The sequence below is a fragment of the Hibiscus syriacus genome, unplaced genomic scaffold, assembly GCF_006381635.1.
Source record: "Hibiscus syriacus cultivar Baekdansim isolate YM2019G1 unplaced genomic scaffold, ASM638163v2 tig00110962_pilon, whole genome shotgun sequence".
Lineage (NCBI taxonomy): Eukaryota > Viridiplantae > Streptophyta > Magnoliopsida > Malvales > Malvaceae > Hibiscus > Hibiscus syriacus.
The window spans coordinates 630,398-702,486 of NW_024062935.1; the positions used below are offsets into that span (position 1 = coordinate 630,398).

Below are 72,089 nucleotides of genomic sequence, written 5' to 3' on the forward strand. Positions count from 1 at the left end.
AACCGTGAACCAGTTGCCTGTCCGGTCCGGTTAACTTCCAAAATCAGTTTTGCAATTAACCGGTTGAAAACCGGTAGAACTGGCTAAGAACCGGTAGAACCGGCTAAGAATCAGTAAAATCGGCAAAAGAACCGGTAAAACCGGTGTGAACGGTGTGAACCGCTGGTTTTGTTTTTTTTTTTTTAAAAAAAAATTAAACCAAACGATGTCATTTGTTAAACGAGCCGAGTCAAACTCGAGTATTTCTGAGCTCGACTCAAACTCAAAAACTTTAAAAGTACCCAAAAACTTGCGAGCTAAAAATTATCAAGCTCATCTCGAACTCGAAATATAATATTGAAACTCGAACTCAAAAAGACTCGAACTCAAAAAAAATTAGAAGCTCAATTGAAGCCTGAAACTCGAGCTCGATTGAAGCGAAAGAATAGTTCGCTATGTGCTCACCAAAAGGTTCCATGATTTTGAATGACAAATTACCTCTATTATTTATAAAAGTTAGTTGAGATGTTCTTCTATGTTTCTTAGTCATGTGAGATTGTTTTGTTCTCTTATTTTTACTCTTTAGACTTTTGAGATGATCTTCTATGTTTCTTAGCTATGTGGGATTGTTTTGTTCTTCTATTTTTGCTCTTCTATGCTCTTTAGACGTTTTTCTGTAGTGTTGTATATATTAATATTGCTTTGAATATTATGTAAAATTTTAAAAAAATATTATTTTATATAAATCGGTTCAAACCGGTTGAACCACAGTTGAACCAGTGAACCAGTACCTTCACCGGTTTAAGGTCCGGTCCGATTTTAAAAACACTACCTCATACAACTCTTAAACCACACAAAAACACTCCTTCTTACTTTTATCATTCCTTCTAACAAGCTTCAAGTGGGTTCTATTATTGTTTTTAGAAGGTAAAATTATTTTTATTATATTATAATCATTAAATAGTTTATTATTTTATTATATTTTATTGTGTTAATTTTTTTATGTTTTGCAGTTATAAAATGGAATGTGAGTTGCTATGTTTAGATATGAATCATATCTCGAGTCATTTTTTCGATACGGTAATAATTTTAAATTGTTTTATGTTAATTATTGTGAATGTTTTATTTATTAATTTTTTAAGTATTAGTTTATATTTTAATTTGTATACTATTTATTTAATTAGGGGAATGATTGTATATTATATTCATTTATTCGTAACGCTAAGTTAGAGATGAAGACCAGAGACACACATATTTTTTTCAGTTACATAGCTAGATATGAAGGGATTGTAACCTTGAATCCAACATTATTTCTACACTGGTTGAGAGATGGAGACCAGAGACACACATATTCTATCTACTATGTGGGGAGTGCATTATTACGCTAAAGGATGTTTCCTTACATTTGGGGCTTCCAGTAGATTGGGATGTCATTTCTGGTGTGACGGATAGTGATTGGCATTCCTTGTGCGATGAGTATCTTGGAGGTATCCTGCCTAATTTCAATGGTGGTCGAATACGGTTAACATGGAATTTTTGACAGTTGAGCGACGACTGTTACGAGGAACAGGCTAAAATATTTGCTCGTTCTTGTAAATTATGACTCATATAAAGGATTTTGATTCCCGATAAATCTCGCAACCAAGTTCATTGTATGTGGTTCTGTAGATCAGTGGCCACGTGGAGAACACATACCCAGAAAAGTTTCTATTGCCCCCTTGACTTCCTTTCACCCCCTAAAGCTACCCTCTTTGCTAACCTAAACTCTAGAGAAACCCAACTAGTTTCGAGCCCTAACAAGCCCTAGAAAATAGAAGGTATTTACCTTCGGTGAGAGATGTGTTTAGCTCTGATGAAGTATCTACAATCGGATCTACAAGTTAACTTTCTCTCTTCCTTTCTCTTCTCTCTTTTTCTTTGATTAGTTCTTTGTTTTTTTTTTGTTATACTCTTTGGTTTTTTCTTTTGGTTTTTTCTTTTGTTTTTCTTCTCTCTTCCCTCTCACCGATTGGCTCCCCCTTTTTATTTGCATGCCTCTGTTTTTATCTTGCATCTGATGGATTGGTGATGGATTACTGTTGCCCGAGAAAATAGGGCTTGAGTGCTCTACATTAGCTTGTGCCAGGGTCCTGATTTCCTCAGGATTTTGCTTTGGGACCTTTTATTTATTTATCTTTTTTTTTCTCTGATTTGGATTGACAGATGATACTGCTGGAACGACGACGTCGAGTGTTGGGGAAGTTTCGATGGCGGGTGACAGCAGCTCTCAAGGGTGAGAAGACCCTAAGCCCTGGAGCGATCTGGACTTTTGGATGGGTCCATATCCAAGAGCTAGAGTGAGGAAGTTGGATTAGGGTTCAAAAACCCTAAGTTTGTTGTCAAGCAGACCGGTTCGAGTCGCCTTTGGGTCTTGGGTTTGTAATTTGATGGGCCTGGTGTTTGGGTCTTCAGGTCTGCTGCGTGGGTTAATTGTTGTAACTGGGTTTGGTTTTGTAATTGGGCTCTGGTGATTTGTAGTTGTGCTCCATTTTAGTCTACAAAATGTAATTAAGATAGTTAATAATACTAATAATACTAATAATTATAATTATAATATTTTTTAGACCCGGATAAAAATAGGTGTCTACACGAACATTTCATCGATCGTTCTATTCACTTACACCCTTATTACTAATCTATAGGGGTTACAAGTAATGATATATGTTTTAAAAATTCTCAATCATTTGATATTTGATAACGAATGTTCAAATATCTTACAGTCTATGGTGTTCGAATTCAATACCTCAAAGAAAAACAATTATTCCTTAAATTATCTTTAATCATTAAAATCACTTAATTCGTATTTAAATAGAATGCACTATTTGCATTTAGCTAACTTTTTGTCCATTAATTTTAATCTCACCATTGCTTGTACTGCGTATTCTAAAATGAGCTTTAAAATATACCCTCCAATTTAAGGGGAAAAAGGAAAGATAAATTAAGTTATTCAAGATTTTCTGTTATTAATCCATATCGTTCTATATGTTGTAACATCACGATGCTATTTAAATTAAAAATTAACTAATAATAACTATTTTTAATATAATATTTAAATTCATGTCTATTCATAAATTGAAAGATTATAAGTATTTAAATGTGTTTGAACTAATATCTTAATGTATGTTAAGTTAAAATTCAATTGTAGAAATAAATTAAATTTGAGATAATCAACTATATGTTAGTCTAACGGAATAATACATTATATACATTGAATAAGATCAAAAATTCAAACATTGACGTTATAAAATAATAAAATTAGATTAAGACGATGGTTCTCTTAATAAGTTTCTATATTACTTGATATGAATTAATTGACAAATATATCATATATCAATAACTACACCAAGGGGAGAGGCTCTTTGTTTTTTCGAGAAGTTTAGATGATGTCCGGCATTGCAAACGAAACTTTGGGCCATTCACGATACTTTAACACACACTTGGAGGCTTGGTTATTATCATGTTGAAATTGAGACAGAATATCTTAAGGCTTTGCGATCTATGGAAGGATCATCGAATATTTTGCCCGAACGACACTTATTGAGGTGATTAGAAGTTTAGAACGATGTTGGAACAAGACTGAAAAATTAGACTTAACTTATCTGAAGAAAAGTAAACTCAGTAGCGAACCACCTTGCTCCATTGTATTGCGGCCTGCCCATGGGAGAGAGAGAGTTCAAAGATCTCCCAACAGAGTTGATTAACCTTGTTCTGTAGGAGGCGACCTACACCAATTATAGCTGCTGCTTCATTTCAGTATCAACAAAAAAATTTAATTTATTAAGATTAGATTTAAAATTTATTAAAAGAAAATATTTAATATAAAAACACATTAATTAATAAGTTTTGAGATTTTAACTATTTGATTAAAATATTATAAAAAAATAATTTTATTTTTTATTGAAAGTCCTGGTAATTTAACATTCAATCCTGTTTTTTCAAACATCGATGATAACAAAGTTATTGGTATGATATTTTTAATTGAGGGGAAGATGCAGTTTTTGAGTCATAAATTTTCAAGGCAGGGGTTAAAAAGGAGAGCCTCAAAGTTTGCAATAATGGCGAGTGAGACATCAAATAGGTGGTGACGGCACCTCCTCCTTGTCTTTCATTTCACCTGTTTCTCAAACTATAAAGGTTTCCATTGACTGCAACACCTACTTTCTCCATTCCAATTATGCCATTGAATACTATCTACTGATCATAAAGTAGATATTTTTAGATAATAAAGTTATTATTCGAATATATACATCGTTCTATTTGGATGGTCAATAAGAAAAATTAACTAACATTATCGATTTCCAATTCTAAAACTATTAGGTGAAAATGACCACATTCTGACATACTTAAGTTCAATGGCAGACTGGCGTTGTTTCCTCAATGATTTTGGTGGCAGAGCAATGTCTCCAAATATTAAGGGAAATACTCTCACTTCTGCTGACTAACCACCAAATCATCCGTCTTTTTGAACATATAATAGCCGAAATGAAAACTGCGTTACATTAATGACCTTGAACCAACTGTTCCACTATTCAGTTCGTGTAGAGATGTAGAAATCCATGATAATTTTACGTGAAGAGAATAAGAAAAGCTCTATGATGGGATGGCAATGTTTTACTTTTTGTAGACCACTCTAAATTATCATTCTTTGTCTCGTCAGTTGAAAAAGCTTAAATGTTACTTAGCAATGGAGGTTTTTAACGAGAACATTAATTTATGCAACATAGTTTTGCTTAAGTTAGGTATGTTGTCTTTCCAACTAAGCCCTTTAATTGTTTTTTTTTCTACCTTATCCAACAATGTTTATTTACTATGATTAATGCATGCTCCAACACTCGCACAAAAGGGCAGTAAAGCATATCAGATCACTGTTTGTTGATCTTTTTTTCACTTTTGGGAAGCCTTTAGATCGCACAAAAGGGCAGTAAAGCACAATGTAGTTTCATCTCTTGACATTTGATCATGAGATTGTTGTTGTCCGTCTGGAAAGTTTGGTTTATTTTTATAATTTCACTGCTAATGCTATGGTATCATTCATCATTTTCTTCAATGCTCCCTTTCGCCTTGATTTGGTCGGTCTCTGTTAGACGTATCCCTCCTTAATTGAATTAAGGAAACTTAGAAAGTTTGGTGGATATATTAATCTATATTTATGTATGACATTGATTAAAGTTCTAATTCTTAAATATATATATATATATATATATGATGGATTTGTTATTCTATTATAAATAAATGATTCTGAAAAGACATACGAGTGATAAAAGTATAAAAGAGAGTTGAACAAAAGTTCATCTATACGACAGATTAAAAAGAAGATAGTTATGACATCTATTATAACAGTTTGTTGAGAGAATTTATAAATCATCCATATTAAATAAGTTATCTTTACGATTTTATTTGATGGTAGAAGATAAATTTACATTGCAATTCTATCATCTTGAGGAATTATATAATTATTAAGACCGTATCTATACATTATTGTATGGTATATAGTTTCTTTCCTTATTAACTTAAACAATTTGATAAAATGAGTTTTCAAAATTCATTTAAGATGAATTTATTTGAAAGACTTTAATAGAAAGGAGTGTTAATTCCTTTAATTTATAAAATTTATTAATAATTGTGTTTATAAAATTTATTTAAATTATTAATAATTAAAAAATTCTAAACAAATATAATCGTCATAAATTATTGAAAAATTCATTTAAGATGTCCCGGTGTGTAATTATTATTTACCAAACTCTTGGTAAACATATATCTCATATCTGTATAGTAATTAATGGATGGTTGGCTTCTGTTCTGGGACAATGTATATAAACTATACTAGGAAACATGACACCATTGGCTGCAGCTGCAAACTGGAGCCTTTAGATTATTAATTTAAGGATGGACGTATTTATGATCCATCTGTCAATATTGGCAAAGCCCAAGAGGACCGCATTATATGATTTGCCAGCGGAAGGCACCCACTGCATGAGTTGTCTGCCATCTCTTAAAGTCCTTTTCGAAGCTGAATATATAGTTTTGGAAAAACATTCACTATGTAATTTAAAAAATATAAGACTAGAGTACATTTCACGGCCAATGGTTTATTTAAAAATATATTTTTAATAAGATGAAATAATTACTACTATCCATACAAATATCTGAACGAAAGAGAAGAAAAAAATTAAAATGAAAATCCAAGAAGAAAGGCACGCGATGTGGTGGAGCGTGCAAGTAAGTGCAGGTGAAAATTGACGGGGCGGCTAGCCGGCTAGGTGATTGAAGAGAGAGAGAGTGCGAAAGAGACGGAGTCTGCGGCAGTATTTCTTAGAGAATAGTTTATTGCAATAACAATTTATTAAACACATCAACGCAACACGAAAAAAAAAATTAGAAAACCAACATAAATTCGAAAGATATAATATTTGTCTCACGTAACACCGTAGTGAGGTGAATGATGAGGGTGGTTGCGGAGATTGAAGAGAGGTCATTATGGTGAGCCACCGAGCTGAAAAGACAAACTTTTTAAAATGAGAAGATATGTATTAATGAATATTATCCAAACACAAGTCTTGTTTCCTTGAAAAGGGCTCAAAAAAGATTGGGGCTTTATATGTCGATGATATATACATGCACAAATCCAAGCTTTAGGAGTAAGAAGAACAAACCCCACCTGTTGTTATTTCTCTCCTTTTCACTTCATCAAATCCCGAAGGTGTATTTCTTTATTTCTCTTGGCTTTCGTTTTACTGGGGTTTTTTTTGTCTCTTTTGTTCCATCTAATATGTGTATCTTTCAGTACAGATGATGGACTATATTTCCTCCCTTTCTTTTTGGCTGTTTAGTATGGGTTTTGTTGGTTTTAGTCTATTAATAAAAGGTTTTGTTGTTTCTATAAGGTTCTAGGCTTTGAATATGCATCGGTTTAGAGACTGTGAGGGTGGGTTTCTGGGATGGAATTTCCATGCTTAGATGATTAATGTGTTTTGTTTTTTGTTTTTGGTTCAACATTCAGCTATTCCGCTGTATTTTTTGTTTTGTTTCGGGTTTTGCATGCATTGAAAAACTCTTGAATTCGAGCTTAAACAGAATTTATTTGAGCAAGAACCCATTCAAGTGTTCTTCCCCCACCCCCCATTATGTCATCTTTTATATATGTCTTTGTTGGGTATAAATGGTTGATATATCTTATATTTTTGTATCGAACAATTTGATGTTTATAATGTTAGGCACCAACTGCTGCTTTTTCACTTAGTTACTAGCTTTCAATAGTCACCTCATCCTTCTCCCACCAACTTTCTAGCATAACAGAGTAGAAATGTTCATTATTTGAAGTTGCTGTATTTTGATAAGTGTAAATGGAATGGTTTCTTTAATCAGTTTCATTATGATTCTCATATATAGTTTCTGTTCTGAGCGACGCATTATCATCTCCAATTGGAATTCATCAAAAACTTGTAGCCTAATTAATATATCAAATTACCAAATCGATGGTATGAGTTAATGCAAAGTGTTTGGAGTTAAAAACAATTTTGCTATTTATTTATATGGTAATTCAATTCTTGGAAGTAAGTCTCTCTTTTTCTTTTCTTTCTTTTTGGTGGCTTACTGAACCTGCAGGAAGAAACTCTTACTGAGCCTTCTTTTTTCACCACTTTATATTTGTAATCAAAGTTAGCTGTGAACCATCAAGTTGTTTTTATATCCGTTCCTTATTATAGGTAGAATTCTAATTAAGTCAGTTGAACAAATTTTCAAATATCTGATCGAAGAAGCCTTGTAGTTATTTACTTTTGTTGCTTCTGATTTACTTGTCGAACACTGACAGTGTGCGGTTTGTTGATAGGCCACTGGTTTGAGCAAGCTAAAAATCTTCAGAAAAGACTTCCTTTTAAAATTTTAAGATCCTTTTGAACCTCTGAAATTTCAAACAGTAGTTTAGGGAAATGCAAAACATGGATCGAAAGGATTCTGGTGTAAATGCACAATCAATGTGCACATATGTTGTCAGCAGCTCGTCTTTGGGCAACTCGACTGAATCTCAGGTCCTGCAATCTTCAATGTCTGAAAGTTTAAGCCTGAAGATGGGAGTTCTGCCTCAACACTTTCATAACACCAAACAGATGAGTTTTCAATTCCAGGACCAGGACTCATCATCAACTCAATCAACTGGTCAATCTTGCCCTGAAGCAGCTGGTGCTGGAGACAGCAATATTTATGGGCAAAGTTTAATTTTACCATCATCAGGTCTTTATATTTTCCCAGTATTTACACATTTTGATGATATCTAAGTTTGATGTGGTATAAAGTTGAAGTTTTTTCAATTTTTCATCCATGTGATTTTTTCTTCTCTCATTACCTGGCGAAGGGTATATCTAATTAGCTGTTCTCGCATGGGAAGTTTGTCGGAAGCCATGCTAATTTAGCCTCTTTAACAGGACCACAAAACTATGTCGTCCCTCCTGCACAAGTTGATTATAGCAAATCAATTGTACGTTACTACTTTTGTAGCTTGGCTGGTATGTAGATGTGTCAATGTCTGGTATATCTCATTCATTTATGTCAGGTTTCTTACTGCAGTCTCATATTCCTCTCCATTCTGCCAAACCATATTTTGTCAGTGTAGCAACGACTGCTTATGGATCGCAAGCTTTGGTAAGAGTTTTGTCTTGTTCAACACTTCAGTCTGGCATTTTATCAGTTCATAGAATAGGCAATGGTTGCTTTTAAAAGTTCTAGACCCCGTTTAACAACGATTTTGTTATGATCACTGTAACTGTAGTCTCCTCTTTGAGGAATCTAGGAAAGAAAAGTTGAAGGAACCTAGACTTTTGAAACCATATTAAAAGATCTAGATCCCTACTTATAAACGTAATCTTGATGCTGTAGAAGATTGGAAAGCACAAGTCAGGGTACAAGTAGTTTCTTTTGATAAAATGTAGATGCTATAGACCATTATTTTAATCCATTAGCTGATTTGCACCTTCCTGTGTTCATTCATTCTTTGTTTCACATAAAGAATCTGTTAGCCGGCCTGGTACAGGTCTAATTCTTTAATGTTCATTAAGCACATTCTCGGACTATTCCGTTGCACATTAATTTCTGTCGTTCTATTTCACACTTTGCATCTTCCTTTACTCTTATTCTTCTTTCCTTTTCTAATCAAATTGATTCTTTATCAGAAAAGCTTTTCTTCAATGATCTTATTTTATGAAGTGCTTTTACTATATGAAGCATGAAAGTTGCAATAGTAGGTGCATTAAGTGACATTTGTTATTGTCAACTGTCTTAAGTGGCAAAAAAATAATTAGTCATGAGGTTACTAGATCTTCTTTTATTTATTCTCTGTTTTCTGACATATTGATTCTGCATTAGATTTGGTATAGATTCCGATTTTTGTGTTGCTAAAACAAATGCCTTGAATATCTATTTAGGGCACACCCTTTGTTATTCATGATCAGACGAAAAATGTTTCTTATTTGTTATCCGTTTGTGCGATATTTGTCATTGCAGTCCCAGCAGATTCATGCTCATGCGATGGCAATGCTTCCTACTCGTGCTCCGCTGCCACTGGATCTTAAAGAAGATGAACCGATTTATGTTAATGCAAAGCAGTATCATGCTATTCTCAGGCGAAGACAATATCGTGCAAAGCTCGAGGCTCAGAACAAACTCACAAAAGTTCGAAAGGTAAGTATGTCTCTTTGAGGTTTTCCTTGTAGCTGGTTGATGCACAAGAACTGTATAAGAAGCTATTTTATAAATGTTTCGCAGCCGTACCTGCATGAGTCTCGTCATCTTCATGCGTTAAAACGAGCTAGAGGGAGCGGTGGGCAATTTCTCAAAACAAAGAAATTCCAACAATCCAAGAGCATTCCGACAAGCCACAGACCGGACATGTCCAGGTCACCTCAACTACATTTGTCTGCAAAACTCTCCAAAACAGAAGTTTATGAGCGGGCAAATTTCAAAGATGCTGCTTCGGCTACCTCGTGCTCTGATGTCACAAGTGGCTCCAACAGTGATGAAATGTTTCAGCAGCCAGATTTAAGGTTTTCTAGCTATCGTCCTGATCATATAGGTCATGCCGGCAATATCCACGGTGATGGGAACATCCATCATCTTTCTGGTCTCGGCTGATAGCCAAGATAGATTCTATTTTGAGCAGTCCGGCGCCGATGAAAAATACGGCTGCTTTGTTCCCATGGGAAGTCATCCTTGGCTCAGTTTAGTTTTACTTGTCCTGTCAGCACAGATTGTTAATAAACCGTGAACATTGTGGTCACGTTATTTTAACATAAATGCATGCCTTGCCATACATTTGAGCTTCAATTGCAAGTACTGTCAGTAACATTAACATTTCCAGTTTGATATGAAAATACGAATTAGAGAAGCTTCTCTGCCTGATTTCGAAGCAATGATTGTTTAGATTAATGCTGTAACTGGGCATCTTCAACTTCAACTCCAACTCTTATGGGTCCGAAGAACAAAGTGGAATCCACAAACTGATCGGTTATAGATAATCGAATTCGGTTCCCTTCTCACAAATATACTTGACCCGATTACGGAACCCAGTTCTACATCCGCTTTCTAACTCAGCCGAATCTACCCTTTAAGTCCGCCATCGAATTTGAAAATCCCCGCTCTCTCTGCTCTTCGGCCGCCAACAGCGAAAGAAAACACCTTCGCCATGAAAAAATCCTAGGGAATCTTCCTGGGAGCTTCTTCTTCAAGAATTGGGAAAATGAATAATTTAGAGGAAATCTTTTCGAACATTCCTTCGAGCATTAAAAACATTGATAAAATATTTTTTTTTTGTAAAATGTATTAGAAATTACTAATTCATAAAAACGATAATTATCTGAGATAAACCATTATACATCCTAAAATCTCAAAAATAATAATAATTTATTTACTATTTATGTTGTTTGATTGATATTTAAATTTCTAAAGTTTGATTTTTCTTTTATCATTATAAATTTTAGAAATAAAAGTTTATTTTTATTAAAAAGTTTTAGATATGTTAGAATTTTTAATAGTACTCTCTGATTTATGATTAACGACAGTTAAGATTGATCAATACCAATTAATATTCCTAATTAATGCTAAAATATTTTACCATACAAAAATATTCCATAAATCCAAAACTTTTAAATATGTAAACATTAAAATATTTAATGTTTTGTTTTTCTATTAATTTATGTTCATTATAAATGATAGTATTTATTTTAAAGATTCGTAATCATTTTACAATGAATGCTTAAATATTTTACGATAGTTGATGTTTTAACTTGAGACCTCTAATAATAATAATAATTTCTTTAATCATTGAAATCACTTAGTTTGTGTTATTTAATATTTTGTTAAAATATATAATTTCTATAATAATTTAAACATTTTACTAAAATTTATAACAATTGTAAACGGATCAAAGTTTATAATAACATTTCTTTAGAAATTATTATACATTCTTTAAAATGTTGATAAGATTGAGACCATATTTTTTAAAGAATACACAGTAGAATTTCACCTAAACCATTAATAAAGGGCAAACGCATCTATTAGCCCGCGGGGCAGTAATAGTCTGGTACAAAATGGATCAAATTAGTATTTTTCCCCATTAAATATATATTAAATTTCCTACTTAATTTTTTTTCCAATTTACTTTTAAATTAATATAGTCACTCGATTTATTCAAAATGAAAATACCAGTAAAAGCACAACACAATATATATTGACAAAATTAGATTAAAAATGATATTTTTAAAAATAAATTTAAAAGAATGTTGATTTAAACGGTAAAAGATAAATTAGAAAAATAATAGTTAATCCAACAACCAATTAATTTGATGGAGTGAGACATTAAATTTTTTAAATAAGATCAAAAGTTTTTTAGTGTTAAGAGAGAAAAAAAACATAATTAATCCCCATCTCTTACATGCCAGGAGAGCGCTGTCTCTGCTTCTTCGTGCACCAAATCAGCAATGGCCACCGGTGGATCCTGGTAGCTAATAAACATAGAATCGCTAGTCCAAGCCAGTCGTGCTATGCCATCAGCAACTCGATTCTTTTCTCTAGGAACATAAGCGAACCCCAGCTGCCAATTCTTCTTTGTGAAACTTCGAATGTGGAGGACCAGTGCGAAAGTAGGCTGGCACCTCGAAGTATCCTTGATCGCATCTATAGCATTTTTGCAGTCCGATTCAACACACACTGAATTCGAACCCATCCTCCAAGCAAACAATAACCCCTCATAGATTCCCCATAATTCGGCTTCGAACGACGAACATTTTCCTATCAATTTAGAGAAACCCCCCAACCAGCAGCCTTCATGATCTCGGATGATTCCCGCGCAAGAAGCGAATCCGTCCTCAAGTCTGCATGTTCCATCCGTGTTAAGTTTCACCACACCCGTCGGTGGACAGCTCCAGGGATTGGTCAGATCATTGATTATGTTACTTTGTCTTCGCTTTTCATTCAAGCTCGCCAAGGCGTTAATCCTTCCATCCTTCCATCTAGCACTTCTCTGCCACACTTTCCTCACCCACATAATCAGGATCAAACAACAACCGGTTCCAAATTAGAGCACCGAACATTAAATCCCACTCGCCCGGATCATTAGGAAAATAGGACGGCTGAGATATGTTTTTAATAATCCAATCCTGCAAAGATAAGCTATTAAATTCCTCCAATCTGCTCGGTTTAACCACTACCTGCCACACCGTTCTCGCTGCGATACAATCACGAACAACATGCAAACTAGTTTCATTCCCCGCCCCACAATAAGATCAAAAGTTAGAATCCCTCACAATTATAAATGAAATAAACTGAATTGAAATAATTATTCCATAATAAACTTCTACACAAATTTATTTAAGATGTAAAATAGAAAAAATACTGTACTTCAGAAGCTAAATTAAGAATAAAGGCATTAGTTAAATGCTCCAAATTTCCATGTCTATCCAAATCTAATTAGCTAAGTTAGGTATTGAGATAGACCCATCACAAGAAACGCTACTAACAGCTGTAGACCCATCACAAGAAACGCTACTAACAGCTGCTGGTTAAATTATAAACAAAAATAATAATAAAATAACTTGATGCTTTTGCAAGATTTGCAGTAAAATCAATAAAAAAGGAACCCCTAGATTCCATCCACATCAACTCCCCCATTATTCCAAACCCTGACAAGATACCACTCTAATTATTTTATTGTATCGAATGAGATATAAGAAATTTGGTGACAAATGGAAGGAAGGAAGGAAGAAAGAAAAAGTCAGATAAACACGACCCCATAAATTTCTTTAAGAAAATCCTTTAATAGTTGGATATTAATCCACGATTTCTTTGTGAAAGATGCTAATCCATGATTAGGCATGGTGGAAAAGAAATAAAAAGATTTATGTTGTTATTTCAGATTAAAAAGAAGTTGCACCCAGATTTACATTCACCAGCAGGCCAAGTGAGAAAGAAGAAAAAACATTAGAAGGCAAAATAAACGATTACATGGAGCTATCCTGGTTCTTAGCTGAGAGCCGTTTCAAGAACTCATAAGTAGTGATCATTGTTGTAGCAGACATGGACATTGACGCCCACCTCGGCCCTAGTCCTCTATAACAAGCCAACCATCCACCTTCTTTAATCAAATTCCGAACAGTTTGGCCAACTGTTGGTCCACGCCTCCCATTCTCTTCCCCATCCAGGACTTGCAGTCTAGTCTTGATGGTGTCCAGTGGCATTGTAATCAAAGCTGATACCCCTCCGGCCATGGCTGCACTTATTCCCTGAACAGCCATGACCGTCTTCGTATCCGGCCTGATCGTGTTACTATTATTACTCTCATCATCTTTCTTCCAAATGTAGCATCCAATGCCTCCCCAAACGAGCCTCTGAGCTACCGAATAAGATGCCCACCACACTGCATTCGATGGAGCATACGTTAAGATCGATATCCCAAAGCCTCTGTACAACCCCTTTGGACCATCCGTTCCAACTATTTTCCTAAACGCATCGATCCCATTTACATATCTACGAGGTGAACTGCAGCTCGGGTGGGTTCCTTGAACCATTAACCTCTGGCTTACAACATCGACCGGGGTCCACACAAGCTGTGCAGTCATTGCAGCGCTTAATCCGGCAGCAGCGTTAGCAATTGCCGCCGCGGTTGTTTCCGGAACACCCAACTTAACCGTGGCACTGGCTACATTACTTTTGGTAACCTCAAGAGCTGCCATGTAAAGAGCTCGAGCCGGGATTGTTCCCATTAAAGAAGTACCGAATCCGCGGTATAAAGCCCTCAAACCTTCGTGTTTAACAATGGAAAAGGCGGTTCGGATACCAGAAAGTTGAGATTGAACCACTTGTTGCCTCGTTTTAACCAAAACTATAGGGTAAAGGGTGACCGAAACACCTGAAAAGAGAGCTGCACCTAAGAAGAAAAACTTGGATTTATCGAGCATTTCCCAATCAATATCGGCCGGTATATTATTCTCTTGCGCCGATTCTTCCTCGGCCACCCTTATATTCATCTTTCCCAGTTTTAAAGATCGAACTCCCAAACCAACAATTTGACACCGAAGCCGTACACCCACCCCCAAAAAAAGAGCCAACACCACCGCCAGAGTCGATAATCACCGTTTCAAATGAGATTAAGGGCAAAACAAAAGCAAAGATGAAGGGACTTTTTTCCTCTTGTGGAACCAAATTCTGGATCGAACGTGAATCACAATAAACGGATCAATCATTTCTTACACACAAGTTTAAAAGAAATAAAAAAGATCTATCAAAGAATAATTACTTCGTTTACCGGAGATTCAACCATTGTAATCCCCGGTGACGGAACTTTTAACCGGTGAGAGAGCTTCTTGATATTGCAGAGGGATTTAGAGAAGAAGAAGAAAAGAGAAGTGGGTGACCGGAGATTAGAGTAGAAAAAGGGAAGAAAGAGAATAAGACGTACAGTTAAAGAAGGCGGAACGGACAAGTGTCGGTTATGGATTAGTATCTTTTAATTCTTATGCTTTTTGTTTATCCGAGAAGGTTATGATTGTCTACGATTGTTTTTATTGTATGAATTAGATTTAGAGCGTTTGGATTGCCGGTGACGCTGGGATTTTGATGATGTCAATCAAATTATAGTTTTGTTTATTTATGCAGTGTAAGCTGTGACGCAGAGAATTTAATCCGGTTGTTTTACGAAGGGATACAGTGTAACATGACGTGTAATCCATATCCATTGGATTTGTTATTTTGTTTGATGTATAAGTCTCCGTATACAGTTTAATATATGATTAATGAAAAATATTATTAAAATATTTTTTTAATATTTTTAGTAATAAATTATTTAAAATATTATTGTTTATTGGAAAAGTTAATTTTTTTATTTCAAAATCAATAGAAAAAATAATATTTTAAGTAGAACTCAATATTAATATTTTTAATAAAAAAATAATTTTTTAAATAATTTTTTATCAAAATATTTCTAATAATATCTTTCATTAATTGTATATCAAAGCTGCCACAAGATTGTCATATAATAAAAAAATCCAATGGGTATGGATTACACCGGTAATTCTACCTTACAATAACTTAATATATTATTAAAAAAATACTACTAAAAATATATTTTTTAATACATTACTTTTATACCGGGAGGGGCAATTGATAGACTGGCTATGCGACCGAACCGACCTATGAAAGGTCAAAAAAAGCCTAATGCATACGTGGAATCGTGGTCTTGCTCGAACTTCCAACGCGGGAACTAAATATAAATCTTAAACCCTTCCCTCAGTTCTTCCAATAAACCAAACCCCACCTAACTCACCATTTAACAATGGCTCATCATTGTGGCCCCGACCCTGAGACCGATCCAAACAACCGTCTTTATAACCCATACCAAGACCTAAGCCTTCGAGTTCCCATAAACTTGTACAAGCTCCCGACTTCCCAAGAGTTCCTCTTCGCCGAGGAATCCCTCCACTAACGCCGCTTTTGGGGAGAAAACCTTCCTTTTACGTCGACTCTGCTTATTTAGGCGGTTTGGTCTCCGACGCAGGCGTTGGATTCTTCTCGGCTCTGAGAAATTTCGAGCAGGGAGATACTTATAAGTTGAAAATCAACCGCATCTTAAACGGTGCCGGTCATACCGGTCGGTCGTGGGGCGAATAAGATCGGGGTAGTGGGCCTGGTTTACGCGGGCATGGAGAATGGAATTGTCACCGTGATTGATCGTGACAATATATGAAGTAGCATGGCGGCAGGACTCACTACCGATGCTGTTTGCTTATGGCGAGAGGGGTCAGGTCTGTTGCGGTTGCGGGTGCACTAGGTGGGCTGGTGGCAAGGGTGGTGGTCGCCGGGAAGCACGTGTTGAAGAGATACGTGCCCATTTAAGAGAAGGGGAAAATAGAAAAAGAAAAAAAATAACTTTTGCGCTTGTTAATTCTTTAAATTTACTTTTATGGTGGTTGCATGTAGCTGTAGGTTAACCTTAATGGGGGAAAATTGCTATTAACAATAGTTTCGGAGAAATCTAATTTATTTATTTTTGAACAATACAACTTATTTCATGAATAATAGAATGAATCAAAATTACAACGTATCAAATATGGATAGAAAATTAAAGAGAATAATCATCAAAATACTCACACAAAAATAAACTATTAAACCTAAAGATACGAAGAAAAAAAATATTCTATTCAAAAGGACTACCAACATCAAAATCCAATGACTTTTATAAAAATTATCTCCGTCAAATGTGACGTTTTACGAAGTGATAAAAGGGGTGGTGGGAGAACCAAATAACCTAGCAGACTACTTCATTGTACCGACAAACCAATAAAAAAAATATTGTGATGATTTTTGTACGAGTATCAAAATGACCACAAAAGTATGTGAAAAATGTATAAAAAATCATAAGGACTATGTTACAAGAGCAGGCAAAACAATGCATGCCACAAGAGTAGGAAAAATAATGTGTCACGATGACAAAGATTCTAATTAAAAATTAAATACTCAAAAAAAAAAGAAAATAAAAAAAATTAATAGTCTCTGACAATCGATAACCAATATTAAAATTGATGCTACCGGCGATTAAACAAAAATTAAAGAGAGAAAAAAAGAAATTAGTACAAAAATATTGAAAGAAAATTAGGTTGAAAGAGGGAGAGAGACTAGAGTTTTTATTTTTATTTTTACAATTTAATATTTTTTTAGAGTTTCAAAATTTTTGATTAAATCTAATTTATTTTTAATGTGTGAAGTTAATGTTGTGAATGACCCTTGTAAGTTGTAACCACCCCCTCTCAATTTAAAGGGCTTGCTGTGCTATATTAGGATTATTAGAGATTTCCAGCATTGTTATCTGTAATTTGTAATTTTTTGGTTTTGGCAGTTGCTGACCTATTTAAACGATGAAATGGTTGTATTCGTTATTTCAGGGAAATTGGAGTTCACACAAGAAATTTGTTAACCGAACCTACGTTGGTAATGCACAATATATAAATAAAAAGGAAATCCAGGGGTTGTTTATTTAAACAAGTTGGCATCTTCCCCATGAAGAGGGGCTTAAAGGCTTGCAACCATTGTCTCATGTATCGGGCCGAGTTGCTACGTCAGACGACTGATGTATCTTTGATGCAAAACCATCATATTCAGTGAACATTTCTTAACAGTAAAGCATAACAATAGCCAAACCAAAACTCATTCCAAGTATCTGCAAAAGCAAAACTCCAGCTCGCAGTTTAGTTCCCCAATTCTCAACCCCCTTATTCCCACAAAATTTTAATGTGGTTAAGCAAAATCTGAAAGAAATTGATCGCGAATACATGAAACGGTATTGCATTTCATCATGCAAATTGATCACAGAAAGAAAATGTGTCAAAAAAGCACCATTTGACTTAAAGCAACATCGACTCTGGATTCTCAATGTAGCCTTTGAAAGCTTTAAGCCATTCAGCACCAATTGCACCTAAAAGTACAGCACGTTGAGTTGATTGGATTGGAAAAGTTTGAGTCAGGTCAGTAATAAACTATTAGGATTCTAACCAAACTACTTACCATCAATAACTCGATGATCACAGCTTAGAGTTACAGACATGTACGAAGCGAAGTTGAATTGGTCAGGACCTGAGCCAGGGATAACCCTCTTCTCAGCTGCAAACCGAACAGTCCAGCGATTATGAAGAAGCAAAAATGAATATGACTTGAAATACGGAAAAATTAAGGACAACTCTTACCAGACCCAACAGCTAGAATTCCTGCCTGAGGAGGATTAATGATGGCACAGAATTGCTTAATACCAAAGGGCCCTCCCAAGTTTGACACTGTAAATGTACCACCCTGCAAAGAAAACCCAGCATGTGTATAATCCAGAAGATGATCATAGCATCAATTATTGTTTATTAACATAAAACCAATTTCTACCTCATAATCTTCTGGTTTTAAGCTGTTCTCTTTGGCTTTTTGGGCCACCTTCTTGACCTCCTCAGCAATTGAGGACAAACCTTTCTTATCAGTATCCTGCAATATGTACAACAAATTATGGTAATGCTAACTAGAAAATTATTACAGGAATGGAACAGCATGAAGTGCAAACAACTCACCCTGATAACAGGGACATAAAGTCCATTGTCCGTCTGCACAGCTACATTAATATTCACATTGTTATACCTGGCATGGAAGCAAAAGAAGCATGTCATAACAATATTTCACAATTATGCACCCAAGGCTTAAAAGTTTGTAAGTAATTTATACTTACTGACGAATATAGTCATCTGTCCATGAACTATTGCACTGAGGAACTTTTCGGAGAGCCAAAGCAGCAGCCTGTAATTGACAAGAGACTTTTACCTTCCAAATATTAAATCTGACATTTTTTTTTGCGGTATGCTAATGGAAGTTCAATAGGAAAAAGAAGAAAAAACACTAATTTTTTATTTGCAGAAATGCTATATTAGCGCATCTACATAAAACAGCAATTTCAGACCATGGCCGGACTAAATACTTCCAAAAAAATTTGATTTAAGAAAGAATTACATAATTTCAGGAGAAGGATTAAAATTTACAAGGATGAAAAGCAAGAAAACATCATGAGACACGAACTTGGCATAATATGTTTTCACTATGTACTCGGAAGCTTAATCAAGAAATGCCATGTTAGATCCACATTATATTGACAAAAAACTTTAGATCATAACAAAAGCTGATCAACTTGGTATAATCTCAAAGCTAAATAAATGCATAGAAGTTGTCTACCTTAATTACAAGATCATTCACAGATATTCGCTTTCCACCTGAAGCTTCCTGTAATGAGTTGAGTTGGCTCCGCAAACTGAATGTCATGAAACAATTTATCATTATCAAATCTAGCATCAATTTCCTTTTTCAAATATTGAAGCACTATTACTTACTCCATAAGTTTGTCAACACAAGTATCCACTGTTAAATAGTAATGTGGGATAGTCTGCTTCGAGAATAGTAGGCGTGATGCTGTGATCTGTCAAATTTTGTAAAACAAATTACTCACAAAGCACAATGGTTATGTAACAGACATCCAAAATGGGGAGAAAACAAAAGAAGCCGGCCAGAAGATATGGAGACCAACTTCTTTGCACTCTTATGAAAAGAGTGCAGAAATCTAAAAGGTAGGTAGAATTTGAAATTTCATTAGCTGCAATGGAATGCAGATCCTTTCAGAACTAGATGAAATGCTAAATTCTATTTGACAGCCTTGTACTCTCATGAAACTTACAAAAATAATATCCATGAGTAAAATACCTTTCTTATCTGAGAATGAGGGATGTCCACATAATCTAGAGATGCAAGTTTTGCATCCTTTATCTTAGGAGTCAGGACAGAAACTTCCTTTCCACGTGAAGCTACATGACAAGGAAAGCATTCCAGTAAGCAGAAGAAGTGGCAATAGAACATCAAAAGGAATAATATTGAAGAATCTCTGAAAGAAAAAAGGATTGTGGTGTGGGGAGACACATTCTTCACTATATAGGATTAATTATCAGCTGAGTGAAATAGCATCAGGCATCAAACAGAGTAGAAATTACCCAAGTAATCTTCAATATCAGCCTTTACAATGTGTCCATCGGGACCTGTTCCTTTGATGCTAGATAGTGGTACCTATATTTGCATCCAAGAAGAAAAAGAAAATAGTTAAAAAGATTTGGGATAGAATTGATTACGAGCTTAAGGTTGTATCTTAATACAGAACACTTATATGACTAACCTTGTGATCCTCAGCCAATTTTCGAGCAAGGGGACTTGCAAAAATACGATCTTCTGAAGCAGAGGAGGTAGGCTTGGGAGTCTTGGGCTCTGGTGAAGGAACTGGTTGCTCAACAGGCTTTTTTGGCGGTGGTGGAGGTGCTGCTGAGTCTTTTGCTGCGGGAGCCCCAGAACCTGATGCTGGAGGACTGTAGTCCTTGAACTTCGCAACATCCCCCTCCTCTTCAACAGTGATGGCAATTATCTACATAACCACACAAGAAAACAAAAAAACATTAGCTGCATAAATATTCAGATGAATTGTGCATTATTCAGAGAGCGAAAAAGCAATAGACGAAGATCTAAGAGGTGCAGAGCCAAGATGCATCTCCTCTATTTAGTCAAATCGAATCCAAAATTCACGAGAACTGAAGAAAGATAATCGTATACACAATAATTCTCAAAATCAATACCTCACCAACTTTGATCTCTTTTGACCCGTCTCCCTTTATAATCTTAGCAAGATAACCTTCTTCCATGCATTCCATCTCAACAGTTGCTTTATCCTTTCAAATAATAAATAAAGTTATAAACAAAATCCTATTTCTAATACAGAGAAAGCAAAAAAAAGATAACTTCCATCAGATGCTACAAGGTAGCCAACAAACAGGAGAATGCCTTACGGTTTCAACTTCACACAACACTTCTCCAGGAGTCACCTTATCACCCTCTTTCTTCAACCACCTTGCAATATTTCCCTGCATTTAGGAAACGGCATGCTAAGAAGGATATTGCCGATATTTTACAATATTTTAGAAAGACCCAGAATGATTCACACCTCCATCATCGTGGGTGAGAGTGAAGGCATTCCAATCTCTTGGTGAGGAGGAAGGCCTGAAAGCAACTTAAGAATTTTAGTAATATTTAGTAGGTCATGCAATAACAAAATGGAACATTTAACAAACAAGTAACACCATATGGCTACCATTAATGCAGCAGGGTTCAACGTAGTAAACCTTCAATCATCATTACAACTGCTACGTGGCCAACCATAAATATACTAACCTCTAGACTGGCAAAAAAACACTGGAAAAACCATTCATGCTAAATAAATTCAACATTACCTAAGCAAGAGCACTGGAAAAACAAAAATAAAAACAACAAAACATATAGCACTGCCTTGCAAAATAGAGATGAATAATAAACTGTAGTTATTGTGTCACAAATCTTAAAAGCAGATAAATCACATTTCACAGCTTGGATACCAGATAAACATGTTTTATAATACAAAATACTATTACCCAACAGGTAAATTCCTTTTATCTGGAGCTCTTTTCAGAAGGGTACTGAACAAGAGATGGTAAGAATGAATGAAAAAAATCTCACTGATAATTCTGGTCTCAACATAGAAGTTTCCACTGAAAGCGCATCAATAGAGTCATAGTTTGGAATTCAAAACGACCCTTGCGGTTTCATTAGTTAAAACACATTCTTGTCGTAGTCACAAGTGCAAAACTTTTTACCATTTGACAAGTAACGGAACCCTAAGAGAACAATACATGATAAGCAATAACCCATACCTGCATCAGATGAAAATCCTCTCCTTGAAAGCACCTGCAAACTGATAACGGATACAGGGAAGGAGTTTAAGTTCTTGAAATGATTAGGAAAACATTAATAGGAAGCCTCCAATGAAATACTGAAAAGAATACCATAGAAGTTCTCTGCTATATACCACACCACCCATTGGAATTCCCAATCTCATTGTTTTCCTAGAAAGATTGTTCGTAGATAAACCAAATGATACCTGCAGATAAGATGTTAAACAGACAGTTAGCCAATTGAATCTTAACTTCAATTAAGAAAATCATGCACAATGGGAAATCAGCAGAAGAAAGAAAAATAATAAAAATGCAAGACTGCAAATTTATTACTCCACCAATGGGTAATAGAAAGATGAACTTACAGGGTTACGGGCAACAAACTTGGATACAATCTCTCTTTCTGCAGGTGCACCAACTGGGCAGACCTTTGCTACATCTGAATAATAACCAACTTCACTTAACATAACATAAACAAAACATCCACTCTGTTATGCTTCTAAAACCAGAAAAGAACCTATAGATTGTAATTATAATATCTTAGTAAAAAGCTAGCCGGGAGGCTTTGGAGGCACTTTTTGCACGTCAATATAGTAGACTAAACAAAAATCCTAAGAACAGCAGTTATGCTTAAGGATTGTGGGAAACGAGGTATCAGAAAACAGAACATTCTTTATCTCATAGCATCTTTATAAGTACCTTCTCTTTTGCAAGCAGAGGATTGTGCTCCATTGGAAAACCAACGAACCAAAACGGCGTGATCGTGCCGCGTTAATTTGGGAACATTTCTTAACTGTAATAGCTAAAATTCTAAAGTTAAATTCAACAAATTAAATAATTAAACGATATAACAGAGACAAATCATTTCAACTATGATCAATAAAATTATATATTCAAGATGAATCAGCGATTAAATTCATATATTTCAACCCAAAACTGATGTAAGCATTAAAACAAAGAAACGAATCGAGTCAAGAGAACTGAGAAAATTCGAGCGTTACCTTTCTAGAGTGGTTGATGATGTGAGATGCATAAGCCATGATTCTCCAGGCTCCCAATCAAACTACTAAAAAAAAGTGGAATAAATATGTGAAGCTTAGGTTTAAGACCGTTCGGGAATAAAGATCAAACAAAGTAGATCTTACCTACTTGTCTAGTTTTTTTTTTTTTTAAAGAATAACCTAAAAAAGGAAAATAAAAGAGAGACGGAAGGGGAAACGATCGCTGCCTTTACTTTAAAAAAGAAAATAAATATTTTTAAAAGTCACATATTTATATTAATAATATATTTTTATATAAAGTAAATATAAATAAAATTTTAGGATAAACATAAATAATAAAATTAATAATTAATTGAAAAAAATCTGAATTTTAAGATAAACATATGATCACTTTAAGCAGGGCATACATCTATTATTATCGAAGATAAACATAAATAATAAAATTAATAATTAATTGAAAAAAATCTGAATTTTAAGATAAATATATGATCACTTTAAGCAGGGCATATATCTATTATTATCGATGATATAGTTATTGATAGTTAATTCAAAATTATCATATTACTTATTTTATTTATATGATTCATTTTTCAACTATCTAGTCTATTTATATAATAATAAAAGTATTAGATAATTTGAACTCAACAATCATCATTTTATCCTTTATTTGTCAAGTAAGTAAGCAAGAAAAAGTAAATATAAATCATACGACAGTCTTAGCATGAATAATATTTTTATTCAATAAAAATAATGATTTAATTAAAATAATAATATATAGAAATATTATTATAATTATTTTTTAATATATAAGATAAAATTATTTTTTAGGTCGGATTTAATTGAATATTTTTACCGTAAATCCAAATTTGACTGACCCAAACATCACCTTTAAAAGATCGACCCGACCCGAATCGACCCAAACTGAATTAAAAAAAATCTAACTCAATCGGATCGGGTCGAACCCGTCGAGTTCAGATCTCATGTTTATCCCTACCCTACCTATGATACAGATTAGCATAATTATACTTTCAAAGGCATATCTTGCTCTCACCCCATTGTTTCGGCTTTTGGTCCTCGCAGACCCTGTTTCCGGCCATTACGGGTTATACCTGGTAGGGGATAAGAATGAGTTCCAAGTGTTCTGTAACTCTGCTGTTTGCAGATGTTCACGAGTTTACAGTATTTGCAAGTGTATACTGAAAAATGGTGGGCACAACAACGATGCTAAGAATTATTTTATTCATTTTCTCCTAGTGAAAAAAATTGTGGATTATTTAAAGTTTGTTCCTAATTTATGTATAGGTTAATTAAAAATTAATACAACATTTGATTTTAAATTTAATATATTTTATTTATAGATCAAAGTGAAAAAATCACGAACAAAATATTTTTTATTGATTAAAACAAATTATTCAAAATGCTAAAAGCGAAATACACATTTTTTAATTATAAAAAATTAATATTTAGGTAATATTATTATTTAGAAGGATACTGATTAACCATTTCATTATTTGTATTAACTATTAACCCTTTTAAAAAACCCAAAAAATCATTAAAAAAGGGGGGGGGGCAGCAGCTACGTAACGAACATTTGTTTCTTCTTGGTGTTCTAGGGTTTATAGCTTGGGAGAGACACACAAAGCGAGAAGGGGTAGGATGGGGAACCAGAAACAAAAATGGACGGAGGAGGAAGAGGAGGCTCTTCTGGCAGGAATCACCAAACACGGTCCTGGAAAGTGGAAGAATATCCTTAAAGATCCCGAATTTTCCCCTTTCCTCACTCACCGCTCCAACATTGACCTCAAGGTTCTTCCTCTTTTCCTCGCCTGTCTTGAGTCGATTTTTGGATTTGAAGACGTTTTAGTTTTTTATATCTGCTCTGTTTTGTTGCTTGGTTATAGGGATTATTTTGTTAGAAGTAGTTTTTTTAATTGTTTTACTTGAGACGATACTTGACATCAAGAAACCCTGGTTGTGAGTTTGACGTTATATTAGTTGAATGGTGATAGGTTAAGTTAGAAGAAGTTTTGGAATATTTGTACAATGCACGTGCTGAAAGCTTGAACTATTAATCATTTAACCCTATTTCATATTCATGTTAAGTGATATTGCATAATGAAAGTTTTTCTCTTCATGATATCAAATATTTAAGATTGCTATAGTTTTGGAAGTACTTAAGAATTTGTTGTGGATTTATTGCAGTGATAGGTGATAAAAGGTTTAATGGACCATGGTCATTAAGAAACCTATATTTTCATGGCTGTTATAACTCACAACTAAAGAGAAAAATGTTTATCTTCTTCTAGTTATCTATATCCTTAAGATTGATGCTTGGTTTTGGTGAATATCAATTTCTTCCTGTTCTGTTGTGGTCAAACAATACAGTTTTCTCATTTCTGCACTCGTTTGCAGGATAAATGGCGGAATTTGAGTGTAAGTACTAATACTCAAACCGCCAGAGACAAATCAAGAGCACCCAAAGTAAAAGCCATTGTTGATTCCCTCCCCAACACACCCAATTCTTTTGCTCCAGCTGCTTCACGTGCTCTCAGTGTGACTACCGATGCTGGTGTGGGTGATTCTTCAAATAACAGCTTAGATGGGAAGAATGCTCCTAGGTTTGTATTCTCATATTTATGTTGCGATAAGTGGAATAAAACAGATGACATCATGAAAGTTTTTTTATATGTAATAAGGAATTTTGTCTGAATTTCGTTTTCCATGGACAATAAGAAATATGATATATGTATGAAGGGTTGTTTTTTTTTTTATTTCTGATTATGGTTTGCATTTCATTTCGTAATTTTCTTTTCTATCAATAATATATATTTTTTCTTTTCAGAAAGTTTGAATATCAAGTATTGGTAAGTTAAAGTTGAATTTCTATTTTTGATTTCATAGTTTGTGTGGTTTCCGAATCAATGCTGCACTGCTTTGCAAGTTTACTGGAACACCATTTTATATGATTACTATAGTCTAATCCATTTATTTATTTTAGATGCAGAGAGCTCATGTTGCTTTGTGTTAAAGTTGCTTGATAAATACGTTATGTTCCCTTCTTCACTAGTTACTTGATGCTATTTCTCTTTTTTAACCAGGTATAACACAATGATTTTTGAAGCCCTTTCAACAATTAAAGACACAAATGGATCTGATATAAGTGCAATTGTAAGCTACATTGAGGTGAGATGGAATTTGTTTATTCTTTTTGAAACTGTAATATCTATGTTTTATCCTTAAAATTTTGAAACTGATATATGTTTTATCCTGGGGTGCCTTTTCTCTTCCTTTTGTGTGTTTGAATTGATCTAGTCTTTGCTTTCTGTTTATCTATGCATGTTTGGAAATATGGATATTAACTGTGTGGATTACATGCTGCAGCAAAGGCACGAGGTTCCGCCAAATTTTAGGAGGTTACTAGGTTCAAGGCTGAGAAGACTTGTTTCTCAAGGCAAACTGGAAAAGGTAATTGTGATTCTAAAATGAGTAATATACCTTTGGCTGCCTTATATGTGTGTGTGTGTGTGTGGTCATCTTGAGTGTGTTAAACATGATGAAAAATTCCTTTCAACAGCTGCCGTTTTCCCATGCTAATCTAAACTTCAAAGATTGCAGGAAATGGAACAGAACATAGTTAAGTTGTTCAAGTTTTTAATTCTTTTCTGCACAATCACATTAGTTGAACTGCATAAGGGTCTCTAGATTGACGTCCAGAATTGCATTCTCCAATCTCTCTATGAAGAAGACTTTTGACTCCATTCTTGAAGACCTACCGCATATGCATTTAAAGATGACTATTAGCAAATCAATTCTGGGGATGTCATGCTAGCAAATAATTAGTTTATATGCATGAATTTTTTTTTTGATAGGAATATATGCATGAATTTTTGATGTTGTATTACATTATAGACTGATTTAATGGAAATTTTGATTTTATGGTGGATGTTTTTAAAGCTTGCATATTCTTACTCATGTCTGAACATCCAATGCAGGTACAAAATTGTTACAAGATCAAAGAACATACCTTGATAGGAACAGAAATGCCTACCCCTAAACAAAAAGATATACGTTTACGGCAGAATGTTGGTGCAGTGAGTTCTGGTGAAACGGTAGAAGAAGCAGCAATTACAGCTGCCTATAAAGTTGTGGAAGCTGAAAATAAATCATTTTTAGCCGCTGAGGCTGTGAAGGAGGCAGAAAGAGTCTCCAAAATGGCAGAGGATACGGATTCTATGCTTCAGCTAGTGAAAGAAATCTATGAACAATGTATGAGAAGCTGCACCTTCTTACTATTTCGTGGGCGTATGGTTTTCCGCCTCATACCCTGGTACCTAATTATAAATTATTTTCTCATGTTCTTGCAGGTTCGCGAGGCGAAACTGTTCTTTTGGCTTGAGTCTTAGCTTCCTAGGATGTAAGTTGTCTTTCTTTCATTTTATAATTTTGGTATCTTTGTATGTATGTGAATTATGAATCCATTGATCTTGTTGAATGAATCAATGTATTTGTGACCATTCAAGATCCATGTAGTTAGTATGTTACAGGTTTTATCGTACAATTAGCCCGCTAAACCAGTTTTGACTTTTGGAAGCAACATTTATTTTAGGGGAATGAATGTACATTTTAGAATCATAATAATGAATATACTCTTTTAGCCTTATCCCATGACATTGGCAATGAACCTACATTTCAATGGATACTAGGGATGGACCTATGATATCTAGATTGGGATGGAACGTCAGGTATGCACATGTGTATGGTACGAGTTCATTTTTTAAATATTTAAGAGATCATATTTCACTAGGTGAATTATGTGTTACCTATTAACAATTTTAATCACGATTAAAAGTTCAATTATTTATATCTGTTTGTAGGGATAAGTAATTTTAGTCGTAGAATTTGGTAATTTTTTTCAATTTGGTCTTTGAATTTTTGGGTTACTTTGAGAGTGTGCTTGATAAAATATCAATGTCTCATCATCACAAGGACTAAAAATGCCAAAAAAAAAATCAAGCTGAGGGGCTATTGGGGACAATAAAAAAGTTTCAAGATCTAAAATTGTTTTATCCCCTTCTTTTAGGAATTTTTAATGACGTATTAACACAAGAATTGTTATTAATTTGCAGACATACACTAATAGTATATCAAATAAAAATCGATTTAGTATTCATGTTCAAATGTGCATAAACAATTCCTAAAAAATATATGTATGGACATATGGGCTTAAATACTTTTTTTAAGAAAATAAAAAGTTCGGTAACACGGATAATGAAATTTAACAATTTGTTTTCTAAAATTAATATTTCATGAATTTTAATGCTATATATATATATATGTGTGTGTGATTTCAGAATACAAAACGTAAATGTTTATATGAATGTATATTATCGTACTTAACATGTATAACAATTTTCTAAAGAAAGGAAATATTCGGATAAACTTTTTGAAGAATAAAGGAAATATTCAGATAAACTTTTTGAATAATAATAATAATTTATTAAAGTGACTTAAATACCTGTCATTTTGTTTTGTTGTTTTGTTCTACTAATTTAAGTTTTTAAGTTATTTTATTAAAAGAGTTGATGTAGCGATAATTTATGATATCAATTAAATTAATCACTTTTTTTATCATACAGAATAGTATGAGAACTTTAAATTTCTAACGCATCTCGTACAATCAAATTAGCAAGAAAATGTACAATCAAAATGGCAAGAAAATCTTGAGCTTCATCGAATAGGACTTCTCTCGCAAGTTACAAAGGTTGAGTTTTGTAGATTGTAACTGAAATTTACCCGGAGTAAAAATCATCTTCGATGATCAATTGGAGTTGAGGCAGAGCGAGACCTGAAGTTGTTTGACTTAATTATCTTTCTCCTCAAAATTTACATAGCTTTATTTCTTTTACTTCCAAATCTGTTTTCTTTAATTTTGTTCTCTTTCATTTTATTCATTTTATTATTCTTTGTTATCTCTCAACAAAAATCCCACCATTTTCTTTATTTTCTTGCCAAATCAAGATTATCAACCTTCTATATCAGAATTTTCAAAGTCCTTGCAGATTGAACCTTCTTCTCTCTTTTTTTAGATTAAGGAATAATATTAAAACGACGCTTGTCATATTTACTCAGCCTGATCTGGCTATTTCTGTTTGATGCGTGCTCGGGATCCGTTTGCTCCAGTTTCGAGTTTATGACTGTATCTGTTGCGTCTTCCAACCCTCCCCATGGTGTGTTATTTGGATGACGTCTTTTGCTCATGAGGCTCTGCCCGAACAACTTTGTTCATGAGGGCACTTTAGTGCCAGGATGGTCTCTTCTTCATGAAGCACGGCATTGCAATAATCCTATTTGACGGCTATGTCCCACCTGCCACACAACTTTGCTAGCAGCAATTTAAGATGGAGTAAATCGGGCCCTGGTGTGATCAAAGTAAACGTCGATGGTGCTTGTCCAGACTGTCCTGCTATTCTAGCTTTGGGAATGATTGTTCGCGATATTAATGGCTTGGTCCTCTCCGATTTCGGCCGCCCTTTACTAGTCTCCATGATCCAGCCATTGTCGAAGCCCATTAGTGGCGCGTATACGATGTGCTTCAGAATTGCCTACTGGAGACATTGTTGTGGAAAACGATTCAAGAAACCTGGTTGCTCAACTCCTATGTGTTGAAAGTATTAAAATGGTTTTCAAGTTTGGTAACCAACTTTGAAAAAATAATTTCAAAGTTTGGTAAATGTTTCTTTGAAATGGTTTTCAAAGTTTGATAAATGTTTCTTTGAAAATAGTTTTTCAAAATTTGGTAGATGTTGTTGAAAATGATAATGGGATAATCACAATTAATCCCTAGGTTTTAGGGTATTTACAAGATTAAGTCCTTAAGTTTCAACTATAAATACTCTAGCTCATTTAGCTTCAAAACCATTCCAAAAATCATTTCTTTCTCCAATACTAGAGAGCTTTCTTGTGAGTAGTGAGTGTTTTGTAAACACCTGTAAATTCTCTCTTAGTAAAATATCTGCAGCAGTCCGGAGACGTAAGCACAATTGGCTGAACTCCGTTATCAATTTCGGGTATTATTTTTCCGCTTTTATTTCGTATTCTCACTAATTTGGTAATAGGGAAATTACTTGTTAAAATGGTTTATTTCCCAACAACGGGTAATCAGAGCTTTTGGTTGTGAATTTTGTCAATTTTTGCGAGGTTACTATTCACGTAAATAGTAAATTTCGTGAACAGTAAAATTTTGTCGACGATACAAATTTGTCGACGGAGGTGTTCTAATATACGGTTAGGGGTGTTCAAATAACCGAACTAATTCGGTTAACCGATCGAATCGAATTAGTTCGGTTAATTCGGTTCAGTTATCGAATTAGTTCGATTCGGTTAACGGTTAAGAAAATTTTTAGAATTCGGTTAACGGTTAATTCGGTTCGAATTCGGTTAATTAACCGAAATTAAATTTTAAATATTAAATATATTATATATAACATATGGGCTCAACCCAATTATTTAAAACCCAATTAATAATTGAAGATCCAATAACTTTTAAACTTAAATCAATATTAATTAATTAAAAATTATAAATTTTTTATTTTATAATTATATTATTTAAATTATTTGTAAACTGTTTTTTTAATTAAAAAATATTATATATTATATATAACATATGGGCTAAGCCCAAATCATTTAAAACCCAATTAATAATTAAGATTCAATAACTTTAAACTTAAATCAATATTAATTAATTAAAAAATTTATCTAAAATTTTTATTTTATAATTATATATTATTTAAATTAATTATAAACTTTTTTTGAATTAAAAAATATTTAATTTTTATATAAATTAGAAAATTTTTAAAAAAAAATCGGTTAATTCGAAATTAACCGAATTAACCGAAATTTATTCAGTTCGATTAACGGTTAAAGAAAAAAAAAGTTTGGTTAATTCGGTTCGGTCGGCCACCGTTTTAACCGAATGAACACCCCTATACACGGTGGTTCGCAAGAATTGTCAGAAACGATCCAAACGAAACCAGATTCGAGTGGGAGCGATGGCTGCAGACGAAGGGAATGTGAAAATTGAAAAGTTCGATGGTGCGGACTTTGGCTTTTGGAAGATGCAGATTGAAGATTTTTTGTACCAGAAAAATCTATATCAACCTCTCTCAGGAAAGCAACCAGAGGGCATGAAGAATGAAAACTGGGCTCTTCTCGACAGACAAGCCTTCGGAGTTATCCGACTGACGTTATCCCGCAATGTTGCTTTCAACATAGCAAAAGAAAAGACCATGGCGGGTCTTATGGCGGCTCTCTCCAGTATGTATGAGAAGCCATCAGTCTCAAACAAAGTGCACTTGATGAGACGATTATTCAATTTGCGGATGACGGAAGGGGCATCGATGGCACAACACCTAAATGAACTCAACACAATCACAACTCAGTTGAGTTCAGTGGAAATTGAATTCGATGATGAAGTTCGAGCTTTAATTCTCTTATCATCTCTACCAGACAGTTGGAATGCTACTGTTACAGCAGTTAGCAGCTCATCGGGAAATAGAAAATTAAAATTCGATGATGTTCGGGATCTGGTACTGAGCGAAGAAATTCGACGGAGAGAATCGGGTGAAGCATCAACCTCCTCAGCCTTACACACGGAGTCCAGAGGGAGAACTTCAGAAAGAAATTCAAATCATGGCAGATCGAAATCCAGACGGGGAAAATCCACAACGGGAAAGAAAGATTTTACCTGTTATAATTGTGGCAAGAAGGGTCACTTTAAAAGAGATTGCCGAGCACTGAAGAAAAATATCGGCGCACAGGAATCTGCCAACGTGACAGAGGAGACAAGTGATGCCATGATTCTAAGCGTCAACAGTCCGATTGAATTATGGATCTTAGATTCAGGGGCATCTTTCCTGTAACATCCTCAATACCGGGTTAGTGATCAAAATTGTAAAGTTTCAGAATTTGATGACTAAAGTAGAAGAATGAAATAATTCAATGATTATTTGAATATATATTGAAGGTTATTTAGTAATTATTAAAGGAAATTAAGGGTTAAATGGTCATTTGATCATTCAAGGAATGATATACACGTGAAAAGGGAGAGAACTCTCCAGAGTGCTCTTCTCCTTTCTTCTTCTTCATACGTGGGAGAGCAAGCCAAAGGTAAGTTTCTTTGTTTGTAAATGAAGTGTTGATTTTAAGGTTGGGTTTTGATTATTAGATGATAACTAAGCTTAAGGAAAGCTTAAATCATCTTAAAAACAAATGATGGAGGGGTTAAGAGAGATTAAAGATTTGGAGATTTTATATGAAACTTTGGAAAAGAATTGATAGTAGAATTTGAAGTTAAATTTGACTTGTCATGGTTAGATTAAGAGATTTGGAGTGATAGAATTTGATTTTGAACATATAGAAAATTTGATATGATTTTTGAATTACATATGGAAGATAGGATTTTGAGGTTTAAGATGAAATAAATGAATATAGATTGGTTTAAGTATGTGTTCTAGAGTTAAGAATGGAAAGAAGATGATATATAAAGTGTTTGAGGGAAAATGAAGTAATTTTCGGGTGAAATATGATTTCTGGGCAAGGGGAATCGGTACCATTCAAGGGGAACCGATACCCCTTCAAACGACAGAATTCCAGAATGTCTGGAGGGAATCGATACCCCATAGGGGGGAACCGATTCCCCCTAAAGGAAAATTGTGAATATGGGTTTAATAAGTTCGTTAAGTTGCTAGTATCCAATTACAAGGTGTAGGTATCTAATGATTGCCTTAAAATGTACATTTATGTAGATTCAGAGCCTAAACGAGTTCCGGAATCATTGACAAGTAAGATCGATAAAAAGGGAAGATAAGAGTTGGAATGGACTAGTGAGGCCAGGTGAGTGCATATTAATTAGTTTATGGTGCTAAATGGAAACAAGACTTGCGACAAGTCTATTTCCTCTGTTAGAATGCATGAATATATGATACGTATATGAATGACATGATTATATGTATGCATGATTATATGTGTTAACATGCTTTTGAATGTAATGTTATGAGAAGTATGTGCTATGTAATGTATATATGAACATATGTGAAACTGAACTATGTGACTGCATGAGAAAGATATGAGCCATATGACATGATATATGTGAACATGAGAAACCAAGTATAAGATATGAACTATGTGATCCTATGAGATATGAAAAGAAGCTATGTGACTACATGTATATGTGAAAGAAGCTATGAGCTTATATGGCATGTGATATGAAATATATATGTGAAAACAAGTATATGTTATGAGATAAGATCTACGTGATTACATGCAACATATGATATTAGATATATGTTTACACATACTTGTGGTATGTGACAGAAAAGAAAAGATATGTGGTTATAAGAGAAAGAATATGAATAAGTAATGTGAACTGTTATAAAGGATAATGCCCATGTTATGTGATATGAGAGCTAGGGGTATAGTTGGCATGCCAAGGGTCGAGGGTTTACCTATGTTCTTCGGGACATATGGACTGTTTACCTATGTTCTTCGGAACATACGGACTGTTTACCTATGTTCTTCGGAACATACGGACTGTTTACCTATGTCCTTCGGGACATATGGACTGATTACCTAGGTTCTTCGGAATCTATGGACTGGTCCTTCGGGATATTGATCGAGCTGTGGTGACAGCATATGTGTGCACAACCTCAATGTACTCACATACCTTAAGTTCTCACTAGTGTACATGGGCTAATAAGTAATTAAACAGCATACTGAATGTGATATGTATACGATGGGTTTATAAGTGGTTTGAAATGTGTTACGTGAACCATATGATGAATTATGTGTCTGTATGTATTTACTGTAATTAATCTGATATGATTTTATATGATACGAAGAATGCATGGAATTGCTATAACATGATAGAAAAGAACATGCATGTATCGATATATGTTTGAAAGTGCATTATAAGTCGTTATGCCTCACTAAGTCTTCGACTTAGCGTGTGATTGTTTCACACGTAGGTTTCGAGAAGAGTAAAGAGTGATGCGGAGCAAGACAGGTCAGTTTCCTTACCAAAAGATCAGATCAGAAATGTTTGACAAAGTATGTATTTGTTTATGTATAAAGTGTTGGCATGTAATAAGTCATTAAGTACGAGCACTCTGATAAAGTCTGTATTTTGTTTTAAATAAAGTTTTAAATTTCTCGGGATTTTTCTTAAGAGTCAAGGTTTAAAAAGTCAATGTGACACTTCGAACTCGTACCCGGGTCGGATACGGGTTGGGGGTGTTACATTTCCACTCCACCCCATGCCGAGAAATCATGGGAAATTATGTCAGTGGTGATTTTGGGAAGGTTCATCTAGCTGATGATGAAACCTTAAAGATCGTCGGAAAAGGAGACATTCGACTAAAGTTGCCAAACCAAACCACCTGGACGCTGAAAGGAGTGAGACATATTCCTGGCCTCAAAAGAAATTTGATTTCTTTAGGACAGCTTGATGGTGAAGGATTTAGCACAGCCTTTTCAGGCTGTGAATGGAAGATTACCAAAGGAGCACTCGTCATTGCTCGTGGTAAGAAAACTGGTACTCTCTATATAACATCAAATTTAGAGAATATCATTGCAGTAGCAGATGCTGATGGAAAATCAAACCTATGGCACCAAAGGCTTGGCCATATGAGAGAGAAAGGGATGAAGACACTTTTGTCAAAGGGGAAGTTACCGGATCTAAAGAATGTAGATGTCGGACTATGCGAGGATTGCATCTTTGGCAAACAAAAGAAAGTCAGCTTTGCAAAGATTGGTAAGACACCTAAGGCTGAAATGTTAGAGTTAGTTCATACTGATGTATGGGGACCATCTCCAGTTCCATCTCTTGCAGGCTCATTATATTATGTCACATTCATCGATGATTCTACAAGGAAGGTGTGGGTTTATTTTCTGAAGAAAAAATCAGAAGTCTTTGATACCTTCAGAAAATGGAAGGCCATGGTGGAAAATGAGACTGGTATGAAAGTCAAGCGGTTGAGGTCTGACAATGGAGGAGAATACAGAAATAGGAGATTCAGAGATTTTTGCGCAAACAATGAGATCAAGATGGAGACAACAGTTCCCATGACACCGCAGCAGAATGGCGTAGCAGAACGCATGAACATAGCTCTGAATGAACGTGCCAGAAGCATGAGGATACATGCCGGATTGCCCAAATTTCTATGGGCTGAAGCTATTAACACTGCAGCTTACCTGATCAACCGTGTGCCCTCAGTTTCTTTGGATGGCAGAATACCAGAGGAAGTTTGGAGCAAGAAAGAAATAAACCTTTCACACTTAAGAATGTTTGGTTGTATTTCTTATGTACACATAGACTCCGCTGAAAGAAGTAAACTTGATGCTAAGTCCAACAAATGTGCCTTTGTTGGTTACGGCGGTGATGAGTTCGGTTACCGGTTTTGGGACTATGAAAATCGGAAGATCATTAGAAGCAGAGATGTCATTTTCAATGAGAATGTGATGTACAAAGACAGGTCAACTGTAGAATCAAGCAACTCCAATACTAAAGCTAAAACAAAGGAATTTGCTGAGTTTGAGGAGATTTCTGGAAATGATGTTCAGATCAGTCCTGAAGCAGTTCAAGAAGAACCAGGCACATCGGAACTAAGACGCTCCTCCAGAATTCCTAAACCAACCCAACGGTATTCTCCTTCTTTGCACTACTTGTTGTTGACTGATAATGGTGAACCAGAGTGCTATGATGAAGCAATGCAAGTGGAAGATTCAGTCAAGTGGGAGTCTTCCATGAAAGATGAGATGGACTCACTTATGTCAAATCAGACGTAGGAATTAGCTGAATTACCACCAGGCAAGAAAGCGCTTCACAACAAGTGGATTTACAGGATCAAAGAAGAGCACGATGAGAGAAAAACGCTACAAAGCGAGATTGGTTGTCAAAGGTTTTCAGCAAAAAAGAAGGTATTGACTACAATGAAATTTTCTCTCCAGTCGTGAAACTATCTACAATCAGACTGGTGTTGAAAATTGTAGCTGCAGAGAATTTACATCTTGAGCAGTTAGATGTAAAGACAGCTTTCCTTCATGGTGATTTGGAGGAAGAAATCTATATGAGGCAGCCAGAAGTCTTCATAGAGGCAGGCAAGAAAAACCTGGTATGCAGGTTGAAGAAGAGCTTGTATGGTTTAAAACAAGCTCCTAGACAGTGGTACAAGAAGTTCGATAGTTTCATGAGTAGCAGTGATTTTACCAGATGCTAAGCAGATCATTGTTGCTACATCAAGAGGTTCGACAATAGCTTCATTATTTTATTGTTGTACGTTGATGACATGCTCGTTGCAGGCTCAGACATGCAAGAGATTATAAACTTGAAGCAAAAATTGTCAAAGCAGTTTGCTATGAAGGATCTGGGCGCTGCAAAGCAGATTCTTGGGATGAGGATCAAGAGAGACACAAAGTCAGGGACTTTGATATTATCACAGGCTGAGTACATCAACAAAGTACTCTCCAGGTTCAACATGCAAGATGCTAAACCAGTAAGTACACCTTTAGGTGTTCATTTCAGACTCTCCAAAGAACAGTCACCAAAGACGGAGGAAGAACGTGCACACATGGTGAAGGTGCCGTACGCCTCAGCGATTGGAAGTTTGATGTATGCCATGGTTTATACCAGACCAGATATTGCTCAAGCAGTGGGAGCTGTTAGCAGGTACATGAATAATCCGGGCAAGATACACTGGGAAGCAGTCAAATGGATCCTCAGATATCTGCGGGGTACCACAAACAAAGCACTTTGTTTCAAAGGTGGAGATACGATACTGACAGGCTATGTAGATGCTGACTTAGCCGGAAATGTTGACATCAGAAGGAGCACTACAGGGTATGTCTATACTCTAGGAGGAACCGCAGTGAGTTGGGTTTCTCAACTACAGAAGATAGTTGCTCTCTCCACAACTGAAGCAGAATATGTCGCTGTTACGGAAGCTAGCAAGGAGATGGTTTGGCTCCAAAGTTTCTTGGAAGAGTTAGACAAGAAACAAGAAAGCAATGTCTTGTATTGCGACAGTCAAAGTGCTATACATCTAGCAAAGAATCCGTCTTTTCATTCCAGGACAAAGCACATACAATTGCGATATCATTTTATCCGGTCTCTTCTGGAAGATGAGATTTTGAAACTTGAAAAGATCAGTGGAGCTCAAAATCCGGCAGATATGTTGACAAAGACGGTGACTACAGACAAACTGAAGTTGTGTTCAACTTCAGTTGGCATGCTAGAGTAACAAGACTAGAAAAGCTGTTGCATTGATCGAGGTGTGAAGACAGATTAAAATCAGTCTTCAAGTGGGAGATTGTTGAAAGTATTAAAATGGTTTTCAAGTTTGGTAACCAACTTTGAAAAAATGGTTTTCAAAGTTTGGTAAATGTTTCTTTGAAAATGGTTTTCAAAGTTTGATAAATGTTTCTTTGAAAAATAGTTTTTCAAAGTTTGGTAGATGTTTGTTGAAAAATGATAATGGGATAATCACAATTAATCCCTAGGTTTTAGGGTATTTACAAGATTAAGTCCTTAAGTTTCAACTATAAATACCATAGCTCATTTAGCTTCAAAACCATTCCAAAAATCATTTCTTTCTCCAATACTAGAGAGCTTTCTTGTGAGTAGTGAGTGTTTTGTAAACACCTGTAAATTTTCTCTCTTAGTAAAAGATCTGCAGCAGTCTGGAGACGTAAGCACAATTGGCTGAACTCCGTTATCAATTTCAGGTATTATTTTTCCGCTTTTATTTCGTATTCTCACTAATCTGGTAATAGGGAAATTACTTGTACTTGATTTATTTCCTACACTATGACAACATATCGATCTTCCATAGCTAACTTTCATCTTGTCGCTGCCCGTGAACTTGTGGCGCCTTGCCCTTGGATCAAGGTTTGTTATGTTCGACGTCTGACCAACCAGATTGCTCACTCTTTGGCTCATTGGTGTTCTACAACACAATAGTCTATGTATTTTGCCCTATTTTTCTTGTTGATGTGTGTTTTGGTTACTTTTTTTTTTAATTCGGTTCAAATGGTTTCTATATGGAAAAACTGAAATGAATTGGATATTTATTTTTTAAACTGAATCGAAACCGAACCGTAAATTAAAAAATCTGAACCAAACTGAATAGTCCTGTTCGAATCGGTTTTTCAATTTTCTCGATTTCGTTGCTCAGCCCTAACGAATATCATTATATGCTCACTTATTTATTCTTAGTCAGTAATTCTAAGAAATGGATCCAGGAGATATTGAGTCCATTGCTCTAGGATTAATCTGCAGAACTGATAGGCTTTTGGGTTTCGAGTTAGTGATATTTAGGCTCAAATTAGTCCATTTTAAATCCAAAAGAAGTTTAGAAACTCCAAAATTCAACCTTTGAGATAAAATAAACAAATCTCCTCAGCAAGAATAAATGAAATAACCTTAACCCATTGATAGTCAGTGGAAAGGACAAGTCATATTTGGGTTCTTCATTTGCATTATTGGTTTGGAAGAAATGTCCACCTGACTAATCAAATTCCACTATCAGGGACCGATGTGTGTCGTAAAACACAAACTTCAAAATACGTAATGAACGTAGATCCAATTAAAAGAAAACAAAGAGTGATAAAAAATAGTAATATAGTAGAAATATACTCAAACCCTAATTGTAGTTTATTGCACACTCCAATTGATTTTGGTTTTTGGATTTCCAGTTGATATTTGTGATATTGATTATAATATTATGAATATATTTTATATTATAGTCAATTTTAATAATATAAATATTATAACCTAAATTATACATTTTAGACTATATAATTTAATAAAAAAAATTAAACATTAACGAGTTGCATATTTTATTTTTAATAAAAAAAATTATTAATTATGTTAAAAAATCAATTTAATAATTATATATATATATATATATGATCATCAAATTATAAATTTAAAAAATATTAAATTTAATTTATAAATATAAAAATCTTAAATTTATTCCTACTTTTAATCCTGTATTAACTACAATTTAAAATGTATATGAAATAATTTTTTAAATATAATCATCGATATATATTTTATTAATATTTTTAATAATAAAAATATTTGAAATGAAAATAAATAAAATTATCCATTTAAAGGAAATTTGATGGAGCTAATCGGATGATTATCAACACCAAACAAATCTAGGGACCCGACTTCTTAAACAGAAGTGGTAGTCCTTAATTGTAACAAAGAAAGAAAAGGAAGGGCAAAGAGGGGAAATCAATAGTAGAACACGGATATGAGAAATCCATCAAACTAATTAAAACCTAAAAGAGAAACGCTTTATATTGGCTGCTCTTCACTCTTTAGGTTTTTCTCTCAAAACTCCACGGCGCAGATCCGAGGAGTTTGGGAAAACCCTATCTCTGCCCCCCTAAATATCAACCGAAAAAGGCTCCATTAAAACTACCCTCCCCCCCCCCCCCCAACTCTTCAACGAACCCACTTTCCCGCCCATATTACGCTCTTTCCATTTTTCCTCCTTTGCTCTTTCCATCAGCTTCAAGGTTGCTTCCTTTTCCTATTTTTATTCCTTTTTATTTTATTTCATCGGGTGTTATAGTTTTGATTGACTGATTTCCTGCTGTTTGCTGTTTTAGTTTCTTTTCTTGTTGGATACGTTTTCATGTTAATTGTATTTAGCTTTAGTGTTTGGGATCTGGATTTGATATGTTTTACTTGTATATTTCTTGGGGTTTTTTTTAGATTGATTAAATCTTGTTAGATGATTTTGGGTTCCTTTTCCCTTGAAAAATTGGTTACTTTTATTTGTTCTTCGAGATTTGAGAAATTAACAAATTTTAGACTCTTCTGCTAAGTTTGTTCCTGAAAAGAAGAAAGTTGTTGGATATATGGCGGGGAAGACGGAAAAATAGTTCTTATTTTTTTATCTTAGATTCTAAATAGTAGAAATTTTGAAAGGTTTTTGTTATCGGAGCTTCTCTCTATAAAAAGTATTTGCTTTACGTGCTTATTGTGAACAGATCTTAACTATTAACATTGCAAGTTCCAGCTTTGGGTTTGATGTCTTTCAATTAGTTGAGTAAGATGATTGGTGGCAAAGGAAAAACTAAAACATTATGGATTTATGATGCTAAATGCCCGACGATAGTTCAGTTTTAATGCTAATGGTTGGTGTAATTCCGAGGCTGAGTTTAAACATGTGGTATTTTTATCAGAGTTGAAAGGAGTATTTATCAGTGGTGTATCCAGAAATTTAAGAATTGGGTCCAAAGTTTTATTTTTTTAAATAATGATATGTCAAATTTTCTATTTTTTTCCCTTAACACATTAAACTAAATTTAAGCATTTTTCCAAAATAATGAGATGCACTTGGCCCCTATGGGGGCTTAGTTCATCCGCCCTGTTATTTATTGCCACTGTTTGAATGTATTTGAGTTAGACAATGGCTTTAACATTAGTATTATCTAACACTTTCTTAATCCCTTCATACCGACTAAGTTATGCCAATAGTAATAGAGGGTTGTTCATCCATAAAGCTAACTATATATAGAATTTTGGAGAGACAGGCAATATGTATCTGGTGGTAAAGGTTTTGTTCCAAATATCAGATAACCATATGTCTCTTTGTATATCTTCTCCAAATACTAAATCAGAAGATAATGCTTGTACTTCTTTACCAATGGTGTGCGAGTTTGGCTCTTCTGTTACATGTTCTCAATATGGAAGAGAGCTCTGGCCTTTAGCATCGTTCAAAACTTTCAATGTTACTTCTTGGAGATTATATTTTTGGTGGCTGTATACTATGCATCATAGTGATTTTATTTGAATCCTGCCTGCTTAATGATACTTAACAGTAACCTGCTGTATCTTTTGATCTGAAAGCTACGATCTCAATTTGGAGGATCATATAAATTGATTAGATCATTCTTTCTTCCCTCTGCACAGTCATGGCAGGTTTGGCACCGGAAGGATCCCAATTTGACTCTCGCCAATATGATCAGAAAATGACTGAGTTGTAAGTCTTTTGGTTTATAGATTGCATACCATCTACCCTGCGCAATTTTTTTTTAATTTAAATTAAGAGGTATTGCTATCTTGTTTACAACTTAAATTCAAATGGAACAGGCTCCAAACTGATGGAGACGATTTTTTCACAAGTTATGATGAAGTTTATGACAGTTTTGACGCAATGGGACTTCAAGAGAACCTTCTGAGGGGTATCTATGCATATGGTATGTGGTTTGCCACTTTTAGGACCTCTTTCTACAGGTTGTATTTGCTAAATTTATACCGAATTCTTATTCTCTCGTCCAAAATATTTTCCAAGGTTTTGAGAAGCCTTCTGCAATTCAGCAACGTGGTATTGTTCCATTTTGCAAGGGTCTTGATGTTATTCAGCAGGCACAGTCTGGAACTGGGAAGACAGCTACTTTCTGCTCTGGAATTTACAGCAACTTGATTATGGTATCGTCCAATGCCAGGCTCTGGTTTTGGCTCCCACTAGGGAGTTGGCACAACAGATTGAGAAGGTAATGCGGGCACTTGGTGATTATCTTGGTGTTAAGGTCCACGCTTGTGTTGGTGGAACAAGTGTTCGTGAGGATCAGCGCATTCTTCAAGGTGGAGTTCATGTTGTTGTTGGCACTCCCGGTCGTGTCTTTGATATGTTGAAGAGGCAGTCACTTCGCCCAGATTATATTAAGATGTTTGTCCTGGATGAGGCTGATGAAATGCTTTCCCGTGGTTTTAAGGATCAGGTTTGTTATTTCATCTTTTTATACTCGCTTCAAGTGATTTTTGAATTGGAAAGCATTTTTTTTTATATATTTTGTGCTCTGGTAATGACATTTTTATCAGATCTATGATATCTTCCAACTGCTGCCAGCTAAGATTCAGGTTGGAGTATTTTCTGCTACAATGCCACCTGAAGCCCTTGAGATCACCAGGAAGTTCATGAACAAACCAGTGAGAATTTTGGTTAAGCGTGATGAGCTCACCCTTGAGGGTATCAAACAGTTTTATGTGAATGTTGAAAAGGAGGATTGGAAGCTCGAAACTCTTTGTGATCTCTATGAGACCCTTGCCATCACCCAGAGTGTCATCTTTGTGAACACAAGACGCAAGGTTGACTGGCTGACCGACAAGATGCGTAGCCGTGACCACACAGTTTCTGCAACACATGGAGATATGGACCAAAATACTCGTGATATCATCATGCGAGAATTCCGCTCTGGTTCTTCTCGTGTTCTCATCACTACTGATCTCCTTGCTCGTGGTATTGATGTGCAGCAAGTATCCCTTGTTATAAACTACGATCTGCCGACCCAACCAGAAAACTACCTCCACCGTATTGGAAGAAGTGGAAGGTTTGGAAGAAAAGGTGTGGCCATTAACTTTGTTACGAACGATGACGAAAGAATGCTGTATGACATCCAGAAGTTCTACAATGTGATAATCGAGGAGCTGCCATCAAACGTTGCTGATCTCCTTTGATAAGGTTACTTTTTGAACCATTGTTCGAGGCAGAGCGTTTTGTTGTTTTTGAAAAGTCGTATTTAGCGTGCACTCTTGTTTCTTTGTTTTGGTTTCTAGCGTCTTAAGTTAATGTTGTTCCTGAACATATTTGACCATTTTAATGATATGCTCATTTGGCTACATAATGAATTGATTGCAGTGGGTTTTATGTTGTGATGCAGCCAGCCAGCCGAGGCTTTTGGATATATTTTTGATATTTTCATTCATTCACGGCTGATTGTCACTTTGAGTATGTTTTGATATAGATTGGTTGACCCTCTTCACTTCCACCTAATATTATTTCAATCGGTGTGAAGACTATTAAATAACGGGACAATGGCCTCAATACTAAACTAATTGGGTTCCATTTTCATGGAGTCGGTGATTACCTTGATTTCAGTAATGTATAAACCCAATCTTGCAAAGGAAACTGATGATTCATATGGTGAATGTGCTTGATTGGAAATAGACTTAGAGTAGGAAAGAGAATTTAATGGCGTTATTACTTTAAAATCCCCAAAGTTAATTTTTAAAAGCCCTAAGTTAATTTGTTAGAAAAATATCCTTTGTACACGTAGGATTAGTTTGCATCCTAAAAAAAGCGAGAAAAGGTTTTGCGTTATACGGGCGCGAGTTTCCTCTAACGTGAATGTAATTTTTAGAGACTAAAGTGCTTATAGGCTTATTTGGGGGTATTTTATTGTAAAATTTTCGTAATTTATAAGATCAGAGGCGTAATATTAGAATTTATCTTTCAATTGAGGTTATATGAGACACATGCGAGACATCGTAATTTTTCAAGTTTTTAGGTTTTTTCGGGTAGTTAATATGAAAATTTTTATAATTTATAAAATTAGAGGCGTAGTATTGTAACTTATCTTTCAATTCATGGTAATGTCGGCACATACAAGACATTGTAAGCGGGGTAAAAGTCGCGTTCAAAATGGTTCCAAAGCTTGATTTTTTATATGAAGAAGAAGCTAACATGGCTTGATAAACATGTTCGGGGTGAGATAAAAATCATATTATTGAATGATAACTTAAACAAATTAATAACTCAAACTTAATTAATAATTTAAATAAATTTTAACATTATATTCGATTCAATGATATATTTAAAACATAAAAATGTCTTCGTTTAAAACAAATTAATCGATACGAGGGCGTGCGTGATCGATTAAGACATTTATTCTTTGTGCGTCCAGGATTCCTACTAATGCATCATAGCTTCAGTTGTCTGGTTCTTTGTCGATGTTAGATCAAATCTTCGCCATAGTAAATCCTTGTTGACCGTATATGACCCTTTTTTTTGTGTCGTAATGCAAAATTTGGTCGTATTGTAGGTTCATCATCAACTTCATCCAGATCCATTTCATTTCCAATGGGAGGGAACTCATATTGAAACACATTGAATACAGTTTCAAGTATACCAAATCAATGAATTGTATGTAGTCAATCCGTACAGAAGAATAAGCAACAATGACGTGCAGACATAGTTATTTGAATGTTTGAAATACTCCATAGTCGTAGGTTTTCTCATGTAGATTAACGACGTATGTGTTGTGTTGTATGTATTCCAATGGCCTCAAATATTTTGAAACACAATTTATTTTGTTCACAAAAGACGTGTGTCACATTCATCGAATTTGAGTGTTGTAGAAAGGTTTGCAATTTTGTGTGAAGGTCTGGGTGGATTGTGTCCCCACCTGCAATCCAGTCAACTGCTTGTTTTCCCATGGTTGCAAACAGTGTTTCCAACTGATAATATGTCACTTTGATAATGGAAATGATAGGCAAATTTCGTACTCCCTTCAATGATGAATTGATCGCCTCAACCAAGTTCGCTGTCATTTGATCATATTGTCTACCCTTATCAAATGATCAAAGTCATTTCTCCATCGAGATTTTAGCAAGGTAGTTGTAACCTTCTTAGTTTTTGTGTCTCAATTCTTGAAACAACTTCTTAACATTGCGCACTGTAACACCCTCATACCGATACGAGTGACCCAATCTGATCCGTAGTGTCACATTAGGGCCACCGGAGTGACTCATAGTAAAAATCGAGGAGAAATTAAATTTTTTGTTAAAACATGTAAAATTATAAAATAATTTATAAATAAAATACAAGTTCAGAAAATTATTCATATATTACAAACATAATTAAAATCATACAAGTTTCAGACTCAATATAAAAATCAAATATGATCTACATTCCCCTAATTATGCTTGTACCGTACTCTGCAAGCCAAGATGAATGAACTCCCATTACTGAAGTCGATAGTTGTACTGGATCGATTCTTTTAACCTGAAATGATGAGTAAAAGAGTGAGCTTTAGGGAGCTCAGTAATATAGAACTACCAGGTGATGCTGAAGGACATGCAAATAAATGACAAGCATAAAACATTTTCTCATTGATTCAAGCATCTACAGATTTTCGTGATGAGCTGAGGTTCCACTTATATTTCTTTAGGTAACAGACAAGTAGTTTATAGCTCAGAGGAAACATTCAGAATACCATGTTCATAGATTGAAACAAACGTCTAGTGTGTTCTTTCAAAACCATAATAAAATGTAATCATAATTTAAAAATAGTGTTGTTTCAGTAAAAAAAGGTTTTTAAAATCACTATAGTACCCTTTATTTGAATACTCCATGTGAAATTCCCAGAACATCATCCATAAAGACTTACCCTAAACCTCTAAGATCTGGGAGTTCAATATGAATGATTAGAACAAAAAGGATTTACCAGCTAGCTGAACCTCAGAGACTCCAAAATCCTACTCAATCAATACCCCAATAAAACAGTTTCAAATAGAACCAGTAATATCAGAAAACAGAAATCATAAATTGGGTTTTTATTTAAAATACATAGTTTCCCTCCAACCGTACACCAAATGCAGTACCCCAGAACAGGCATCCATAACGACTTACCCTAGACCTCTAGGATCTAGGAGTCCAATATGAATCGTCAGAACAAAAACGATTTACCAGCTAGCTGAACCTCAGAGTCTATAGACACCTACCCAGACAATATCCCAATAAAACATATCAGATATCAAACATTGATATCAGAAATCAAGAGCTAATTGTACCTTGTATCAGAAATCAGAAACCAGATATCAGAAATCGTACTTTATAAAAATCAGAGAAAACATTTTTGTCAATACGGAACACACTAGAGGTTCCATATATTTTTTTGAAGGCGCTTGGAAATTATCAGGAGTAGAAACTATGAACTTACGCAAAAAATGATCAGATTTTAAGATCGAGGTCCCTATTAAAAAGGTTTAATTGCTATTGTATCTAAATATACATTCAAAGATTGATGCTTCAAGGCCATTTAAGATTTGAGGTGTATCAGAAAGGTATTTAGGAAACTTTACATCAAAATAAATTAAGATTTCAGATATAACAAGAGTGATTCCATTATTTAAGCCATCAAGGGTATTTCAGACACTTTAATTTCTAGTAGATTCTTAACAACTTAATCCAATAAGGGTGAAACAATTATTTATGGTATTCAAGATTCGTGTCTATTTATCAGGATATCATGTCAACTCGAGTTGAACAAATCCCAGCACTGTGATACCTATCAACCACTCGTATCGAAACACTTCAAGAATATTCACACTTTAATACTGACAGCACTAGTCGAACTGATCATCTTCAGAACCATCGTTGAACAGATCTTGAGAAACTATATGTATTCTGATGGTATTTATGTATAGCAATAGTCTCCAAGATGATCGACGTACTTGGGTCATCTACATAACCTTTAGGGTGCGTTTGGTTCACGAAATGTAAGATTACCAGTGGGAATGTAAGATTACCAAGGAATAAGATTACTGGAAATGTTGTATTTTGTGTTTGGTTGGCTTAGCAGGAATGTAAGATTGTCGTGTTTGGTTAAAGGAATAAAAGATTATTGGAATGTATATTTGACCAAATTGTCCTTATTATATATTTGTCTTTTTAACAATTTGGAAAATATTTATATATTTTCTTTAAAAAAATTTAAATTCATAAAATTTATATAATATTTGTTACAAAATTGAAAATATAAAAAGGTTTAATGAAAGGGTAAAATTTTATTTTAACCCCTGAACTTCATATAAAATTTTAATTATAGACTTTTTTTGTAAATCTAAAATAGTTCAAGGATAAATTTATAATTTAACCTTCGTAGAATTTTTATAATTTAGTGACAAAAGAAGGATATTTTAGAGAGAAAAATTAAGGGCATTTTAGTCCAAAACGTCAGTAATCCAACAATACCTAAGGAAAGTGAGGTAATGACGTTCTCGATAATATACCCCAAAAAATTCACTATTGGTAATCTTTCATTACCGGGAATGGGATTCCCGGACTAACCAAACGGGAGAATGTGGATTCCATTCCCATGGGAATCCCACATTTTCCCATCCAAACGCCCCCTTAGGGATCATTAAAATATTTATTATTGCACTTGTAGTTTTAAAACTTGTCTACAAACATTTCCTTAAACCGAATCATTAAGGTATTTGGGTCATTTCAGTACTCGGGGTTATTTTAGTCATTCTCTTTCGATTCAGTCTTATCATATAATTCAACCATTTTGAACCATTCAAACGTAAATGATACCTTGGTTGGTTTAGTCTTCAAGCATTTGCTTAGGAACATAACTCTAAGTATGATTTACAGGGTTATTTTCCACTTTAGGCATAATTCTCGTCTTTTTACATCATAAGGGTATTTTCGTAATTTTATCTGGCAGAAGTATTTTCATAATTTATTTTCCAAGTATTTCCGGCATTTAACCTCTTTACAAAAGCAATCATAATTTACATTTTCTTAGGTTACTTGAATTACCAATTAACCACTGAGCTTAGAATTATTTCTCGTTAGTCTTCTAGTTCCTTACACGAGTCTATTGAGCCTAATTCAATTTACTACCTTTATACCATATTCAATATTAGTTTCAGAAATCCTCAATAAGCACAAGATCAAACATTTTTATTCATGGAGTTATCAATTATCAATGCAGAAACTATTCGACGTCCCAAAAAGTCTCTGATACATAGCAAAATAGATTACGTCAGAAACAAAACTTAATCGAGAAAACTATTCGAATCAAAAATTAAAAGAGAAAATCGCCTCAGTGACCAAAAATGCCTTATAATATACGATTTTAACCAACTTTTTTTTGATTTGCCAAAATGACCAACAAAATCGCAACGCGATATCAAAACCGCAACGCGATTTAGAAAAGCGCAACGTTGAAAAGAAGATCGCAACGCGATCTTCCAAGAATCGCAATGCGATTCATAAAATCGCAACGCGATCTTCCAAGAATCGCAACGCGATTCAGAAAATCGCAACGCGATTCAGAAAATCGCAACGCGATCTTCCAAGAATCGCAACGCGATTAAGGAAATCGCAACGCGATCTTCCAAGAAAATCGCAACGCGATTAAGAAAATGAGTAAATTCTTTCAAAAGTTGTTGCATTTGTTTCTTTCTTAAGAATTTTCTCTAAAAAGATAGTATCCGCGCGGACGTGTCGAAGACACGTATTACCACGACCACGACCACGACCACGACCCGAGACGAGACGGCGGCGGCGGCGGCGCGCGAGAGTCCCCCTTGTTATCTTTCACTCAACAAGGAAATGGGAAATCCAAGCCTTAAATACACTTCCCAATAGTGTTTCCAATACTATGTGGGATTGAGCATTACTCAACACTTCAAAGAAAATATAGCAATTTTTGTAGCATGTTTCCCGCTTAATCCATATTTAAAAATATTAAAACATTTTATCATATTAAAACTATATGTATAAGTTTGAATTGAAATGTAGATATCTACAACTCTTTTAATTCTCTTGATAAAATGTTTTAATATTTTTAGATATGGATTAAGTGGGAAAATACTACAAAAATTGCTATATTTTCTTTGAAGTGTTGAGTAATGCTCAATCCCACATAGTATTGGAAACACTATTGGGAAGTGTATTTAAGGCTTGGATTTCCCATTTCCTTGTTGAGTGAAAGAGAACAAGGGGGACTCTCGCGCGCCGCCGCCGCCGCCGTCTCGTCTCGGGTCGGGTCGGGTCGGGTCGGGTCGTGGTCGTGGTCGTGGTCGTGGTCGTGGTCGTGGTCGTGGTCGTGGTCGTGGTCGTGGTCGTGGTCGTGGTAATACGTGTCTTCGACACGTCCACGCGGATACTATCTTTTTAGAGAAAATTCTTAAGAAAGAAACAAATGCAACAACTTTTGAAAGAATTTACTCATTTTCTTAATCGCGTTGCGATTCTTGGAAGATCGCGTTGCGATTTTCTGAATCGCGTTGCGATTCTTGTAATCGCGTTGCGATTTTCTAAATCGCGTTGCGATTCTTGGAATCGCGTTGCGATTTTCTTAATCGCGTTGCGATTCTTGGAAGATCGCGTTGCGATTTTCTGAATCGCGTTGCGATTTTCTGAAGATCGCGTTGCGATTTTATGAATCGCATTGCGATTCTTGGAAGATCGTGTTGCGATCTTCTTTTCAACGTTGCGCTTTTCTAAATCGCGTTGCGGTTTTGATATCGCGTTGCGATTTTGTTGGTCATTTTGGCAAATCAAAAAAAAGTTGGTTAAAATCGTATATTATAAGGCATTTTTGGTCACTGAGGCGATTTTCTCAAATTAAAATACTGAAAAATAGCTTACTGGGTTTGAATTTGGCAAAACAAACTTTGAATTCAGACTCGGGATATTAAAAACATAAAATATGCGTTTTTTTTAAGTTGACTTTTTGGTCAAAGTCAACGCAATCAAAGTCAAAGTAAACGGTCGGGTCAACGAGTTGACTTGGTCTAAGTTGACTCGATCAACTCGGTCCGAGTTGACTCAACTTCTAGATGATTCAATTGACTTAGCTGGAAATGAATCCCATGCGCAATGGTGGCGCGTGCAACAGGTGACAGAAATAGGGATGATGATTGATTAACCGAAAAACAACCAAACACCAAGATCAGCTCGTATAATCTCAAATAAACAACCAATCTTCGATGATAAATAAAATAAAACAAACATATGCTTACTCTTAACGGTGAACGACGGAGACAGGGGCGGTGAGGGGCAAACCCGACTAGGCTTTAGTCAGAACGGGATGGGGAGTCCATAGCTAGGGGCGGTGAGACTAACGAAGCTTAGGATCGACTGGAAACCGACAAAATCCGAGAGAAAGGTTTAGTTTTCCCGACCAATATTCAACGCGATCTCTACAACAAACGGTGGTGAGTCTCGACAGACGGCTACCAGGGTTTCGATCGCAAGGTACTGGTGAGCATACTGGTGCAGGCGGTGCACGACATTGTTGGACGATGGACGAGATCGGATGTGGGTTTCCTAAATGGTCTCCTACGATTTTACGATTAACGGTGAGTTATTCAAGGTAGCCATTGGTCATAGTTTGCTCGCAAGGTGACACTGATGTGGTTGGTAACGGAAGTGAACACCACCACTAGCTGGCAATGACTGAACATAAACGGGCTATTATGACTTGGAGTAATCTAGAAGCTTTGGGCGATTTTTCCGATTGGGAATTGATTTTGGGTGAAAATGGGTTATAAAATCCCACTAAAAAAACTTAACATAATTTTCTTCCATTCCAATTCAACTAAGTTACATAACCTAAATAGCTAAGGCTTGGCTCGCATATCTTTAACAATACACAGGTTCAAACCCGTCTAAGCTCACTTTTTTTTCTTTATGCTTTCTCAAAGCCTTTATAATTAAAAAAGGGTAAATTACACCCAAGATCGATGTTTTTTTAGAATTCAATTTTTAGAATATAACTTTATTCTGAATTCAAACTAATCATTAATCTCCAAAAATCCCTTTTTTTTATAAATTCCAAACTTTAATACTTAACAATTAAAACACCAAAATTTCTGAAATAATTATAGCTTAAGATTGGGGTGTGACAATTCTCCCCTCCTTAAAAAATATTTATCCTCGAAATTCACATGACTCAGAGAGAAACGAAACTAAACTTCATCCAACCTTATTCTCCCAATCTTCTATGAGATTACGATTTCCTCTACTAAAACTTAACCATCTGAATATGCGACCTCGTTAGAAATATCCCTTATCACAATTCAAGAATCTAAACTAAATTATTCTTGTAGAAACAATCTCATCTTATCTGCAAGGTTAGGTTCGTAGAGCGTGTAACATATTTCAACTTCATATCTAGAGTCGGTTTAGAATTTTTCGGATAAGTAACTTTCTCGTTACTCGCGATGCGCTTTACAGAATTTGAATGAACATTACCAATATTCCTATTTATGCGCAGGTCGAGTCCTAATGGACATAAAAATTAGGTTAGCTTAATACAAAGAGAGACTAGACCTTGGAGTTTTGGCTTAGAGAAGTACGCTTATAATCTAGGGGCATGTACTAACCATACACCCTATGAGAGTCGACCGATCGATCTATCCAAAAGGACTCGAATCAATTTAAGCTCTGATACAACTAAATCTAATGCCCTCAGACCGATACGGGTGACCCAATCCGATTCGAGGTGTCACATTAGGGCCACTGGAGTGACCCACAGTAAAAATCCATGAGAATTTAATTTTTTTGTTAAAACATGTAAAATCATAAAATAATTTATAAAAAAATACAAGTTTAGAAATCATTCATATATTACAAACAGAATTAAAATTATTCAAGTTCCAGACTCTATATAAAAATCAAATATGACCTACATACGCATAATTACGCTTTTACCGTACTTTGCAAGCCAAGTTGAATGAACTCTTAGTACTAAAGTAGATAGTTGCACTGGATCGATTCTTTTAATCTGGAATGGTGAGTAAAATAGTGAACTTTGAGGATCTTAGTAATACAGAACTACCAGGTGATACTGAAGGACATACAAATAAATGACAAACATAAAAATTTTCTCATTGATTCAAGCATTTACATGTTTCCGTGATGAGCTGAGGTTTCACTAATATTTCTTCAGGTAATAGACAAGTAGCTTATAGCTCAGATGAAACATTCAAAAGATCATGTTTAGAGATTGAAACAAATGTCTAGTGTGTTCCTTCAAAACCAGAATAAAATGTAATCATAGTTTAAAAACAGTAATAGTTATTTCAGTAAAATATGTTTTTAAAAATCACTGTAGTACCCTCCATCCGAATACTCAATGTGAAATTCCCCATGACATCATCCATAAGGACTTACCCTAGACCTTTAGGATATAAGAGTCCAATATGAATGATCAGAACATAAAAGATTTACCATCTAGTTGAACCTCAGAGACTCTAGAATCCTACCTGTAGACAACTGTTTTTGTCAGGGTCTACAATTTTTTTTATTATATTATATTATATTATATTATTTATTATTATTATTATTTGTAGGCCCTAATCCAACCACCCACCATTATCTCACCACTACCCCACCATTATCAACCTACTAAACCACTACCCACCACCTTCACATCTCAACTAAACTCACATATGGTTCCTTCTTTTTCTCTTTTTTTTTCTCCTTATAAAACACCATGGGTTCGATCTATCCCAAAAGGGGGGAGTTCAGAAAAGAGAGGAAATATTTTCCACACCATTCTCATTTATCATCCCCACTTGTCGTCACTTTGCAGTTTTCCTTCGCACTCCACACATGGCACGAACATCGCTCCACCACAAGCCAACTTCCATACGAACGTGCGGCAAACGCTCCTCAAGGTCGTCGAGTAAATTACCATCGCGTCGTTGCCACTCAGCGGGCGTATCTCCGGGAACTTTCTTAACGGCTGGTTTTGATTATTTCGAAGACCACTTTGTGCTAGCTCCTTTATAGTGTGAAAAGTTGAGCTCTTACGAGGACGGTTCTTGTTTTGCTGGTTTTGGAGGCGAGGTGAAGGTGGAGCTCGAGGCTTCTTGTTATCGTTGTTGTTATATAAACAACCTCCAAGGCGTTGAGCTTCTCCATAAGCATAGCCGGAACATGTGTGGGCTTCTTGTCTTGGTTCTCCTACTAGCCTTTGCTCCGTCTTGACCCCCGTTTAATCTATGGCATTTATGTTGAGCACCGAAAAGCTCGATGGCAGCATACGGTAGTAATCCACGGTGGTGGGTGGCGGTGTTGCTTTTGGAAGCTGAACAGTTTTTATAGGGGGAATGGCAACACTCAGTCTTCACTTTGGTATTATTGTCATGGTCCCCAATCAACCATGCAAGCTCTTCAACCTTCATTTCTTCGAGTGATGGTCCCCTCTTTCCCTCTCTCTCCACCGCCCAGTTATGTAACAAAAACTTTGCGAGGTCATAGAAAGGTTGAATTGGAACTATGGGATTTACTGGCAAGTGTCGAAAAGCTTGATAGAGCTGGTGTCGATGTCAGATCAGAAGGGGTTGAGAAGATAAATGAGGTGAGAAAGCAGGTACTTCAGAAGCTTCACAATGGTATTCGAGATCAGTGGAAGGACTTAGAGTGGAATGATCGTGCTATACATGTCTCTGCTGCCAATCAAACGAAATGGTGGCCATGTCAGTAACAAACTTTTACATTTGCTTTTTAATTCATGTCATTTTTTATTTTTTTTACTCAATCGTATTTATATTTATTTATCTACTTTATTTATTTTATTATTATTATATTAATGTTTTTATTCTTTTTTTCATATTATTATTTTTTTACAATCTAGCAATATTTTGGACTTTTTATGGGATTTTTTTAATCGGTCGAAGGTAAGCAATTCAAATCAGATTTTTAAATTTTAGTTTAAATTTTAATTTTCGCTATTAAGACAACCGACAAATTAATTGGTACCGAAAGGGCATTACAAGGGTGCTAATCCTTCCTTGACTTTAACTGATTTTCGAACCCGACACATTTTTAGTAAAACGCAGATCAGGTAAGATGGTGTCCGATCTACCTAAATATCATTTTAAAATGATTGGTGGTGACTCCAATCCAATTTTTCTAAGTCGAAGCCCAATTTTGGGCCCAACCGAAAGACGGTCGCGACAACTTGGCGACTCCGCTGGGGTAAGTGAGTCAGGCCGAAATTAATTTTCGGTTGTCTTTTTGAGCGAAAATTACAAATTTTAATTTTAATTTATTTATTCGATTCCAATTATTTATCTTTGATTATTTTTTCAAATAAATCGTTGTACTAACGTTTTTTTGAATGATTTTAGATTTTTGAAAATTTTCATCTCAGGCTCTATACACGAGCTCCGAATCCTTTTTAAGTGGGGGTGAAAGCGACGCCTTCGTGAGAATTTATTCTCCGCACATGCCTAGCAAGTAACCTTCGGGATTCATATACCTTATGTCTTCGTGTGAATTTATTCACCGCATATGCATAAGGAAATGTATCATCTCGAGTTTAACTTAGTCCACATGAGCTTGTAATGGGCTTAGGACTAAGGGTCTGGCAAGCCCAAGGGGGCACCAGCAAGGAGAACTCGAGTACCTTTTTAGAACCTAAACCGAGAGTATAGGGAATTAGAGCCCACCCCAAAACCTCATTTCAAACCCTAGGATGCGTGAGTTATTTCATGCTTTACTTTCTGTTCAAAGCATGTGAACTAGAAATTTATGCGGTTAGGACTTGTTCAAAATAAGCATGTGGGGGTAGATATCTTGTGGGGTAGGACTTTTTATTTTCATTATTATTTTTCTATTATCCTTATCTTACTAACATTTTCATTTAATTTTATTTTCTTTTATTTCATTTTATTTTCATCATTTGTATCATTCAAAAGAGGTGTTGATCCATAAAAAACGTGTTCGTTAAACATAAATAATTTACATTAATGGACAAAGGGGTTGTAATACAAGAGGTAAAAACGCAGGGGTCCGGCTATGGTCAGAAAAAACTCAGAAAGAAAATAAGGACAATCTGTAAGTCAACTATGTGTCACATTCGATCAAGAAGACGTGGTACCCACAATCAAGTACATCAAAAGTCAACTTTTCAAAAATGGGTTGACAAAGGTGGTAGGGGCAAGACGAGTAAAAGGTTATTGGCCTCGAGAGTCCCTTCAAAGACAAAAAGAGCAAGATTGATGGAGGATTTTAATGGCCTTTCCGTTAGAGAACAGGTTCAGCAAAGGATGAAAGGCAGAGATTCAGTCATTCGATACTTCTGAGAACAAGTACAAAAACAGGTCGTCACTTGCACGGTTTAGCTAGAGAAGTCGAAGCTGTTCGACAGGGTATTCGACCGGTGACAGACGATGACAGAAGACTAGTCAACTTGTTTTGAGTCTAGAGGATTTAGTCTAGATGTACCTTTAAATATGTTTATTGTCTCTTAAAAGATAAAACATTTTTTGTCCTAATAAAGATTATTTATAATAACAGACATGTTTTCGGATCAATGCCTCGAACATTTCATGCATTTTGCATATACGTTTCATCTTTAAGTATTTTTATAAACATGAAATTTCTTCATGGAGGATTCGATGGGGTGCTCCTAATCACGTGACACCACATGAAAGCAAGATTTTAACAATTAAAGAAAAAAACTGAAATCAGTACAGTGGGAGCCTGATCAGCTGAACTAAGCCTGCCAGGATGATATGAGATAGAATCCCCACATCCTAAAGGCTACGATGTTGAAGTTGTGTGCAGTTACCACATACATTCCTGTGAGAACTGTAAGACACTGAAATGCGAGATCCAAAACATGATAGATTCAGGGGCATGGACAATCGAAGCCGGGGGCATTGCATCTACCATTTGCATTGAGAGCATTGTCTTGTTTGAACACGTTTTTAATCTTTCATGTTTGCTTAATATTTTAAACGACTGAATTTATGCTACCTTTTAGGTTGAAATAATTGAACGAGTTTTAATCTTTAGTTCTCCGAATATTAAATAAATTAAATATTCTTTTAATTCTTCAAGAATCATTGATTTTTGACATATGACAAGATTAGACTTTTCTTATCCTGTCTAAAACCTCAAAATAAAATACCTTGATTCTTTACCCAAAATAACTTATGGTCATTACCAAAAGACCAGATTTTGACATTACCACCCTTTTAAACTTTTGAACATTGTTTTTATCTTTTAGATACACAAAGAGTCATACTCATACCTTTATATGAGTTAATAAAGTCGCACAATTGTCTTTTTAGACTCAAGATTGACATTTTTTAAACCTAAGGTATTGAGTTTGACCTTTAGCATTCTTCTAAGACATAACTTGGGGCATCTCGCAGGGAGCCTAAACATTGAGACATGTTGGGAGCAAAAAGCAGAAAGAAGAATCCATTCAAAATAATTATATCATGCATTAATTACACTGTTTTCATGTAAATAAAATTAATTCTGAAAATCTACCCCCTGGGGATACCTCTTCTGTGAGGACTTCCATGTATGAAATGATGAACGACTTTATTTCTTTATCCCTTCACAACAGGAGAAAATATATATATCTATTGTGTCCCCTTTTGAGCCTATAGTATTTTTCTTCTGATTTAACCCTAACTAAGGATCACCCTCCACATTGGGGGACTAAGTGGAATAAATCTACTCACAGAGTGAATACATCAATCCAAAGGAGATACCGAAAGGTGAACCAAATGCCAAGTGCGAAGATCTAATCAGAACAAAAAGAAAAAAAAGAGAAAAAAAGAAAAAGTAAAGATAAAATAAAAAAGAGAGAAAAAAAACAAGACGCATATGTAATGATTCTCTCGATTCAAATGACGCGTCGAGATTCAAATTATGAGATTGATCAAGCACAATTATTCCAAAATCACTTCACTCGAAGATCATGGAACATCTAGAGAAAATCAAGAGAAACACATACGAGCATATTCAAATTGAGCAAGGCAGAATTGAAGGCATCAAAATGAATTGATCATTGGTTTAATACCCTGAAACACTTGTTTGAGCCTATTTATCCTTTTCTTTCATAACCATGAACCATGACCTACATTACATTCCTTAAAAGTCCTTTCTAATCATACATGGATTTCTAAACAGAAGAGATTATCTTCAGATTTCATCCCGCCCATCAGGATTAATCTTTATTTGCAAAAAGTTTTCTAAAATCTTTAACGCATGATAGAGAAAAATAACAAATGGGGGTTCAAGACGTAAATTCTGAATAACGTCTTGAAACCAAAGGAGGATTCGAGTTGAAAACCTGAAAAGGCGGCTCGAATATAAAAAATTGTACAGCTGAGGCTATCGCACCAATTCCTTGATAAGGCATCGCACAATACGAGGGTGACCATGAAAGCTGAGAGTCAGAGAACACTTCCAGTATAGGAGCATACAAGCTACCCCATCAAACCTTTGGGCATCAAACAAAAAAAAAATGACATACCTTTGACCAAACACAATAACCTGAAACTTTTATCCTTTCCTTACTTAACCATTTCCCAAAGATAGCTTTGATCTTGACACTTGTCAAATAACTATAATTTATTGAAGGGTTAACCATGTAATTAATTATTTGATATCCAATGAACTCTTGTTTTATGATTCGTCTCAATTATGAAACTGAGAAAAGGGAAATATTTTTAAAACTTTTGATCAAACATTTTTCAAAACTCTTCTAATTGATATTTTCAGATCTCGAAAAAAAAGAAGAAAAAAACTTTTCAAATAAGACAATCTCTCTAGAGTGGATCTTGGTAAATGACATGTGGCTCTGAGACACAAAACTCATGCTTAGAATAAATGTTGAAGCAAGAGATGAGGAACAATGTGGGCATCTTTGAAGATTCAACATCAAATGTTGAGGCATTTTCGGAGATTCATCATCGAATATTGGGGTATCTTTGGGGATTCAACATCCATATGTGAAATGATCAGATCTTCTGAAGGTCTTTCCTCCACATACAAGACCAGCAGACAAAAATGAGGCTCCACGGAATTAATTCATATTGCATGCATCTTAGACATACTTAAGAGTATCACATTTATCATTTTTAGCATACATAATTTTTTTGAAGCTTTTAGAGTCAAGTTTCAACATCAATACGAAAGATACTCAGTTCAAAAACAACATACAATACTTGGATTTCAACTTCACGACGAAGGATATTCAAGTAAAGGCTCAACTTCACGATGGAGGGACCATCCACGATTTTAACTCCAAGACGGAGGATATCGTGTCCACAAATCAACGATTTCAACTTCACGACGAAGGATATCGTGCCCATCTACTCAAGATTAGATTTCAACTTCACAACGAATGATATCCAATTCAAAGCTCAACTTCACGGCGAAGGGGCTTCCCAGTTTCATTTAGAGTCAATTTCAATTTCACGGTGAAGGATATTGGACTCGAAAAATTACAAGCTCGGATTTCAACTTCACGACGAAGGGAATCGTACCCACCATCAACATTTATCTTTAGTGAGGATTTTAACTTCACAACGAAGGACATCCAATTAAAAGATCAATTTCACAGCGAAGGAGCCATCCACGATTTCAACTTCACGAAGAAGGATATTGTGCCCGATGAAGTGATTTAGCGTCACAGCAAACGTGTCATCCACATATTTGACTTTCTTAAGTCAAAGATTAGAGCTTCTAAAAGGATTTCTTTAATATGCAAGAACAAGCAGATTATTGATCGCCTTTGAGATTGTTTCTCTCGAAACAAGGGGTCGTATCGCTTGAGACTAATTTACTCAAAACAAAGTTTTGTCTCTCTTGAGACAGTTTCTCTTGAAACAAATTTTGTCTCTCTTAAGATAGTTTCCCTTGAAACAAATTTTGTCTCTCTTGAGACAGTTTCTCTTGAAACACCAATCTTTGAATATGTTTCTCTTGAAACAAAATTTTGTTTCCCTTGAGACAGTTTCTCTTGAAACACAAAAAAAACCTTTGAAAATATTTCTCTTGAAACATCAAACCTTTGAGTTTGATTTCATTCAGCTCGATGACAGCGATGAACTACTTTTTGGAAGAATTTTCAAGCCGAAATCTTTAAATCGAGAAGAAGACAAAGGCCAAATTCCAGGAAACCCAATCACATTTGAGAAGACCAGACAAAATCTTGTTGTCTTTTTCATCTTTTCCCTATTCTTGTTAACTAAAAAATGTGCAGAGGGACAGCTGTAGACACCTGTTTTTGTCAGGGTATACAAATTTTTTTATTATATTATTATTTATTATTATTATTATTTATTATTTTTTTTATAGGCCCTAATCCAACCACCCACCATTATCTCACCACTACCCTACCATTATCTACCTACTAAGCCACTACCCATCACCTCCACGTCTCAACTAAACTCACATATGGTTTCTTTTTTTCTCTTTTTTTTTCTCCTTATAAAACACCATGGCTTCGATCTATCCCAAAAGGGGGGAGTTCAGAAAAGAGAGGAAATATTTCCCACACCATTCTTATTTATCAGCCCCACTCATCGTCAGTTTGTAGTTTTCCTCCGCACTCCACACATGGCACGAACATCGCTCCGCCGCAAGCCAGCTTCCCTACGAACGTGCGGCGAATGCTCCTCAAGGTCGTCGAGTAAATCATCATTACGTCGTTGCCGCTCGGTGGGCGTATCTCCGGGAACTTTCTTAACGGCTGGTTTTGATTATTTCGAAGACCACTTTGTGCTAGCTCTTCTATAGTGTGAAAAGTTGAGCTCTTACAAAGATGGTTCTTATTTTGTTGGTTTTGGAGGTGAGGTGAAGGTGGAGCTCAAGGCTTCTTGTTATCGTTGTTGTTATATAAACAACCTCCAACGTGTTGAGCTTCTCTAGAAGCATAGTCGGAATATGCATGGGCTTTTTGTCTTGGTTCTCCTACTGGCCTTTGCTCTGCCTTGACCCTCGTTTCATCTATGGCATTTATGTTAAACACCGAAAAGCTCGATGGCAGCAGATGGTAGTAATCCACGATGATAGGTGGTGGTGTTGCTTTTGGAAACTGAGCAGTTTTTATAGGGGGAATGGCAACACTCAGTCTTCACTTTGGTATTATTGTCATGGTCGCCAATCAACCATGCAAGCTCTTCAACCTTCATCTCTTCGAGCGATGGTCCCTTCTTTCCCTCTCTCTCCACCGTCCAATTATGCAACAAAAGCTTTGTGAGGTCATAGAGAGGTCGAATTGGAACTTTGGGATTTACTCGCAAGTGTCGAAAAGCTTGGTAGAGCTGGTGCCGATGTCAGATCAGAAGGGGTTGAGAAGATAAATGAGGTGAGAAAGCAAGTACTTCAGAAGCTTCACGATGGCATTGGGCATCAGTGGAAGGACTTAGAGTGGAATGATCGTGCTATACATGTCTCTGTTGCCAATCAAACGAAATGGTGGCCATGTCAGTAACAAACTTTTACATTTGCTTTTTAATTCATGTCATTTTTTATTTTTTTTTAATTTTTTTACTCAATCTTATTTATATTTATTTATCTACTTTATTTATTTTATTATTATTATAATAATGTTTTTATTCTTTTTTTCATATTTATTTTTATTTTACAGTCTAGCAATATTTTGGACTTTTTATGGGATTTTTTAATCAGTCGAAGGTAAGCAATTCGAATCGGATTTTTAAATTTTAATTTTCGCTATTAAGACGACCGGCAAATTAATTGGTACCGAAAGGGTAGTATAAGGGTGCTTATCCTTCCTTGACTTAACCGACCCCCGAACCCGACACATTTTCAATACGGGCAAAAGATTTTTTTCATGCCACTTCTTGGTCTGTTCCTTGTAGAACTTGGCATTTTCATATGCTTGTGCTCGAAACTCCTCCATTTCATTCAAGTTAAGTAATCGTTTCTCCCCATTAAGTTGTGCGTCGAAATTTAATTTCTTGATTACCCAGTATGCCTTGTGTTCTAACTCAACTGGGAGGTGACAGTCTTTTCCGTATACCATCTTGAAGGGCGACATTCCCAAAGGTGTTTTGAATGTCGTTCTATAGGCCCATAATGCTTCATCGAGCTTGGGGGACCATTCTTTCCTTCGAGGGTTCACCACATTCTCAAGGATTTGCTTGACTTCTCGATTGGACACTTCAGCTTGCCTATTCGTCTGCGGGTGATATGCCGTGGCAATCTTATGTCTCACTCCATATTTCTGCAATGCCTTGGCAATTAATCTATTATCAAAGTGGGTGCCCTCATCGTTGATGATGGCTCTCGGTATTCCAAATCACGTGAATATGTTTTTGTGAATGAACTTGAGCACCGTCTTCGAGTCGTTCTTCGGCGTAGCAATTGCTTCAACCCACTTCAAGACGTAATCCACCGCAAGTAAAATGTATAAATCCCCAAAAGAAGATGGGAATGGTCCCATAAAATCAATGCCCAAACATCGAAAAGTTCTATCTCCAGAATATTTTGCAGCGGCATTTTGTGTCATCTAGAAATGTTTCTAGTGCGCTGGCATCTATCGTACACTTTGCAAAATGCATGGGCATCTTTAAATAATGATGGCCAATAAAAACCTGACTGGAGGACCTTTGCTGTAACACCCCCAACTCGTATCCGACCCAGATACGAGTCCGAAGTGTCACATTGACTTTTCAAACATTTATTCGTATAAAATAGTGAGTAATTAAAAAAACTTTGATAACATTTAACTTATTCAAAACGTTTACAAAATATATCAGAGTTCATACAATTTATATCTTTAGACGACATGCCAACTACACTCTATAACCAGTACATATATTTTCTGATCTGACATTTGGTAAGGAGAACTGACCTGTCTTGCTCCGCATTACTCTTTACTCTTCTCGAAACCTACGTGTGAAACAATCACACGCTAAGTCGAAGACTTAGTGAGGCATAACAACTTATAATGCACTTTATAACATATATCAATACATGCATGTTCTGTTCTATCATGTTGTACCAATTCCATGCATTCTTCGTATCATATAAAATCATATCAGATTAATTACAGTAAATACATACATACACATAATTCATCATTAACAGTTTATCATGTAATCACATACTTTAACCTTTTCAATCAAACACTATACACACACAACATCATATCATTTCTATAACATTTATCATACCACTAACATATATTTGTTCATATCTCTGGATTAGCCCATGTACATATGTGAGAACTATCGATATGTGAGTCTATAGAGGTTATGCACTAATGCTGTCACCACAGCTCGTATAAGTCCCACTGAGTGGCATATGAAATTTGTCCCGAAGGACCTGTGAATTTGTCCCGAAGGACCTATGAAACCCTCGACTCTTGGCATGCCAACTATACCCCTAGCTCTCATGACACATAACATGGGCATTATCATTTATTTCATTTCAAATATTCACATAAACATGTAATTCACTTTCACATATCACGTATTACATAGCTTCTTTTCATATTATCACATAGTCACATAGTTCACTTACACGTAGATCATTTCCATATAATTCACATGTCACATATCTCATGTTCTTGTATAATTTCTATCATTTCTCACCCAATCACATTTATTCATGTAAACATACTTATCATAGCTTGTTCACATAAGATCATATACTTCATATAACATATAGAAACAGCTAGAACACTTTCACGTAGCTTATATCAATTTTCAGAGTCATTTCATATTATCTGATGACATATATCATATAGATATATAATAACTGATATCATATTATCTACCTTATGCTCCATTTCTTGGTATTCCCTTTTTCATATCAGCATACATTTAAATATTCTTATATGTCCTATCAATATCCTATAAACTTACTCATATTCTCATATATCATATTTTAATATAATTTGTATAGTAATACTCTATAATTGCATCATCTAATGATTTTACTCAAGTACTCCTTTATAAAGTTTATATTACATGTTCAATTAGTCTCATGCTATCTTATAAATAATTTCCATTTATTCTATATCATTTTCCTTTTCCACTCACATAAACCATCTATTTATTTAGTTCAATTTCTCATGACTTCCCCAATACTCTTTAATAAAACTTTGTAGCTCTTCACTATAATACATAAACCATAGTTTCCTTTAATTTATCAATCTTCCCTATATTACTTATGTATCCTTATTTATGCCCTCAAATTCATACTATTCTCCTAGAGTCTCCTAACATTTCTCGTATAATCACTTATACCATATCATATAACTTATACTTGATTATCTTATTCTCTCATGTTCATTTCATTTCTTATGACTCTATCATATAACTTATTTCATGTTCTTCCATTATTACATATTAAAGTCTTACATACATCATATAGCATATACTAAGCATATCTTTATCTTTAGTCATGCATACATACAATCAATGTAATACAGATAATCACATATAATTATAACCACACATAATCATGTCCATGACTTCATGCATATTACTCTAGGAAATAGACTCATCGCAAGTCTTATTTCCATTAAACACTATATATCACTAGTATGCACTCACCTGGGCCTCGTTGTTTGAATCAATCCTAATCCTTAGTTTGTTCCGGAACAAGCTTTCATTCTATATCTACATAATAATACATTAATAATTATCAGTATACTGATTGATATATTCGAAACTATCACTCCTTAGTCTCAAAGAAAAGCCAATTTCATCTTTTAATGAAGGTATGCATCGATGCACTACACCATGCATCGATGCATAAATCCTATTCGATGTTTGTATTTAATGGGGATGCATCGATGCACTCCTTATGCATCGATGCATAAATCATATTCGATGTTTTCTATTTAAATTCATGCATCGATGCACTACATGTGCATCGATGCACCTTAAACAATTTCTGGTATTTATCATCGATGCATCGATGCACATTGCCCAGAACTGACATTTTAGCACGTAAATCATCAACTCTTCCCTTAATTCTTCTATTTTAAGCCCCTATTTTGACATTAAACTCAACTACTATAACTTGAACAACTTATATCCATGCAAATCATCTTTAACCTCAAAATCCTATCTTCTTTATGAGATTCAAGAATCATACCAAATTTTCTATATGTTCTAAATCCAATTCTATCACTCCAAATCTCTTAATTTAACCATTGACAAGTCAAATTCATCCTTAGAATTTCAAAAACCTTTCTATATCAAAAGTTCATTTCTAATCTTTTAATAGAAATTCCTTTCTCATTCTCTCTTCTTGATGTTTTAAGCTTATATAAGCTTTCCTTAAGCTTATATAATACTCCAAGAATCAAAATCAACTTATAAATCCAAGAATTAAACACCTTAAATTAAACTCACCTTTAAATGAGGCTTACGGGGAGAAGAAGAAGCTGGAGAAGAAGACTCTGGATAATTATCTCATATCCCACGTGTTTTATAACCCTTAAAAGAAAGAAAAAAAAATCTTTCTGGTCAAATGACCAATTTACCCTTTATTTCCTTTAATAATTACTGAATAACCTTCATCATATTTCCAATAAATCATTGCACTATTCAATTATCTTACTTTAATCACTAATTTCTGAAACATTATAATTTGGTCACTAACCCGGTATTGAGGATGTTACATTTGCAGCAGCCCTTGAGCCTCCAAAATGCCCCCCACAGGTTGTTGTGTGGCAATGGTGTAAAATATCGCTTTGCTCTTCTTTAGGGACACACCGTCGAATCATTTGATCGGCACATTGCTTGAACAAATATGGCTCATCCCAAAAATAGAACTTGGCATCATGCAGAAACTTCTTTTTGCCCTGGCTGTTTAGTTCATAAGGAAAAACACCACTAACAAGAAAATTAACAAGGTCAGCGTATCACGGAATTGCCATGGCATATAAAATTTTCTCGTCAACGAATTCTTCTTTAATATCAAAAATGTCAAGGCATTCTGAAATGTGCTCTAGCCTAGATAAGTGTTATGCAACCTGATTTTCAGTACCCTTCCTATCGATTACCTCTAAGTTGAATTCTTGCAAGAGTAATTTCCACCTAATCAGTCTGGGCTTGGCATCTTCATTTGGCATGCCCCCAAACTGGCCTATGGAGTTTAGCATATTGAACATGACAGGTTTGAGCTCGGAATAGGCTGCCTGAATATATGGGGCCATAATTCCAAGATTTAGATCCTCTAAGATCGGATTTAGGTGATCACGAATGGCACGAGGTCTGGTTGCGTTTCCAGCATTTAAATTTACCCCGACATTCTGATCCTCCTCATGGCCAATACCTTGATGTCCGAGTTGGTACATGTTTACACGTTGAGTGCGTCTTCGTTGCCTAAAAAGCCTCTCGATTTCAGGATCAATCGGTTCTAATGGCTCTTCAGGGTTGCTTCGGGTCATGTACCTAGAAAAATAAATGAAGAAAAATTAAGGAAAGTAAAAAGTAAACTAACTAGAGAGAAAATATGAACAAGTAATATAAAAATGCTATGACAAATCAATTTAACTTCCAGTTGCCAATTCCCCGGTAACGGCGCCAAAAACTTGTTCGCTCTCTTTAAGTACTAAATATGGGTGCGAATATATGTGCAAGTATGCACAATCGAACAAGTAATAAAGTGATAAGTTGAGTATCGTCTCCACAGAGAATTGGAGAAATCAAATAGGTTTGTCAAGGCACTTTACTTTGTCACTTAAGTAAAGTTAGTAATGATATATACAAATGAGAATGTTGTGGCAATATGAATTGACTGATGTGGAAATGGATGATGGCAGTGAGGTAGCAAATGGATATGTTGTGGTAAATTAAAATGTACTGCATGCAAACAAATGTAAATGTCAAGGCAAAATAAAATTGCAAATGCTAAATTTAATATATAGGACTTTAGCTTTCCCACACGACAAGCTGCTATGGGAATGAGAGGTAGGAGTCACTAGGAAAATATAAGTCTATTTCTCTGAATGACATTTCCTCTATGCTTAACCTACCCGACAGAGTCTACAGAGGTGCCCTATGCTATCTCTAGTAAGGGACTCGACAGATTAAAGAAGCCTTGGCAAAATCGATTGGCGTAAACCCCTACAGTGATCCTATTGGTTCAGATAACAGGATATGTCTCGGTAATACCTTTTTGCGGCAGCATTAACATCTAACCTATCGTTTTTGTACAGCTCCTTTTAGTCGAATGAAATCCTAGCCTTATCTCTAAGGTGGATTAGGCCTAGTTACTATCTAGAACCCCTTGTTTATGTAGTTTCTCCCTAGCTTCTCTCAAAGACTAAAGATATTTTTGTCGAGGCATTCTCTCGAACCCTAAGCATCTTCTAAGGAAAGGCTACTCTCGTAGCTCCTACAACCTTAAAGCATTAAGCTTCATAAACAAAATTGATTAAAGCATATAAAAACAATCATTCATTGAAATAAAACATAAACATCCAAGCGAACTCCCACCAAATAGGATTAGTTCATGGTAGGGTTCGAAATAAACAAGCACAAAGAAAGTTTCATTCGTTCCTTACAACCCAATAACAAAATATGAAAGCAAAGAACTAAGGGGAAGAGAGAAAGCCTTCGACGTGCACTGCCCAGTGCTTCCCTCGGCCACCAAGAACTGCTCTCAGCGGATTGGCTCCTCTCGGACGCTCAGACCGCCACTCCCTCAGACTTGTCAAGGAGAAATGCCATGGCAAGACGGATTGACTGATAAAGTTAAGATCTTCTCACTCTAACTCTTTAAGCTCAATTCAGTGTGGAACCAAAGTCTTCTTTATTTTGGCTTCATCCTCTATTTATAGGGGAAAACAAATCCTAAGACTTGGTGTTAACTAACCTAGGAAACCCTAAAACTATGGTTGAGTTACTTAGGATTCGGGTAGAACAGGCTATGATACAGCCTGGGTTGCTGACTGAGTGACCGGCATAATCCCGTGACAGGTGCCCAAGGACAGACAGGATCTGCAGGATCAAGCGACGCAATCAGCAGGGTCGGCTACAGAAGCGTTGACCCCTCCAAGGGTATCCTCAAGGCGAATTTCTCGGGCAGATGACATAGAGAGTCAGGGACAGCTGGCTAGAAAATATCTTCTTTTGCCTTGTGCGCTTTCGAAATGCCAGTTGATCTTGGCATTTTTATTTAGCTCAGCAATCTCCTTATGCCACAACATTTTCTTTCCTCTTTTCCTTGCTCTCAATACCTTCACATCATCAGATCAAACACCTTTCCCATAAGGTAGCACCGTTGTAAAAATAAAATGACACGGAAAACCGAAATCCACCTCATGCAACTAAATGCTTCTAAATGCATCTATATGGTCCTAAATGAGCTTTTAGACATTCAATAACTTAAGTAAAAGGTCCCAAAATGTGGCCTTTTACGGAGTTATCACTTCTCGTTGGTCATACACCTTTTGTTGAGCATGATACCTAGCATACCATGCTTTATGGTAGTTAGTTGTGTAGTCGTGTTGAGATGTAATCGTAGTAATACAATTAAAAATTGTTATACGTGGATTTTCTTTGACCAGTGGTATGAAGGCATCACAAAGCATGCGAACATCTAAGTTTGTATGATCCTAAGTGAGCCTGTTGGTGGTCATGTATGAGGTTGGTCGTATTTTGTCAGCTTTCATAGTTATTCATCCTCTTCAAGCGTGATACACAAGCCCTCCAATTCATCCCTCGTATGTGGACAAATTCAACCAGGTACTTGTTTGTGTCTATTTTTTCATAGTCGACGTAAACGAGCGGTGTATATTATAGTTCAACGAGTTCTTTTATTTTAAACATCATTCCAATATAGAGCTCACTATCACCACGTTGGTTGTATTAATTAAGCTATGGGAGTTGCAAAAATTTCAGAGCGTTGAAAGTTCCATATCAATTGTTGTGAAGTAGGATGGTGGCTAGTAATAAGAAACATGAGGCGCAGTATGTGGAATGCCGTCATCATTCACTCTCATAGGCATATCAAGGTCCTCTGGTTCTTCATTGAAAGGGCCTACGTCATCACAATCGAGGTTGATCTCCCTTACCGGTTCTTCATCAGAAATATTTCCTTTAAATCGAACTAGTACAACATCTTTGACTGCGGGGATAATAGGAGTATCAGTTGTGCATCAATCACGAGACTACTCACGAGAATGCTTACGGACCGTACTACTAAGATCAAAGTCGATAGTACCAACACAATAATGTCTCCCCATAGATATTGAGAAATCATCGAATGGGTTAAACGCTTTATGTTCCCGCAACCTTATTTCTTGCTGAGAAGATAATGCATCCACACCAATATTGTATGGATTGTACGTTGCACATTGTGATGGTTGTAGATTCATGTCAAATTCCAAGCTAACTACGCAAGAATACCTTGGCATCAAAGACGATGATGCACCCAAGTCATTGCCCCAACTTTGTGTACTTAATAAGTTGAAGTCATTACATAAATTAGTTGTTTGACTATCAGTTGTGCATCAATCACGAGACCGCTCACAAGAACGCTTACAAACTATACTACTAAGATCAAGGTCGACAATACTAACACAATAATGTCTCCCCATAGATACTGAGAAATCATCGAATGAGTTAAATGCTTTATGTTCCTGCAACCTCATTTCTTGCTGAGAAGATAATGCATCTACACCAATACTGTATGGATTGTACGTTGCACATTGTGATGGTTGCAGATTCATGTCAAAGTCCATGCTAACTACGTAAAAATACCTTGGCATCGAAGACGATGATGCACCTAAGTCATTGCCCCAACTTTGTGTGCTTAATAAGTTGAAGTCGTTACGTAAATTAGTTGTTGGACTATGAACATTAGGGTCGAAGTAAAAATATGTTTGTCTCAAATTTAGGACACCGATATCATCATTATCATCATAAAAATTTTCATATATCTTGGGGGCCATTCTAATGAATAATGCATGTGGCAATTGAGCATCTTGTCCACATCACCATCATCTTCAACGTTATATATTGAGTTGGTTAGTAGTTCCAACGACGTCGGTAGTCGATACTTCAACGATTCAAATTTTTTTCGCGATAATGTGGAACATTATTCTTGACTTATTTCATCAACTTCTTATACGTCAAACTGTTACGTTAAATCAGTTGTTTCTTGCCACATCAAATCAAGACGAATTCGCACACTCGAGTTTCTTGCCTATTTAAATCCTTTTGTTCCACCGAACCTAACCATCTCCATAAAACCTTCTTTTTCCTTCATGAATGATTTATCCCTTCTCGGATAACTTCTAGTTCAAAAAAACACTTCCTCTCATGGTGGTCATTTTCTTCTTCGCACTAAGATAGGCATGATAAGTGCCTCTACACAGTATCAGATATATATGATATTGTTCTACATGGTCAAGACAAATCTGCACGATGAGAGGTTCTTCCATAGTTGGAAAACTTATGAGGTTTTTAGGGTCTTGTATCCATTTATACAAGACATCCTCTTCTGATGGCATCTAGATTTCCACTTGGGCTTCTCGAGAAACTTTTGTTCCATTAATTAGGTCTAACTGAACACCCTTTGAGAAACGTTACTGAGTTTTTTCCTTTATATTTTGTACTAACGGTACCAAGAACACAAGGCATCCTCTTCTAGTGGCATCGTTTTCTTCTTCGTGTTAAGAAAGTCACCATAAGTGCCTCTACTTTTCGAAAAACTTTTGAGATTTTTAGGGTCTTGTATTCGTTTATATAATGTATCATCTTTTGGTGGTATCTAGATTTTCGTTTGGGCCTCTCGAGAAACTTCTTGCTCTTTCAATTAGGTCCAAGCGAACACCCTTTGAGAAAAGTTATTAAGTTTTTTCCTTTGCATTTTGTACCAACAGTACCAAGAACACGAATCTAAGACGAAGTTTTCCTTTGGGTTTCTCTGGCGTATTAGTATATGTTTATTATAGAAGGTATCCTCTTTTGGTGGTAACACCTACTTGTCTTGTGTGCTAAGATATACAACACATATTAACAACTTCAGATAATATTTGGAGTTGTTTACACCACTACTAGTTATTTACAAAAAATATATTTGTTAGTTTTTAATTTCTTTTCATTTAAAAGCATTTTAAACGCAATTTGTAACCCGCTTACAATTTCTCGTATGTGCTCATATTAGTTTCAATTGAAAGATAAGTTGCAATACTACGCCTCTAAGCTCAAATATTACACAAATGTTTTTATTAACTTCCCGGAAATACTCAACGAACATGTCTATAAACCCATTTTAGCTTGTTCTTCATGCACAAACCAAACTTTGCTACCATTTTGAACATGATTTTTACCCTGCTTATAATGTTTTGTATGTGTTGATATTAGACTAAATTGAAAAATAAGTTCAAATATTATGCTTTAATATTATAAATTACGAAAATTTTACAATTTACGAATTAGGAGAATGCTTGAAACATGGATATAAAGAAAAGGAATGTGGGTTGGAATTTACAATTTATGACCTCGTGTTATTAAACCAGCGAGATTATTTCTAACATGTTGGATTTTATTCGAATTAAAAGTTGGGATTTTTCAATGTACCTCGCGTCCTATGTAACATGAGTTCATTTCTGACACGTTGGATATTATTCGATTTAAAGTGTCGCGTCTTTTCAACGGACTTCGCGTCCTGCCAAACACAAGTTCCATCGATTCCTCACTTCGAAATGGGTGCGGGAACTATTATAAATATGGGCCCATTTAGAAGGTTTCCTAAACATATTTCAAAGAAAATTGCAAAGAAATTATGTATTAATATTGTGGAGTTATTTCCAAGAGAATTGTTATAAAAAAATTATTGTGCATGTGGCGTCTAATTCTATCGTCGATTTCATCAACACACAGTTGAGTTGCAAGATTTTTCATGAAGTTGTGGATCAGAATTATATTTTTCAAAACGTTTAATGAAGAATTACCCTATCATGTTGTGGAATCAAGCCGAGAAATTTTTTTACGAAATATGTCTTGCTACTAATAATCATAAAGTTTCATATAAAAATGACATGTATAATAATTTTAGTGGAAGAAATCAGTCAAGGTGATATCAATGTCATATATGTTTATGGTTTTATTCTAATTTGTTTTGAGGGAGAATTAAGGGATGAAGAACTTTGAATCGTGAAAACCCTCGATCTTGCGAATTCTAAGAAAATAAATTTAGAAGTTATTCGTACAGAGATGAATTCGTTTTTACGGTTAATATTATGGCATCACCATGGCATTACCTTTTCAGAACAAATTGAAGCTTGTACTTGTCCTACTAACTGTCCACATAATTCATACCACCAAGTTTGACAAATAGACTATAACAATCTATGTACTTGTTATGATTCTAGTTTTTGGAACCATGAAGTAATTTTGTTTTTTAACATTTTACATAGATATTGAATTTTAATTTTAATAAGTGTTGTCTATTTATAACGATACAATTTTCTTTTCTTTTATTATATATTATACAATAAAAATATAATGATTAAATTAAACTCGAAAAGGGTCAAGAACCTCACGTTTTGCGAACAGTGAGGCCCGTCCAAAAGATACGATACTTGAAATTTCATGAGATGTTTTAATATCTCGGGAACCTCGCATTTTGTATAATGTAAGATCATTCATTGAAATATTAAATTTCATTATCTGAAAAGTGTATTCACGCTAGAGGAAGCTCGAATCACGTATAACACGAGACATTTACTCGTTTTCTTAGGATGCAAGGTAGTCTTACGTGTGTATTTTGATGATATTTTTCTAACAAATCTGGTTTGAGGTATTGTACAAAAAAATAATTTTTGAGATTTTAAAGTAATAACGCCGATTTTAATAGAGTAATTTCCTATGATGTGTTGTTTAGGTACACACCTGTTGGTGAACCTATACTATCCTTGGATCTTTGGAAAAATCAAAGGAGATATAAATAGTTGTCTAGCTAGATGGCTATTGGTGAATGTGTTGAGAGACCGTAATCGGAGAGCAGAATTTAATAGAATCATAAAGTTTACAGTGCAAAGAGAATTTAATAGAATAATTTATACGAAGGAAGTGTCAAATATGTATTGGGCACTCAAACTTGGTCCACTTGTCCGTCTTTCCCACAGCAGCTCTGCACTCCCATGGCAGGGAATGTCTCAGGAAAGGCGGGTTAATATACGGTTAATATACAGCATTACCGGATACATTAAAATGTATTTAATAAATTCGGTTTAGCGGTACCTATTATGTTGACAACTAATAATGTTTTAGGTATAAAATATGAAAAACTATTAAAAAATTTGGTAACCGGTAAACTTTGGTTATCGGTAAGTATCTATCCTTTTTATAAAAGTGTTCATACTTTTAACATATCAAGTAAATTTTACCGGTTTTGTCATAATGAATCTGGTTTTGTCATATTTTTACCTGTTATATTGTAAATTATCTATCCTTTTTATAAAAGTGTCCATACTTATTTCACTGTGAAAATATATTTTATTATTATCTTTAGTTAATATTGTTAAATTTAAAATCTAAATAATATTTTATAAAATATCAAAACAATCAAATAATTTTTTGTGTAAATGAAATTATTAAATTAATATTGTAGGTGGAAAACATGAAACACTATTAAAAAAATTGAAACATAAATTACATAACTTTCAAAAAAGTATATATCATTTTTATAAAAGTGTCCATACTTATTTCACTGTTGAAAACATATTTATTATTATATTTGGTTAATATTGTTAAATTTAAATTCTAAATAATATTTTATAAAATATCAAAACAATCAAATAATATTTTGTGTAAATTAAATTATTAAATTAATATTGTAGGTGAAAAACATGAAACACTATTAAATAAATTGAAACATAAATTACATAACTTTAAAAGCAGTTTTAAATCCTA

General features: G+C 35.1%; 4 protein-coding genes, 1 non-coding gene and 2 pseudogenes across 7 annotated transcripts; 5 read left to right on the forward strand and 2 right to left on the reverse strand.

Moving 5' to 3' along the window:
• Positions 1–7,602: 7,602 nt before the first annotated feature.
• Positions 7,603–10,162, forward strand: LOC120148529 (nuclear transcription factor Y subunit A-3-like). The gene is made up of 5 exons (XM_039161624.1): positions 7,603–8,250; positions 8,442–8,494; positions 8,584–8,658; positions 9,517–9,693; positions 9,778–10,162. The coding sequence occupies exons 1-5, from the start codon at positions 7,950–7,952 to the stop codon at positions 10,141–10,143; spliced, it is 972 nt and encodes a 323-aa protein (XP_039017555.1). The 5' UTR covers positions 7,603–7,949; the 3' UTR covers positions 10,144–10,162.
• Positions 10,163–13,385: 3,223 nt separating this feature from the next.
• LOC120148528 (solute carrier family 25 member 44-like) lies at positions 13,386–14,892 on the reverse strand. The gene has a single exon (XM_039161623.1). It carries the CDS (start codon positions 14,529–14,531, stop codon positions 13,506–13,508), a length of 1,026 nt encoding a protein of 341 aa, XP_039017554.1. The 5' UTR covers positions 14,532–14,892; the 3' UTR covers positions 13,386–13,505.
• A 926-nt stretch (positions 14,893–15,818) lies between these two features.
• LOC120148485 lies at positions 15,819–16,555 on the forward strand (annotated as a pseudogene).
• A 1,060-nt stretch (positions 16,556–17,615) lies between these two features.
• LOC120148526 (dihydrolipoyllysine-residue acetyltransferase component 2 of pyruvate dehydrogenase complex, mitochondrial-like) lies at positions 17,616–22,976 on the reverse strand. 2 transcript variants are annotated; one of them, XM_039161620.1, is made up of 19 exons: positions 22,823–22,976; positions 22,521–22,614; positions 22,187–22,260; positions 21,933–22,027; positions 21,801–21,841; positions 21,059–21,114; positions 20,904–20,978; positions 20,694–20,786; positions 20,243–20,485; positions 20,064–20,136; positions 19,780–19,880; positions 19,413–19,498; positions 19,258–19,333; positions 18,761–18,828; positions 18,606–18,672; positions 18,427–18,522; positions 18,240–18,342; positions 18,061–18,156; positions 17,616–17,971 (listed from the first exon to the last, which is right to left on the reverse strand). In XM_039161620.1, the coding sequence occupies exons 1-19, from the start codon at positions 22,859–22,861 to the stop codon at positions 17,901–17,903; spliced, it is 1,647 nt and encodes a 548-aa protein (XP_039017551.1). In that variant the 5' UTR covers positions 22,862–22,976; the 3' UTR covers positions 17,616–17,900. The 2 variants fall into 2 exon arrangements, with proteins under 2 accessions (XP_039017551.1, XP_039017550.1); XM_039161619.1 differs by having other exon boundaries at positions 22,521–22,623.
• Positions 22,977–24,409: 1,433 nt separating this feature from the next.
• LOC120148527 (telomere repeat-binding factor 4-like) lies at positions 24,410–27,336 on the forward strand. Of its 2 annotated transcripts, XM_039161621.1 has the most exons (6): positions 24,410–24,628; positions 25,235–25,440; positions 25,921–26,005; positions 26,204–26,287; positions 26,815–27,088; positions 27,187–27,336. In XM_039161621.1, the coding sequence occupies exons 1-6, from the start codon at positions 24,479–24,481 to the stop codon at positions 27,216–27,218; spliced, it is 831 nt and encodes a 276-aa protein (XP_039017552.1). In that variant the 5' UTR covers positions 24,410–24,478; the 3' UTR covers positions 27,219–27,336. The 2 variants fall into 2 exon arrangements, with proteins under 2 accessions (XP_039017552.1, XP_039017553.1); XM_039161622.1 differs by lacking the exon at positions 26,204–26,287.
• An 11,843-nt stretch (positions 27,337–39,179) lies between these two features.
• LOC120148481 lies at positions 39,180–42,512 on the forward strand (annotated as a pseudogene).
• Positions 40,465–40,569, forward strand: LOC120148530. Its single transcript, XR_005518374.1, has one exon. It is a non-coding gene; the product is annotated as a small nucleolar RNA snoR98 (small nucleolar RNA).
• Positions 42,513–72,089: the final 29,577 nt, after the last annotated feature.

What these genes read in the sequence shown, in the direction of transcription:
- LOC120148527 (XM_039161621.1), top strand. Translation starts at nt 24,479, where the DNA reads ATGGGGAACCAGAAACAAAAATGGACGGAGGAGGAAGAGGAGGCTCTT. An exon ending in GATGGGAAGAATGCTCCTAG is followed by an intron (nt 25,441 to 25,920) that starts GTTTGTATTCTC and finishes TTTTTTAACCAG; the next exon opens with GTATAACACAATGATTTTTG. An exon ending in GAAAGAAATCTATGAACAAT is followed by an intron (nt 27,089 to 27,186) that starts GTATGAGAAGCT and finishes ATGTTCTTGCAG; the next exon opens with GTTCGCGAGGCGAAACTGTT.
- LOC120148528 (XM_039161623.1), bottom strand. Translation starts at nt 14,531, where the DNA reads ATGAATATAAGGGTGGCCGAGGAAGAATCGGCGCAAGAGAATAATATA.
- LOC120148526 (XM_039161619.1), bottom strand. Translation starts at nt 22,861, where the DNA reads ATGGCTTATGCATCTCACATCATCAACCACTCTAGAAAG. An exon ending in TATAGCAGAGAACTTCTATG is followed by an intron (nt 21,842 to 21,932) that starts GTATTCTTTTCA and finishes ATCCGTTATCAG; the next exon opens with TTTGCAGGTGCTTTCAAGGA. An exon ending in TGTGTTGACAAACTTATGGA is followed by an intron (nt 19,334 to 19,412) that starts GTAAGTAATAGT and finishes CATGACATTCAG; the next exon opens with TTTGCGGAGCCAACTCAACT.
- LOC120148529 (XM_039161624.1), top strand. Translation starts at nt 7,950, where the DNA reads ATGCAAAACATGGATCGAAAGGATTCTGGTGTAAATGCACAATCAATG. An exon ending in TTGATTATAGCAAATCAATT is followed by an intron (nt 8,495 to 8,583) that starts GTACGTTACTAC and finishes TTCTTACTGCAG; the next exon opens with TCTCATATTCCTCTCCATTC. An exon ending in CTTATGGATCGCAAGCTTTG is followed by an intron (nt 8,659 to 9,516) that starts GTAAGAGTTTTG and finishes TTGTCATTGCAG; the next exon opens with TCCCAGCAGATTCATGCTCA.